At 43.6% G+C, this 72,089-nt stretch overlaps 2 protein-coding genes across 4 annotated transcripts; both read left to right on the forward strand.

Annotated features, from left to right (window-relative positions):
• The first annotated feature begins 17,247 nt into the window (after positions 1 to 17,247).
• Positions 17,248 to 21,514, forward strand: LOC123122050 (nijmegen breakage syndrome 1 protein). Its single transcript, XM_044542186.1, has 13 exons — positions 17,248 to 17,533; positions 17,634 to 17,687; positions 18,140 to 18,395; positions 18,617 to 18,705; positions 18,818 to 18,948; positions 19,179 to 19,225; positions 19,338 to 19,446; positions 19,516 to 19,602; positions 19,877 to 20,048; positions 20,181 to 20,695; positions 20,780 to 20,841; positions 20,931 to 21,033; positions 21,118 to 21,514. The coding sequence occupies exons 1-13, from the start codon at positions 17,497 to 17,499 to the stop codon at positions 21,178 to 21,180; spliced, it is 1,725 nt and encodes a 574-aa protein (XP_044398121.1). The 5' UTR covers positions 17,248 to 17,496; the 3' UTR covers positions 21,181 to 21,514.
• A 1,655-nt stretch (positions 21,515 to 23,169) lies between these two features.
• Positions 23,170 to 39,387, forward strand: LOC123122061 (pseudouridine kinase). Of its 3 annotated transcripts, none has more exons than XM_044542204.1 (9): positions 23,171 to 23,363; positions 23,472 to 23,588; positions 30,758 to 30,860; positions 30,984 to 31,031; positions 34,422 to 34,519; positions 34,623 to 34,737; positions 35,575 to 35,657; positions 36,247 to 36,808; positions 39,105 to 39,387. In XM_044542204.1, exons 1-9 carry the CDS (start codon positions 23,274 to 23,276, stop codon positions 39,152 to 39,154), a joined length of 1,266 nt encoding a protein of 421 aa, XP_044398139.1. In that variant the 5' UTR covers positions 23,171 to 23,273; the 3' UTR covers positions 39,155 to 39,387. The 3 variants fall into 3 exon arrangements, with proteins under 3 accessions (XP_044398131.1, XP_044398139.1, XP_044398146.1); XM_044542211.1 differs by having other exon boundaries at positions 23,172 to 23,363; positions 35,578 to 35,657; XM_044542196.1 differs by lacking the exon at positions 39,105 to 39,387 and having other exon boundaries at positions 23,170 to 23,363; positions 36,247 to 37,311.
• The last annotated feature ends 32,702 nt before the right edge of the window (positions 39,388 to 72,089 follow it).

Consider the following 72,089-nt stretch of genomic DNA (forward strand, 5'->3'; position numbering starts at 1 on the left):
AATGATCACACAATCTTCTTCTTCAAGACATGCTTGCAATAAGCTCAACACTCACATGACCAATCTTTGGATAATTCCTTAATAGCACCTTGGTCAACTCATAAACTCCTTGAAACCAACATATGGATTTCAAGAAAAGCCTATGGACAAAACTTTCAAATATAACTCAATGCAACCATTAGACCATAGAGATTGTCATCAATTACCAAAACCAAACATGGGGGCACCGCATGTCCTTTCACCTTCCCCGTCTTCCCTCCCTACTCCGAATAGGAGTAAGAGAGGGGATTGGCTGAATTGGGAGAGGACCCCAAGTAGGATTCCTCCTACTTGGGGCGCCCCTGATGTCTACTAGAACTACGTCGGTATTTCCCCAAAGAGGAAGGGATGATGCAGTATAGCGACGGTAGGTATTTCCCTTAGTGATGAGACCAAGGTTATCGAACCAGTAGGAGAACCTCCTCACACCACGTAAATAGCACCTACACACAAATAACAAATACTCACAACCCGACGTTTTAAAGGGGTTGTCAATCCCTTTCGGGTACGACACCTCAAGATAGGCAAATAACGTGAGATAAAAGTGGTAGATAGGATAAATAGATCATGGAACAAATAAATTGCAACAAGGTATTTTTGTAATTTTGGTTTAATAGATCTGAAATAAAAGCAAAGAAAAATATATCGCAAAGGCAAAAATTATGAGAAGAGACCCCGGGGCCGTAGGTTTCACTAGTGGCTTCTCTCGAGAAAAATAGCAAATGGTGGGAAAACAATTACTATTGGGCAACTGATAGAACTTTGAATAATCATGACGATATCCAGGCAATGATCATTATATAGGCATCACGTCCAAGATTAGTAGACCGACTCCTGCCTGCATCTACTACTATTACTCCACACATCGACCGCTGTCCAACATGCATCCAGTGTATTAAGTTCATGGAAAAATGGAGTAATGCAGTAAGAACGATGACATGATGTAGACAAGATCTATTTATGTAGAAATATACCCCATCTTGTTATCCTTAATAGCAATGATACATACGTGTCTTTTCCCTTTCTGTCACTGGGATCAAGCACCGTAAGATCGAACCCATCACAAAGCACCTCTTCCCATTGCAAGATAAAAGATCAAGTTGGCCAAACAAAACCCAAATAGCGGAGAAGAAATACGAGGCTATAATCAATCATGCATATAAGAGATCAAAGAAGACTCAAATAACTTTCATGGATAAAACATAGATCTGATCATAAACTCAAAGTTCATCGGATCCCAACAAACACACCGCAAAAAGACTTACATGATATGGATCTCCAAGAGACCATTGTATTGACTATTAAGAGAGAGAGGGAGGAAGCCATCTAGCTATTAACTATGGACCTGTAGGTCTACAAAGAACTACTCACGCATCATCGGAGAGGCACCAATGGGCACGATGCACCCCTCCGAGATGGTGTCTAGATTGGATCTCGTGTTTCTAGACTCTGCGGCGGCTGGAATTGATTTTCCTTGACTTCCCTAGGGTTTCTGAAATATTGGGGTATTTATAGAGCAAAGAGGCGGTTCAGGGAGCACCCGAGGTGGGCACAACCCACCAGGGCGGGCCTGGGCCTCCAGGCACACCCTGGTGGGTTATGCTCCCCTCGGAGCACCCCCCCCCCAGGTGCTTCCCTGGCCCACTGGATGTCTTTTGGCCCAAAAAAATCCTCAAAAAGTTTCGCTGTGTTTGGACTCTGTTTGGTATTGATTTCCTACGATGTAAAAAACATGCAGAAAACATCAACTGGCACTGGGCACTATGTCAATAGGTTAGTACCAAGAAATGACATAAAATGACTATAAAATGATTGTAAAACATCCAAGAATGATAATATAACAGCATGGAACAATAAAAAATTATAGATTCGTTGGAGACGTATCAGCATCCCCAAGCTTAATTCCTGCTCGCCCTCAAGTAGGTAAATGATAGAAACAGAATTTTTCATGTGGAATGTCGCCTAACATGTTCATCAAAATTCTTTTCTTTATAGCATGGACATTTGGACTCTTATATGGTTCAAAGCAATAGTCTAGTTTTGACATGAAGACTTTAATACTCAAGCATACCAACGAGCAACGATGTCTTTCAAAATATCAACACTAAAGCAAGTTATACCTAGCCCATTATGCTCAATTGTTGATCCATTCATGAAACACGCTCGAATATTAGCTACATCCAATGCTCAAATACGATCATAGTGCCCCTTAGTTGGTGCTTTATAAGAGAAGGTGGAGACTCAAATTCAAAATAAAAATTGCATAAGTAAAAGAAAGGCCCTTCGCGGAGGGAAGTAGGGATTTGTAGAGGTGCCAGAGCTCAAAGCTTAAACTGAGAGATAAAAACATTTTTTGAGAGGCATACTTTTCCCACCAATGAAAACGACTTAGAGCTCCCAACACTTTCCATGCTAGATACATCACAGGCGGTTCCCAAACAGAAAATAAAGTTTATTCCTTTTTCCACCATTACTTTCACTTTCCATGGCTAGCCGAATCCACGGTTGCCCTCCATACCAACACTTTCCAAGGAATTTATTATTTGACAACATAAAGTAAATTCATTTTTCATTTTGGGACTAGGCATCCCTAATACCTTTGTCGTACTCTCGTGCAATGACAACTGAATAAACACTCATTATGAGAATAACACATCTAGCATGGAAAATATTGGCCACCCCTCACGGCCTCGTGAGCGGTAGAGCACACAAAAGAGAAATTTATTTTGAAAATTAGAGATGGCACATGCAAATTTGCTTAGAAAGGTATGGAAATACCGCATATAGGTAGGTATAGTGGACTCATATGGCAAAACTAGTTTAAAGGGTTTTGGGTGCACAAGTAGTGATCATACTTAGTGCAAAATGAAGGCTAGCAAAAAGATTGAGAAGCGACCAACGAAAAAGCAAAAAAAAATCTCGTACCCAAGCATTAAGCATAAGTAACACCGAATAACTATTGACTTTCATTGCATAACTATTGACTTTCGTGCTTGCATTGGGAATCACAAACCTTAACATCAATATTCTTACTAAAGCACAATTACTCATCAACATGACTCACATATCATATCGTCATATCTCAAAACCATTACTAAGAATCAAGTTTATTTTGTCCGGTGATCTTCATGGATTTTTTTATTATATCCTCCTTGGATATCTATCACTTTGGGACTATTTTCATATATTGCTTTTGATAAGCTCAAACAAATATAAGTGAAGATCATGAGCATAATTTTTCTTTCTCTCAAAATAATCTAAGTGAAGCAAGAGAGAATTTCTAAAAAAATTACTAACTCCCAAATAAATCTAAGTGAATCTTGAGAGCATTTCTTCAAAAATAACAAAGCACACCATGCTCAAAAAGATATAAGTGAAGTACTAGAGCAAATCCATGGCTCTAAAAATTTAAAGTGAAGCATAGGAGCAAGCATAACATAATTTTTGGATCTCTCAAAAAGGTGTGTTCAGCAAGGATTCAACACTTAAAATACAAAGCAAAACAAGCAAAGACTCATATCATACAAGATGCTCCAAAAAAACTCATAATATGTGACGAATAAAAATATAGTTTCAAGTAAAATACCGATAGTTGTTAGAAGAAAGCGGGGATGCCACTCGGGGGCATCCCCAAGCTTAGTTGCTTGCTACTTCTTGAATACTATCTTGGGGTGCCGCATCCCCAAGCTTAGCCTTTTGCTAATCCTTATTCCTTCATCCATCGTAAGATCACCCAAAACTTGAAAACTTCAATCACACAAAACTCAACAAAACCTTCGTGAGATCCGTTAGTATAAGAAAGCAAACCACTACTATAAGTACTATTGTGAACCTACTCATATTTTGTTTTTGCAATATATCTATTGTATTCCAACTTTTCTATGGAAAAAACTCATCAAAGAAAACCATAGAATCATCAAAATAAGCACACAACACAAAGAAAACAGGATATGTCAAAAACAGAACAGTCTGTAGCAATCTGGATATTTCGAATACTTCTGTAACTCCAAAAATCTTAAGAAATTAGGAAAACTTGAGTAATTTGTATATTAATCTTCTACAAAAAGAATCAACTCGAAAGCACTTTCTATTATTTATGAAAACTATTTTTGTGAGTGCATACGTTTTTGTTTTTCAGCAAGATCAAATCAACTTTTACCCAAATCAACCCAAAGGCCTTGCTTGGCACAAACACTAATTTAAACAAAAAAACACATCTAAACAGAGGTATAATTGGGTATTCTATTAAAAACAGCAAGAAAACCAAAAAAAATATACAAGTTGGGTTGCCTCCCAACGAGCGCTATCGTTTTACGCCCCTAGCTAGGCATAGCGCGTAGGATCTAAGTTTTGTCATCTTTATCCTTGTTTTCCTTGGAGGTGTTTGTGTCAGGAGGTTTTGTAAATAAAACATAAAACACATTATCCATGGAAACCTTAGCACTATCAAGTTGCTTTTTTATCATAACCCCTTTGCTTTCCGGCAGTGATCCAAGAATAATGTTGATTAACATCATTAAAAACTTGTTGGATCATATCTAAAATGGGGACTTGCTTTTTAAGATTCCCATCAAAGATTTGGTTATATCCAAGCAAATGTCTCAAAGAATTATCACTATTATAAATAATTTCATCAATCACGGGGTTTTCACGATTCATTCCATAAAAGTCCAAGATTTCCCTAGTTTCCTGTATTATGTAGTCAAATTCATTCATCAAAACAAGAGTGGCTAACTTTTTAGCTTTAGGATTCTTTATATGGGCAAGTCATAGAACAATATTTGCAAGGTTGGATGAGTACGAATAAATCTAGTTTCAAGTTTCATAACGAGTGTGGAAATAGCTTCTGCATAAGATTTAGTCCTTTTAAGTATAGGAATATCATCAAGACTTAGTTTCCCGACACAATTGAAAAATTCTTGGATATGTTCTTTTCCCATAAAATTCCCTTGCCCCAAGACAAAATTTTTGGCATCCAGATTACCCGTACGCTCTATTTTAGGAGTTAGTCCATCATCTGTTTCTGCCATACCAAAGTCATTCATGGTGACAAGTTCAAGCAAATAAGAGATCTGACAAGAAAACGACGAACGAAAAAGAGGGCGAATAAAACGGAAATTTTTTGTGAAGTGCGGGAGAGGAAAACAAGAGGCAAATGGCAAATAATCTAAATTGCGAGGAGATGAGATCTGTGATTACGAACCTGGCTGATGTTGAAGATCCTCCCTGGCAACGGCGCCAAAAATTCCTTTTGATGTCTGCTAGAACTACGTCGGTATTTCCCCAAAGAGGAAGGGATGATGCAGTATAGAGACGGTAGGTATTTCCCTTAGTGATGAGACCAAGGTTATCGAACTAGTAGGAGAACCTCCTCACACCACGTAAACATCACCTGCACACAAGTAACAAATACTCGCAACCCGATGTGTTAAAGGGGTTGTCAATCCCTTTCGGGTACGGCGCCTCAAGATAGGCAAACAACGTGAGATAAAAGTGGTAGATAGGATAAATAGATCGCGGAACAAATAAATTGCAGCAAAGTATTTTTGTATTTTTGGTTTAATAGATCTGAAAATAAAAGCAAAGGAAAATAGATCGCAAAGGCAAATATGATGAGAAAAGACCTAGGGGTCGTAGGTTTCACTAGTGGCTTCTCTCGAGAAAAATAGCAAACGGTGGGAAAACAATTACTCTTGGGCAATTGATAGAACTTGAAATAAGACGATATCCAAGCAATGATCATTATATAGGCATCACATCCAAGATTAGTAGACCAACTCCTGCCTGCATCTACTACTATTACTCCACACATCGACTGCTATCCAGCATGCATCTAGTGTATTAAGTTCATGGAAAAACGGAGTAATGCAGTAAGAATGATGACATGATGTAGACAAGATCTATTTATGTACAAATAGACCCCATCTTGTTTTCTTAGTAGCAACGATACATACGTGTCATTTCCCTTTCTGTCACTGGGATCAAGCACCGTAAGATCGAACCCATCACAAAGTACCTCTTCCCATTGCAAGATAAATAGATCAAGTTGGCTAAACAAAACCCAAATATCGGAGAAGAAATACGAGGCTATAATCAATCATGCATATAAGAGATCAAAGAAGACTCAAATAACTTTCATGGACAAAAACAAAGATCTGATCATAAACTCAAAGTTCATCGAATCCCAACAAACACACCGCAAAAAGGCTTACATCATATGGATCTCCAAGAGACCATTGTATTGATAATCAAGAGAGAGAGAGAGAGAGAGAGAGAGGAAGCCATCTAGCTACTAACTACGGACCCGAAGGTCTACAAAGAACTACTCACGCATCATCGGAGAGGCACCAATGGACATGATGCACCCCTCCGAGATGGTGTCTAGATTGGATCTGGTGTTTCTGGACTCTGCGGCGGCTGGAATTGATTTTTATCAACTCCCTAGGATTTCTGGAATATTGGGGTATTTATAAAGCAAAGAGGTGGTTCAGGAGGCACCCGAGGTGGGCACAACCTACCAGGGCGCGCCTGGGCCTCCAGGTGCGCCTTGGTGGGTTGTGCTCCCTTCAGAGCACCCCCAGGTGCTTTCCTGGCCCACTGGATGTTTTATGGCCCAAAAAAATCCTCAAAAAGTTTCGCTGCGTTTGGACTATGTTTGGTGTTGATTTCCTGCGATGTAAAAAATATGCAAAAAATAGCAACTGGCACTGGGCACTATGTCAATAGGTTAGTACCAAAAAATGATATAAATGACTATAAAATGATTATAAAACATCCAAGAATGATAATATAACAACATGAAACAATAAAAAATTATAGATACATTGGAGACGTATCAACCCCCTTGGCTGCCTCTCCTCCCCTCCGACCTATATATATGTGGGGAAGGGGGCGCCTACAACATAGAACAACAACTGTTAGCCGTGTGCGGCGCCCCCCTCCACAGTTTACACCCCCGGTCATATTGTCGTGGTGCTTAGGCGAAACCCTGCGCGGATCACTTCACCATCACCATCATCGTGCCGTCGTGCTGACGGAACTCATCTACTTCCTCGACACCTTGCTGGATCAAGAGGGTGAGGAACGTCATCGAGCTGAATGTGTAAAGAACTCGGAGGTGTCGTACGTTCGGTACTTGATCGGTCAGAGCTAGAAGAAGATCGGCTACATCAATCGCGTTGTCAAACGCTTCCGCTTTCGGTCTACGAGGGTACGTAGACACACTCTCCCCTTCCTTTGCTATGCATCTCCTAGATAGATCTTGCGTGATCATAGGATTTTTTTAAAATTGCATGCTACATTCCCCAACAGATAGGTCAATGGGGATGACCGTAGGATGCTCCGCATCAGATTTGCTATAAAAAGGAATTTTTGTTGTGCTAGACTACAAGAACTATGTATCGTGTGGAAGACCTATTAGTGTGCATGCATCACTTGTTCTTTTTCTCTGTGCATACTCAGCGCCCACGATTTTGGAAAAAAATACGACGGTTCCAAATGACTATTGTTCATCCTGGAAAGTGGAAACATAATCTAGGATTTTTTTTCTACGACGAGTTTTGTTTTGAGAGATTTTTTAGGCTAACCACACACTTTATTTATTACTCAAGAATATTGTGAGAAATACAATGGACATTAGGAGGTTGAAGGAGCCACACATGACGTCCAAGAGAGAGACTAAGCATGTACTTAGCAAAACTATGTGTAGTGGCGGAGCTATCCAAAAAGCGTTGGGCGGGCAAGATAGTATAAACAGGTTACCCCATATTAAAAATCAATACATTGTTATGGCTGGACTTCATGTAAATTTGTTTTTTCTCCAGATCTAGGCGGGCCGCGGCCCTTTTGGCCTTGCCGTAGCTCCGCCGGTGACTATGTGCATTGGTGTTTGAAGCCCTACCTTCAAAAACAAAGAAAACATGCTCGAAATCTAAAGACATGAGCTTAATTTCCGGATAATGTGACCATGCTTATCACCATTGCCTTGAGACCACCTCCTTGCAATCAGATCCTGCTATAATATGCGCCTGTAATAGATCAACCACCAATGCTGTAAGTGCATCTAGTGCCACCCCTAGTTGGTTTTAGAGTATTGACGACAAACGTGGTTGAGGGACTAATGTGTTTGTGAAAATTGCAGGACAACACAGGTAATAGTCCCTCATTGATTCGGTTTTTCAACCACAGATGACCCCTAAAAATGTGTGAAGACATTGAAGACAATGGTGGTTCGTGAAGACATTCACGATGAGGATTATGATGTATGAATACATTCACTTGAAGACTATGGAGTGCAAAGACATAGTTGTTTCATAGTTTGCTTTCTTCTTTATTGAGTCATAGGAACCACTGTACTGTTAAGTGGGGTCCAAGTGAACAAAATCAGAGTGACTGATGTGATGCTCAACCAAATCCTATGTCTTCGAGCGAAGACAATGGGAGCAAATCTTATCCAGAACTGGATGAGTCAGCTTTGCTTGTAGCCCAAGCCAAGCTGCCGCGTGTGTTTGAAATCCGACCGTTGGGCACGTGTCGGTTCCTTAGTGACCCGGGGTCATTTCGGACATATCAGGTCGGGTTTCCACTTGGCTATAAATAGCCCATCCCCTACACCATAAATTGGTGGTTGCTTAGAGTTAGTGCACGGCTTTTGTCGTTGAGAGCAACCCACCTCTAAAGCCTTTGAGAGAGAGAGAGAGAGAGAGAGATCCTTGCGAGGACAAAGAGCAAAACAGCCAAAGGGTGTTAGGCATCACTGAAGTCTTTTTGTCTGCATGATCTGAAGACTTGTTACACTTGAGGACTATGCATCCTCTAGCCGGTTAGGCGTTGCGTTCTGAGGATCTAAGAGTCATTGTGGATTACCCGTGAACGAGGTTTGTGGAGGTTTTGAAGTCTACCTTGAAGACTTTCCTGAGTGATAGGGCAAGGACTAAGTGTTCTTAGCTCTAGGGGAATAAGGTGAAGACATAGTCTTTTGAGTTCAATCTCAGCCTCCCTAACCAGACGTACAGTTGTCACAGCAACTGGAACTGGTCTACCAAATCCTTGTCTTCACCAAGCAACTGGTTCTATCCTCTACTCTTCTTACTTTTCAGTTTGTCTTCGTGAAGTCATTGCTTGCCTGCCTGATTCATTTGACTTCACTGTGTGAAGACTTGACTTCATACTGTCTTTCTTTCTGATCCTGTCTACCTAGCTGTTGTTAGTCTTTGTGCTTCCATTGTATTGCCTGCTTGACTAATGCTACCCTAGTGTAGTTTACATTCCGCTGCAGTTTATATAGGTTAAGTTTACTTGTTTGTCTTCAAAGCCATCGTGTTTTGAAGACTTTCATAAAAATTGCCTATTCACCCCCCTCTAGTCGATAACTAGCACTTTCAAATGCCATCACTTCTCGACAGGCCAGTGCCTCGAGAGATGATGGATCGGGTATCCCATCAAACATGATCCGGAGGCACGCAGGTAAGCTCCTTCACTACTTTTGCAAATTGTGCCAGTTGCACCCCGCCTATACGACCATGACACCGCTCCATCCACTTCGATTTTGTTATAGCCCGCTGGAGGTGGCACCCATCTCGGCGTAGCAACATGATGAGCCTGGTCATGTGGTGGAGCGGGTGTGGGTTTGGTGGCTACTAAATCGGCTATGAAACGATCAATGAATGCATGAGTGTCACCGGGACTTTGGAAGTCATTTTTGTGGATAGCTTTCCTCCTTGCGTGCCAAATTGCCCATAGGGTTACCAACACCCGGATCAAGTCATTGTGCGGGAGTGTCTCCATGTTACAAAAAATCCATCATCTTGCGTCAAGTTCAGTTGTGTTGTCGATGATACCCGTAAAATCCTCGTCTTCAAGGGGCCAAACGCATCTAGAATAGTGCATTCCATCAATGAATTTCGCCATGAGTCCTCACTTCCATGTAGAGCACAATTACTTGTGGTTTTCATGTTACAGTAATGGAGCAGGCATGTTGACGGGATAGATTGTTGTGCTAGTCTCCAAAGAAAAATTCTGATTTTTAGGGCACTTAATCCTTCCACATATTTCACCAAGATTTTTGCTCTGTTTCAGCATTGGACGAATCTCCTAGGCCCTCTAGCCACGCCTCCCGCCGAATCTTCATTGTGACCAACATATGATAAGTTGATCTCATAAAAAATTGCCTTTAGGGTCGTGGCTCCATGTCCAAAAGTCGTCAACCGGTCTAGTGCATAATGGTATAGCCAGAATTGCCTTGGCGTCGAAGGCTATGAATGTGTTCCTGACAAGTGCATGATTCAAGTCTGCCTCATTATGTAATATTAGCTCGCTCACCATCTGAGACGGGTCAGATGTTAGGCTTGTGATGGTTCTCATGTTGAAATCCCGAGGCAACCAGTTTTCATGCCATATGTGTTTCATTTGTCCATTGCCAACTCTGCGAATTAACCCGTGAGCGTGAATACCCCTGCCTTCAAAAGTTGGATGCCAAACTTGTGACGATGAGCTACCTCAATTTAAATTGCAGGAACTCTGTATTTGAGAAATACTTTGACTTTAGGATTCTAGCATTGAGAGAGTTTGGTTCCTGGAGTATATAGTATATGCCAGGCCTGTCGCTAATAGGGCTAGGTTAAAAAGTTCTATGTCTGTGAAACCTAAGCCTCCCATGTACTAGGGCATTGTTATTGCTTCCAAGTAAACCCAGCTGACTTATTTTTTTCTTCCTTGCTCCCCCATCAGAACTTCCTAATGAGCGAGTTAATATGATGAAATAGTCCTCTACGGAGTTTGAAACATGACATAGAGTAAACAGGGACAACCTGAACAACTGTATTTATTAGAACGTCTTTTTCACCACCACCAGCAGATAATAGTTTCTCCATGCATCCCTTGACCTTGTTCCAAACTCTATCACGTAGGTACTTGAAAGCGTCATTTTTTGAGTTGCCAACATCACTTGCATCCCCAAATATTTTTCAAAAAGAGTTCATTTTTTAGAATAAAAAGAGTTTCATTTGGTACTTCAAGTTTTTTTTAAAGAAACTCGAGCTTTATTCATTAGAAAAACCATTACATCGTTTATTAGAATTGCTCCAATTTCACTATTTGGCTCCTCGAACCATTCAGAAATGAACAAAAATCTAGTCAATTTGGCAAGTTCATGAACAACTTTGTTTGCTTCTCTATTATGGTGCTCGAATCTAGAAATAGAAAAATCACAAGCTAAATGAAAGCAATCGTAAAAAACTGCCGCCGCTGCCCCCAACGATCGTCCTCCTTCCTTGATGGTGTCGATCACCTCCATATTATTTGAGTTAATAATAATGTAGTTGCATCCTCTCCTTTGCGCTAGCGATAGACCAAATTTTAGGGCCAGAACTTTAGCCATCAGTAGATCCACGCACCAGTCAATCTTACCATTTCCCCATTGATGAATCTACCTTTGTCGTCTCTTAAGACATTCTACATCATACCACTGAGTAAGTCATGGTTAAAAGAAACATCAACGTTAAATTTAACAAATCCTGTCAGGGGGCAAGACCGTCCTTCTCTTTTCATAGAGACGATGAAGCAATAACAAAATTGGCCGTAAGAGTACGTATTTCAAGTTTTGTTTTTAGAGCTTTTTTTTGACGTAAACAAAGCTTTATTTCTCAGATAATAGCGAGATCGTTTACAATGAACTGAGAAATAAAGTCCGGGATTGAGCGCTCCCAAACATCTGAAAGTCTATTAGAAAGAGAGTATTTAGCAATAGCATCAACTACTTCATTTGCTTCACGGAGACAAGCAGTGATCTCGTATTGGGCAAGATCCATTCCCAATTCTTTCCCTTCAAGCACAAAAGCTGAGTCTTGCCCCGAGTAGCCCTCCAGGTTGAAGGCTTGAACCGCATTAGAGCAATCGGATTCAATCTGCAAGACGGAGCAGCCGATCATTGACGCGAGATAAAATCCATTGCGAATGGCCATCATTTCTGCTGATTCTGAAGATGCCACATGCAGTATAAACCAACCAGCGGCAGCAATGAAATCTCCACGCTCATCTCTCGCAATAGCTCCCGTCCCACCCGTCATATTTTCACAGCAGAATGAAGCGTCCACATTGATCTTTACAACTCCCCTTCTCGGTAGCTGCCACTTATGCTCTCGTTTTGTCATAGGTTGATGCACAGCAAGAGAGCGAAAGAAATTTGTAGCAAGTACTCTGATTGAAACTGCTGTTCTGTCTGGTTCCTGGATAACTTTCTCTTTCACCATCTGTCTCCTTTGCCACCAAATGTACCAACTAGTCACTGCCAATAATTCAGCCATCGGTAAGCCCTCCTTGGTTTCATGGTTATACATTAGGGTGCTCATCATGGAGGAGCTCGATCTATCCTGCATAGCTGATTGTTCGATCACATTCTTAACTCCAAGGTTATCCCAAATCTCCAACGCACGCTCACATTGAAAGAGACAGTGTTGTGAATCTTCAAAGCCTACCTTGCATACTGGGCATTGGCCAGAAACAGGTATGTGGCGTCCAGCCAGCGTTCCATAGCATGGTAGAACTCCTCTGATAACTTTCCAGACAAAGTGCTTAACCTTCCCAGGCACACGAAGAGCCCAAACATGTTTCCATATGTCCTGATCTCGGCTCCCTTGTGGGGAAGACATATCCATTTGTCTCCCAAATTGATGTTTAAACTCTGTGTGATAGGCCGATCTTACAGTAAAGCTTCCAGTCTGATTATAGTGCCATGATACAAAGTCCTCCATAACATGCACTCTGAGTGGAATTTCTAGTATTCTGTACACATCCACCGGCCAAAAAACATCACGGATCAGTACCTCATCCCACTGTCCGGTATGTGGGTCAATTAGTTCTTCCACTTTTGTCAACATTGTGGCACCCCGCGGTGTTATAATTTTCCTGGACTCACTCGAAGGTATCCACGGGTCTTGCCAAATATTGATATGTGTTCCCGTACCAACTCTCCAAATGCATCCTCTTTTAAACATTTGGATACCCGCAACAATACTCTGCCAAGTGAAAGATGAACCCTTCTTCGGCCCTGCATTCAATATATTCCCATCAGGATAATATTTAGCACTAAGAACTTGAGCACACAACGATTCTGGATTCTGGAGTAGTCGCCAACACTGTTTTGCTAGTAAAGCAAGATTAAAATTGTGTAGGTCTCTGAACCACAATCCTCCTTTCCTCTTTGGCATGCACAATTTCCACCATGCGAACCAATGCATCCTTCTCTTCTCCTCACCATCCCCCCACCAAAACCCTGCCAGTTCATCTGTTATTGCTTTACAGAATCCCTTTGGCAGTTTAAACACTGACATAGCATATGAGGGGATTGCTTGGGCCACTGCTTTCAACAAAATTTCCTTCCCTTGGACTGACAATACCTTTTCCTTCCACCCTTTAATTCTCTGATAGATTCTGTCAATCAAGTGCTGAAAACAATCACTTCTGTCCACACCTACAATTGTAGGGAGACCAAGGTATTTATCAGAGAGAGCTTCCGTTAGTATTTCGAGGTTTCTGCAAACCTCTTCCCTCACGGCTACACTTGTGTTGGGGCTGAAAAACACACTTGATTTTGCCGTGCTAAAAAGCTGTCCCGAACTTGCATAATACACATCGAGGACCCTCTTCAAGGCAGTAGCATTCTCCATATTTGCCTTCATAAGTATGAGAGAGTCATCTGCAAAAAGTAAATGGGAGATGGATGGTGCATTATGACAGACTCTAATACCCTCCAGTCCACCCACCTCTTCCTCATGCGCCAACATACTTGATAATCCCTTTGAGCATAGCAGAAATAAGTAAGGGGACAAAGGGTCTCCTTGCCTCAAGCCTCGAGTGGGGATTATATCTTCAGTTTCTGTGCCATTAAATCTTATCTTATAACTTACTGAAGAGACACATTGCATGATCATCTCTATCCAACTTGAATCAAATCCAAGTTTTTCCATCATTTTCCTCAAGAAGCCCCATTCCACACGATCATATGCCTTCATCATGTCCAACTTTACCGCACAAAACCCATTAGAACCATGAGTTTTTTTCTTTATTGCATGGAAGCATTCATAAGCAATTAAGACATTATCTGTTATAAGCCTCCCTGGTACAAAAGCACTTTGTGTGGGGGATATTATCTTAGGGAGTACTTTCTTTAGCCTGTTTGCAAGCATTTTTTAGATTATTTTATAAATCACATTGCAAAGACTTATAGGCCTAAATTGTGTAATTACCTCTGGACTTTCAACCTTTGGGATTAGCACAATATTTGTGTGGTTCCATCCATCAGGTATCTTCCTCATGTGAATTGCTTCTAAGACCTCATCAGTGAGCTCCTCCCCCAAGATATGCCAAAATCTCTTGAAAAACACCGCATGTAACCCATCCGGCCCCGGTGCTTTCATGTCCCCAATTTGGAACAAAGCCCTTTTGACCTCTTCCCTGGTATAAGCTGCTGTTAGCAAGCTGTTCATCTTAGGTGTTATGCATGGTTTCACTGCCTGCAAGAGCTGCTGGTCACAATCTACATCATCCGACTGAAAAAGACCATCAAAGTAATCACGGATCAACAGGCTAAGATTCTCATTACCCTCGGTCCATCCGTTATTGCTATTACGAAGCCTCTTAATCATATTTCTCCTTCTCCTCGCTGAGGCAAACTGGTTGAAATACTGTGTATTACGATCACTTTTGCGTAGCCATCTGACTCTTCCTCTCTGGCCCAAAAAATTTCTTCTTGGTCTAGCAGATTTTCTATTAGGATCGAGAGTTCCTTTTGCTCTGCCCTGACCTCCTATGTATAAGGTGCCTGCATGAGTTTCTCTAGCTGTTTTTGAGCTTTATTAAGTCGGGCTCGTGGCCCTTTCAGCGTCTTTCTGTCCCATTCATGCATGTCAAGGTGAACCGAATCAATCTTTCCTTTCATAGTTGGGTGTAAGCCTTGGTGAATTGCTTTCTGCCAGGCCGTCCTTACCACCTCTTCAACAGTTTCTTCTGCTAGCCATCTAGCCTCAAAACATCGTTTGTACTTAGGCCTATTCTCTGCCACTCCCGCAAGGTATTCTGTATCTAGTAGGAGGGGTCGGTGATCAGATTTCCCCATCTCTAGATTACATAGGCCTGCATACGGGTGCATGCCCATCCACTCAGCATTTGTAACAACCCTGTCTAACCATTCCTTCAGTCCACCTCTAAACCAAGTGAACTTATCACCAACATATCCCATATCCTCTAGAGAGCATTCAGACAAAGCATCTTGAAACGCTGCCAGACGGGATTGGTGCCATGCAACCCCTCCTTCCTTTTTAGAAGACAGCAAGATCTCGTTGAAGTCACCAATGATTACCCACGGTAGCCTAGAGTGTGCATGCAGATCTCGGATGTACTGAAAAGTATGATCCTTATGCTCCCAGCTCGGCTTTCCGTATATTCCAGTCAACCTCCAAATGTTTCCATTGGTTTCATGCACATTTACATCTATTCCCGCAAGGGTAGTGGTCTGGGAGTAGATCCTCATCTCCTTCTTCCAAACCATTAAAAGTCCATGCCAAGTTTCCTCATTAACGCTTCTGCCTTATCCTCATCCAGATGTGTTTCAGACAGAAAAAACACATCAGGTTTATGCCGCCTCTGGATATCCAGAAGCGACCGAACTGTCGGGGCGCCTAAAATACCCGACTATTCCAACTTAAGATTTTCATTGACCCCGGCGATCACCCTCAAGGGGTGTCGCCGATTCATCAGTTGGTAGGTTAGCTGTGGCTGAATTCGCCCTCAGCCTCTTAGGGTCATGAACCTTTTCAGGCGTGCTCGTCTGGCTCTTGTCCACTGTTACACTTGTCCCAGCTTCAAGGAGACCAACTTTCTCATTGACAAAACCTGGTGGTGGAGCTAGCCCATCCCTCCCACCATGGAGTAGCACAGTTCCATCATCTCCAATAAGCCTTTTTTTCGCCATAGGGACAACAGCCCCCTGGTTAGTTGTTCTACCATGAACTATCTCCATATCATTATTCTCTTCTGGAGTTGGGTTATCATGATTACCTCTCTCTCTTCCCAGATCTCCATCCCTCTCCCTGGGTCTTCCCATATTTCTCCTTCCCCTGCCACTGCTAGAGCCACTAGAGGGATCATCAAAGTTCACCAGAAGCCAATCTCCCCACTCGCAATCCTCTACTGGGTGCGTGCCATCCCCGCATTCAGTTACCAAGTGTCCGATCAGGCCACAAAAATCACAGAAATCGGGCAGCTTTTCATATTGAACAGGGTACTTTTTACTTTCTTTCAACGTCAGTGGGACAAACCGAACAATGGGGGTATCCAGCATGATGTGCACACGAGCTCTCAAGTATTTTGCTGGATTGATACGGCCCTCATTGACAACAACTTTGATGGGAGGTAAGCCCACCTTTCTAGCTATTTTCTCAGCAATCTCTGTCTTTCTCATAAGACCATTCGGTATGCCCATAATTCGTGCCCAAACTGCAATACGATCTAACTTGTACTCCTCTACATTCGTCAGTCCATCATATTCCTCCAACACCACCGCGGCATTTCTGAACAACCATGGGCCGCCGTTCATGACACGATTCCAATCGCCCAAGCACATGAATTGGGCAAGGAAAATATTAGGTTTCTTATCCTTGAAGATTACTCCCTGCACCGGTGCCCAGGTGTTCCTCATCGCCTTGTACAGGGCAACATGGCTGAAGGGCTTAGCAGTATGAACCCTAAATATTGCAATCCAACGTGTCTCTTCTATTATTCCTTCAATCTCTCCTGACAGATCCAGATCTTCTTCTTCCTCCCCATGGAGGTTTAGCCCTGAAAATCTATCTTCCAGATTTGCATCTGGTCTTCGCGCATCGCGCCCTCCTCCACTCCCTGACGCATTGCTTGCCGGCATCTTGCCACTCCCTCTTTCCGCCATGCAGTCCGTCAAGATCGACGCAGGCCAGTCCGTACGTGAGATTTAGGTGTAGTTGCGGATAGGTGGAACCCTAGCGGTGCGCCGCCAGGGGATAGGTGGAACCCTAGCTACCTAGGGGATTAAACTGCTAGCACCTAGTGGTGTTAGTTTTGTTTTTAGAGCTGACGACGACGAGCTTTCCTTTTCCCGACGACGAGCTGCATAGAATTTACACCGTCGTGATCGGCCGAGCGCCCAAGCCCAGTTACTTAGCTAAGCTATCGGTCCATCCGGCCCAGATCGAACACAAGCAGAAACTCCCTGTTACGTATTCTCTCAGCAGAGACGTACTCGCAACACTAGGAGTCGCTCCCACCACCGCGCGTGTCGTGTCAGGCGGCCATCGCGCTACGCCGGCAGCCGCCACGGAACATCTGGACCAAACTCCCGCCGGCCACCACCCAGCGCGGCTGCAAAGGCCCCCGGGACTCTACCCGCGGAACGAGAGCGAGGAGGTCTTGAGAGAGAGAGAGAGAGAGATGGTCTGGGCGCTGACCCCCGTCGGCACAGAGCGCGGTGTGCCACCCCCCTCCCCCACTCCGATTCCGCAGACCTCGTAGTGCACAAGTTTTTTCCTTCCAGTTTGGTGATGAATGGTTTCCATGGGGTCTTGCAGGGGCGCAGAAGTACTACATCTCCGCCGCCGGGACGTACACGGTCGGCCGCAAAGGTCTGTTATTTAAGGCTTGTGATTCATTCAGGTTTTGTTTCTGCGTGCAATTACTAGTCAGTACATAGGTTGGTGATATGATAGCTGTGTTAGCGGTTCAATCGTTGAGTTCCTGTACACAACCTCTTGGCAGGATGGAAAAAGGAGATGATGTTTTGGGATTCAGATATGCTGATTGATTCCTACGATTTTAATTTGTGTCCTGTCCCTTCATTTGTCTGAAATGCAGTCTATAGTCAAGGATTTTATCTTTCCTACTGTATTTACTAGACCATCAAGGACAAGAGCCACACTCTTCTTTTCAGTAAAGTTGATATGGTCTCCATTTGTGCAAGCCCCTAAAACTGATAGATTATCAATATAGTAGCATGTGATTTGGAATTCATAGACTATCAGTATTCATTGAACATCATGTATGAGACTGTAGATTGACACCGGCATTTCTGCTACAGATTGCGATATCGTTCAAACAGAAACGTCGATATCCCGAGTGCATGCGGAGATAGCAGTTGAAAAGATGGTTGCCTGGGAGCCACGTTCTGGTGCTCCAGCAAGCCCTTCATGTGTCAGTGTAGTTGATCGTTCAAAATATGGCACATTTGTCAACAAGGTACAGGGGACTCAGGGCAGTCGTCTACGTAAAGATGAAGTTGTGGTGCTTTCCGACGGCGATACCGTGACTTTCGGAAATGGCAACATGACCTTCAGGTTAGTATAAAAGAAAAATGGGGCAACGGTATGCTTGTGCCTTCTTCCCTGCTCACACATCTTTTTTTTTTATTTAGCATGTGCAACTATCTGTAAGAAATGATTGTCAATGCATGCAATCATTTTTATTTTATTTTTTGCTTATTTCATATATGTACTGGTGCTTTGGTTGAAAAGGTGGATGTATAAGTTGCACTTAGTTCTGTTGATATTCCTGACAGGTTCTCGTTTGTCCCCATAGTGGTCTTTTTTCATGGCAAAAAGTCAGCACGAATTGATCGATCATTGCAGGCTGTCATGACATCTATTGGTTAGTGGTAACTACACTTGTATGATGTACTTGCTGTCAGTTCATTAGTAAGCATAGGTTTTGCCATGCTTGTTGCTACTTAATTTTGATAAGTCGGTATTATCCTTCCAAGGTGCATATGTTACTCGTAAGTGGATTGATACATGTACACATGTTCTTGTGGATGAATCATCTCCATTGACACCTGAGCTCCTCGATGCAATCATCACAAAAAAGCCAATCATCTTGGGAAACTGGTTCAAGGTACTTTCCTATGTCCCTCCTGCAGCATTGCTTGGATGCTCATATGGTCTTTTTTAGCCAGGGAACCTGAATTATGTGAATAAAATTAATGCATATAGATGGACAGAGGAGGTCCTCTGGTGTGATTCTGTAAATTATATAGCAATGATCAACTATTTCACTTGTGTCATTTACACTTTCTTATTCATATGTATATTTCAGGTTTGAGTTCTTGTTTTGATCTGTTTCAGGCGATGGCTGAAAAGAACATACACACAGAGATCCCTTCTTGTACACAGTAAGCTGTGGGCAACCTTCAGCACCTGAGTTGTAGTTTCTGTTGATTCTTGCATCAACTTGTGGTTCTCCCATAACAACAGATGGTGATATATTCATGGTACTTGATCCAGATATATTCCAAACTTGACTCTTGATGGGATGGATATAAAGATGGTTGAGAACAAGCTCATGGAGAATTGCCTAGCAGGCCATACTTTTATCCTGGGATTGTCAGAAAAGGTGGTGTATGTTAAAGTTGAAAGGATATCGTCAGGCATTTTGCTGTTGACTAACGTTATTCAATTGCAGTATAAATTTGGAGAGAAAATACAAGAGCTACTGGAATCAACTGGAGCAAAATATCTCAGTATTGAGGAGTTTTGTGCTAACAGCCAGGTAAGTGTTCTAATATGTTATAAAATGTTTTTCTTTTTCTTTTGGGCGCACCTTTGAGGAATAATGCATTTTCTCTTTAAAAATATAATGCACCCAAATTCTAGATGAAGAGGGCTTGAGCTGATAATAATGTCAGTTACTTATTCTGGTGCTACCTTATGTGATTGCTTCATTGCCTCTGTTTGCATGACGATTTATCTTGTTATTGGTGGGTGTGTACTCTTTGTTTATGGGAGGTGCAAACAGACGAATGACTTAAGCATGAAATTAACAGGACTCTGGAGCTGGAGACAATGACCAACAAATTCTTCTTGTTCCTGCAAAATCTCCTTTGGAGTTCAGTAAGATGCGTCCTCTATTTCCTTTGTCCAAGACCACTGACGTGAAGCTATTTGCTGCTATATTGTCTGGTCGCTTGGAAGCAGCTGCTATTGAACCACCTGCTTGTAAGTATTAAAAGTTCCATGCATATGCATTTTTGGAGAACGTTCAAGATATTTGGACATCTTAACATTAAGCAGTAGCATATATATAACACCAGCCTTATTGAACCTACAAATGTATTTTTTTTTTGCCAGACATGATTGCATCCTCCAATACAACGGATGAAACTATTGTGGCGGATTCTGATGTTGAAACTGATACTGCAATATCTGATCATACTGTTGCTGCTAGCAAGTCTCAGCACCATATTCAGCATATGTCTGACGATAAAGCAGAAAGTAAAGTTACAAGCAGTGTGAGTGCTGTAAATTTAGAAGAAACAAACGTCAGCATCAATATTCAGAACGACCTGGAGAAAGAAGAAATTTCGGAACCCATGGAGGAGGATGTTCAGGTCATAGAGAAAACAACAATTTCTGGGTTCAGAGCTGGAGGTGAGGATGTTCAGGTTATCAACAAGGTGGTGCAGGATGAGGCTTGTGATGCTGTTTTCGTGAACAAGGCGCCTAAGGATGAGAACTTGGACAGTAGCAGGGAAGAGACTTGTCATGTTATTTTCAGTCAAGATCTGATTGTCAAAAGAGTCCTTCAGCCAGCTCCTGCCGCGTCGACAGAAACTGGTGGGGTTAACTTCAAACGATTCAAAAAGGTATGTTCTATATGCTCGTGTAGTCCTTTTTGGCACAAAGAGTTGAATGCTAACACACAGAATCGCTGACCTTCGACTTTTCAGAGGCAAACCGTGTCTGGAAACAGCTTCAAGGCCCTTATTCCATGTGCACAAGAACCATACAGGTAAGATTATGATGACTTCCAATGGAATTTGACGTTCATCAGTAGGTTTTGCACTGAAAGGCTTATCGTATTCTGCTTCCTTTCCGTAGAGAGTCTGATTATGAGAAGGGCACCTTGAACGATTTCATGAGAGAGGAGAAGCGGCGGAAGCAAATGGAATCCATTGCAGAGGACCTCTTCAACAACCAGAAGGTATATGTGGGCTTGCCCGGCACTGCCACTCCCATAACCTGTGCTGTGTATATGTATTTTAACCCTGTGATGGTGGGTTTTCAGCCGCAGAAGAAGAAGGCGGCTGCGGGCAGTTCAATCCAGACCCTGCTCACCGGTTGCCGATGAAGTCGAGGATAAAGCGACTCTTCGTCGGAAGCAACCGGATGGTGGCTCTCTTTTTGGGTACCTTTGTTTCCCAAGTTGTACCGAAGGTTTCTCGTCACCACGAGAGAAGCCAGTGATGGAAACTACTACGTACTTACTACTCCCTTCGTCCCATAATATAAGAACGTTTTTAGGCTATGTTAACTTGAAAAACGCTCTTATATTATGGGACGGAGTACTACATAGGAGGGGTTCGTGTAGGAGATGAATTGTCAGCTATCATGCTCAGATTTTGGCAAGGCGTTTGCATCACTGCACACACGTCGGAGGCGGCTGTTAGCCTTCACTGTTTTTAGGTCTTTCACTCAACTTAGGCTGAGGTAATGCAGGTAGAAAACCATGTTGTGCACATAGTTTGGTACTCCCTCCGTCCCGTAATGTAAGACGTTTTTTGACTGTCAAAAAAGTCTTACATTATGGGACGGAGGACGGAGGGAGTAGCTTACATATGGCCCATCTGCATGAAAGCATCACGCCAATAAAACGACACTACAATCAGGACGAATTGAATGATGACGATGTCTTCATCTCACGCCGCCCAAACTGACCAGGAGAGGATAAAGTCGAACTAGGCATCCTCTGCCTTTCGCCTGGTCATAAAACTTTCGAAGCAGTTGTCTTTGTAATAGGTCACTTGTTCATGACATGTGTGCTATAACCCATAAACTGTAAACTCTTAGAACTCTTCCTATGTACACCACATACCACTTCATCTAGCATGATAAAAAAGCAACAATTAAGCAGCAAGCAAATGAACACAACATATGAAACAGAAACAACACAGGCATGCATAATCTTATACCCCAAAAGGCAGAACAAGTTCGTCCTAACTACTATGATGTCATCCTACCACCATATTTTAAAGATGGTGTAATCCTATTAGTTCATCATGGGTACGAGGGGTTAGTATATACCACCTCATAAAAATATATAGGCCAACAACGTTTTTAAACCCTATATACCATAAAATGTACATCATCATCGTCGGTGTCATCTGTCATCATCATGCACCCTATCACCACCACCATAAGCAACAATAGTAGTAGTGCTAGCCCAACAATGTCCTAAGATAGAGCACCTTGTGATCCCCCCCCCTCCCCCCACACACACACATGCCAACGAACCTAAGCCCCCGCGCCATGATGTTCAGTCGGTGGCTAAGAGCTGCCATCAGAGCCTCCTGACCGAAGCTACCCATCTCCATGACGGAACTGTAGAGGGAAGGGTGAGCGTCGACGGTCTTGCTCTCCCTGATGGCAGTTGACACTTCCTTGACAGCCTCAGTCATGCTGCTAAAGACGCTCGACTCCTCATCCATCAAGCCACCGCTCTTCCTCTTCCTCTCAAGAACAGGAACATGGTCAACAACCTTCTCATGACCATTCAAGGATGTTGGTCTCAGACTCGTGGGTATCTGGATACTCAGGTGTAGGCATAGGTGAACTGAGATGCTCGCTGGAGCCCATATCATGCTTGCCGGTAGCCAGCCGAGAAGATCTGCTGCATCTTCGAGTAGTTCTGGATGAAAGTGATGAGGAACTTAGCATCCTTGGGGTGGACCTAACGAAGAAACACAATGTTGTTAGTCGTATTTGGCATGTTAGAGAAGCTAAACAAGTTCAACCAGTGGTATGTGAGCTAACGGTAGTGTGGCCTTGGTAGTGCTTTGTCTCCAACAAAATCATGAAGGTGTCGGAGAAGAGCAGGAAGACAAATCGTCGTCGCCTTCTACAACCGATCAGAGAAGATGCTCTGCTTACCTTCTCGTCGGTGAAGAATCTGAATTGGACAGAGAATTCAAAGGGGGAGGGAGATGGTGGCGGCGGTTCTGGCAACGAGCCGAAGGGGTAAATAGGATGACCGATTCGACGGGAGGTGACCCAATTCCTCCTACTGTTTTTACGGAACGCGCGCGAGCTCGCATTGCTTGAGGAGAATGGAGGCTGCCAAACGCCCCACAGACGTACCTTTGCAATTTCATCGTCCAGTTATTCCCAATTCCCCGTTCACTCCCCACGGCCCGAAATTTCATCTCGACGCCTTCGGCCGTCACCATGACCGACGCCGCCGCCTCGTCTTCCCGCCGGAGGATGGAGGCCGTCCGCCGCCATCTCCTCCCTCGGCCGCCGCCCGTCCTTAGCCTGGTACGAGCTATCTCTTAGAGGCCCCAGCCTGCCATCCCACTAAGTCCCCTCCTAACTCACTCGTATCATGTGTCATGTCTTGCTTAATCGGTCCCATTTCGTGCTCAGAATCAGCTAAGCGCCCCGGAGGCAGGACAGAGCCCGGTGATCATCGGCGGAATGGTGCTGGACATCCACGCGAAGCCATCCGTGCCGCCACATCCTGGCACCACCGTTCCTGGGATGGTAAATCACCATCTTGCTTTAAAACATATTCCTCATTTTCACCAATTGATAGCTTGGATCACATGATATTTTGCTGGATTGAATGATGCGAGGTGTAAGCGTGCGGTGCGACGTTTGGATCAGCCATGACCAGTAGCCTAATTCAAGTAGGCTTTGCTAGGATATACCCCCTCACATATTCTTACTATGGGCTTGAGTTTTCAAGGATCCATCGCAAAAGTCTCTACTTTCACACTTTTAGTCTGGTTGTTGTGCTAAACGTAAACTTGGTAAACCTCAAGATTCCTCGTCTGATCAGGCAAAACGATTTTTGGTTCCGAAACATATTTTGCCCCGACCGAAGACAATACTTTTCCACTGATTTCTTAACCCTAGATTTCCAAATTAGAGTGATTTTATTAGCTAAAATTAACCATTTTCTAGTGACCAACCGAACTGGTTGATTTCGTGATTTTTGGCCGAACTTCTGCCGACCATGAGTGGTATTAGCATCTGCAGATAATTTTACCCCAACTTAGTGTTGGAAATATGAGCAAATTACTACGAGATTTAATCCGAATAAATAGAAGATAAATCATGACTACAGTAGCAGAGATTGAACTAATCATGCGAACTAGCATAGCAGATGAACAGATCACATCTAGGGCACATACTAGAAACATGAATTCTACCACGATCTCGAACAGCAAAGATAGAATCACATACGGTGCAGCGGGAGCAGCACCGCCGGCGTTGACGTTGTCGCCCATGTCGTCGAGGATGAGGTTGCCGAGGTCGGGGAAGAAGTCGTCGTTCGCGAAGTCGTCGCTGCCGGCAGTCGCGCGAGTGCGCTCCCCAAAAACCTGATCGCCCCTCTCCCGTACAGGATCACGAGAGGCGGGGTTCCGGAGGCCTGCTGTCCCTTCTCCCGGTGCACGCCGAAAGGAGGGATGGAGAAGACTTGCTTGGCGGCGCAATGATCTGGAACGGTGGTGAGAAACCATACGAAGCGGCAGCGGCTAGGGTAGACGTCTGCCTGACTATATAGTGCGGGCCGGGTAGGTCGTGGGAGTAAACCCCACGTCCGAGTCGTCACGATCCAAAAGAATCAGAAACGGTTCAGTAATTAACGCGTCCTTTAGTTATTGATTAATGACTCATTAATTCTTCCCGAGCAGCAAAAGTATAGACAACGTGCATAGCTCTGTCCTCGGCTCGGCTCAATCCCGCAACCCGCGGCGCGTCGTGACGAGGCGTGGCGTGGCGAGGCGAGCGAGGAGGAGGAGCGCGCGTGTAGGTCTCCTCTTCTCATGCTCATACAAGTGGTAGAAGAGCTCACCTTATAAAGAGGCGCAACTCTCTCTCAACTTATGAGGTGGGACTAAACTTTAGCCTCACTCACTCCACTCACATGTGTGCATGAATGGGCCAAGAGAATTTCAGAAATTTAGTTGGGCTTTGGGCCAAAAGCTCACTAGCAAATTCCAACAATCCCCCACAAAGTCTCATTGGCACATTTCACCATTTGGTTTCAAAACATTGTTTATATACCGGTGCTTAGTGGAGACTGTGAAGTTGAACTTCCACTTAGAGTTTTATGCTACACTAGATCACAACTTGAATAGTGGACTATGCCTTGAACTACAAGTTTTCCGCGAAACTAGTTTCACACAAATTCTTGACCGATACTGGGCTGCCGCAAGGCTTCCCCGCGGGTGGAGCGTATACGTCATACTCCAGGGCCTTTCATGAATTTATTAGAGAACACCCAATTCTCACAGACTGCGACATTAACAGTCAAATTCATATAGGTGTGTTCCTTAGAAGATGCTCTGCAGGACAACATCTCTGCTTACTCAAATAAGCCACTTGGAACACATTAAGATAAATATCAACCTGCCATGTAGATCAGGAGAGTATTGCATCTTCACGGAGTGGGATAATTAAAATAGGGATACTTTCCTCTCAGCTGACCAACAGCTTGTCTCCCACTTCTACTTCACGGGATCTCCGATCACATAGAGTGGGTTACCACTATGGACAACTCATGCAGTGGGTCTCAAGCCCATCCCCATTGATGCATTATCTATCACATTACGTGATAAACCCTTTGTGAAGGGATCTGCCAAGTTTTTCGTTGTTTGGATATAATCCAACGTAATAACTCCGGGGTTCCTCAATTTTCTGACAGATTTTAGTCTCCTCTTCACATGCCTTGAGGACTTCATATTGTCCTTAGAACTGTTTATCTTGACGATCACAGTTTGATTATCACAGTTCATCAGGATAGGGGCTATTGGTTTTTCAACCATAGGTAAGTCCACCAATAGCTCACGAAGCCACTCTGCTTCAACAGTGGCAGTGTCTAATGCTGTGAGTTCTGCTTTCATAGTTGACCTCGTTAAGATGGTCTGCTTGCAAAACTTCCAGGAAACAGCGCCACCACCAAGTGTAAAAACATAACCACTTGTGGCCTTAATCTCATCAGCATCATATATCCAGTTCGAGTCACTATAACCCTCCAGTACCCTTGGATACCCGGTGTAGTGAATCCCATAGCTCGCAGTGCTCTTCAAGTAGCGCATAACTCTCTCAAGCGCACGCCAATGATCATCTCCCGGTTTTGACACAAACCGACTCAGCTTGCTCACAGCAAACGAGATGTCAGGCCTCGTGGCACTCGCCAAATACATAAGCGAGCCAATAATCTGAGAATACCTCAGTTGATCTCTAGCAATCCTTCTATTCTTTCGAAGCAACACACTAGCATCATATGGAGTTGGAGAAGGCGTGCAGTCGCTATACCCAAAACGACTCAAGACCTTTTCCACATAGTGAGACTGAAGCAGTGTGATCCCACCATTCTCATCTCTCAACAGCTTGATGTTTAAGATAATATCAGCTACTCCTAGATCCTTCATCTCAAAACAGCGAGATAAGAAATCCTTAACCTCCTTGATTAAATCAAGTTTGGTTCCAAAGATCAATATGTCGTCGACATACAGACAAAGAATAACTCCTTCGCCCCCACCATGGCGATAGTACACACACTTGTCACCATCGTTTACTACAAAGCCGGCAGCAGTTAATGTTCTTTCGAACTTCTCATGCCACTCCTTAGGAGCTTGTTTAAGGCCATATAAAGACTTTAATAACTTGCACACCTTTCCTTCCTGACCAAGTACTACAAAACCATCTAGCTGATCCATGTAAATTTCCTTCTTCAACTCTCCATTGAGGAAAGCCGTCTTAACGTCCATTTGATGAACGAGAAGACCATGTGATGCAGCCAGTGATAGTAGCACCCGAATTGTGGTTAGTCTAGCCACGGGTGAGTAAGTATCAAAGAAGTCTTCACCTTCTTTCTGGGTATAACTCTTAGCCACAAGCCGTGCCTGTACTTTTCAGTCGTACCATCAGGTCTAAGCTTCTTCTTGAACACCCACTTACATCCTACAGGTTTGCACCCATAAGGACGGTCAATGATCTCCCAGGTTCCGTTAGCTAAGATGGAATCCATCTTGCTATGAACAGCTTCCTTCCAGTAGTCAGCATCAGGAGATGCATAGGCTTCTGAAATAGTCTTGGGTGTGTCATCCACAAGATACGCAATGAAATCATCACCAAAGGACTTTGCAGTCCTCTGTCTCTTACTCCTTACAGGAGTTTCATTGTCACCCTCAACAGGATTCTCAATGTGTTCCATCGCAATGGTGGGTTCAGGAATTACAGTGAGTTCCTCACTAGATGGAGTAGGTATCTCCTGATTTGATGAACTCGACATATCCTTCATAGGAAATATGTCCTCAAAGAAAGTTGCATCATTAGACTCCATAATCGTACCAACATGCATGTCGGATACCTCAGATTTTATTATCAAAAATCTATAGCCAATGCTATGAAAAGCATAGCCCAGAAGAACACAATCCATGGTTTTTGGTCCAAGCTTGCGCTTCTTGGGAATTGGTATATTGACTTTCGCCAAACAACCCCAAGAACGTAGGTAAGAGAGTTTTAACCTTTTCCTTTCCCATTCCTCAAATGGAGTCATGGTCTTATGCTTTGTGGGAACTCGGTTTAGGACATGATATGCAGTCATTAGCGCCTCCCCCCACCATTCCTTGGAAAGACCCGATGTGTCTAACATGGCGTTAACCAAATCAGTTAGAGTTCGGTTCTTTCTTTCGGCCACCCCATTAGACTGAGGTGAGTAGGGAGGCGTCCTCTCATGGATTATACCATGTTCCGCACAAAACAAGTCAAATTCGTTGGAAAAATACTCTCCACCACGATCGGACCTTAGCCGTTTAATTTTCCGGTCAAGTTGGTTCTCCGCTTCAGCTTTATAGTTTTTGAAGAAAGTTAAAGCCTCATCTTTTGATTTCAGAAGATATACATAACAATATCTAGTGGAGTCGTCAATCAACGTCATCAAATATCTCTTTCCACCTTTCGTCAACACGCCATTCATCTCACAAAGATCAGAATGTATAAGCTCTAGTGGTGCCAAGTCTCTTGCCTCTGCAGTCTTATGGGACTTCCGAGGTTGCTTAGCTTGCACACATACTTGGCACCTGGAGCCTTTGACAGTAGGGATTTTCGGAATTAAATTCATATTGGCTAGCCGCGTCATGCAACCAAAGTTAATATGACAAAGTCGTGAATGCCCAATATCCGACTCATTATTGTGGCAAACATTATTAATTACTTTAGTGCAAATATCTGACAAAGATAGGCGGAGCAAGCCTCCGCACTCATAGCCTTTTCCAACAAATTGTCCACACTTGGAAATTACAACTTTATTGGACTCAAAAACCAACTTAAAACCATCTCGACATAAACGGGAACCGCTAACGAGATTTTTATTGATGGAAGACACATGATGAACGTTCTTCAGACGCACGGTCTTGCCGGAAGTGAACATCAGATCGACCGTACCGACACCTCGAACGATGGCATGTGACCCGTTCTCCATCAACACGGGAGAAGTCCCTGTGACCTGGTAAGAAGAAAACATTGAGGCGTCAGCACAAACGTGTACATTGGCATCGGTGTCAATTAACCAATCAGGAGATTGAAATACTGAAAGGATGGTAGGAAGAATACCGTACCCAGATTCCTTCATATCAGTATCACCGATGACAACATTAGCGGACTTGCCGCTCTTCTCATGTTCGCGCTCCTCAAAGCGGTTAGGACACTTCGGAGCCCAGTGATTAGGATCACCGTAGACATGGCAAAGTCCCTTCCCCTTCTTGTGAGAATTCTTTTTGAAGTTGGTAGAATGCGATGGCTTGTTCTTTGTATCGAACTTGCCTTTGCCCTGAGTTTTGTTCTTGTTGTTTTTGAACTTGTTGGGCTGGAAGTTCTTCTGTACCATGTGGGCACTAGAAGCTCCCTCAGCAACTCGAGCACGTGTGTCCTTTGCTCTCGCCTTCTCTTCAACATCAAGAGTACCAATGAGATCCGCAACGGAAAACTCTTGTCTCTTGTGTTTCAGGGAAGTAGCAAAATTGTTCCACGAAGGTGGAAGCTTGGCAATGATGCCTCCGGCAACAAATTTGTCTAGCAACACACACTTGAAGTACTCAAGTTCTTTTACGAGCGACTGTATCTCATGAGCCTGCTGTACAACAGAGCGCTCATCAGTCATCTTCTAGTCATAAAATTGCTCCATGACGTACAACTCGCTGCCGGCGTCCGAGGCACCAAACTTGGCCTCGAGCGCAGCCCACATGTCCTTGCCGTTGTCAAACGACATATACGAGTCCACAATGGAGTCATCAAGAACACCCAGAAGAGCGCCTTTAAAGAGAGTATCGATCTTCTCAAAAGTTTCCAGCTGTGCTGGATTAAGATCGCCCTTAGGCTTGCCCTTGGTGGCGTCATAGCAGCCCATGGTCTGAAACTAGTAGACTGCTCTCGTGCGCCACCTCTTATATTGCGCCCCCTTAAAGGCAGGCGGCTTCAGATGCGCAGCAAAACCACTCGGAGCAAATTGCCTATAATCAGGTTTTTGGATTGTTGGAAATATGAGCAAATTACTACGAGATTTAATCCGAATAAACAGAAGATAAATCATGACTACAGTAGCAGAATTGAACTAATCATGCGAACTAGCATAGCAGATGAACAGATCACATCTAGGGCACATACTAGAAACATGAATTCTACCACGATCTCGAACAACAAAGATAGAATCACATACGGTGCAGCGGGAGCAGCACCGCCGGCGTTGACGTTGTCGCCCATGTCGTCGAGGATGACGTTGCCGAGGTCGGGGAAGAAGTCGTCGTTCGCGAAGTCGTCGCTGCCAGGAGTCGCGCGAGTGCCCTCCCCAAAAACCTGATCGCCCCTCTCCCGTACAGGATCACGAGAGGCGGGGTTCCGGAGGCCTGCTGTCTCTTCTCCCGGTGCATGCCGAAAGGAGGGATGGATAAGACTTGCTTGGCGGCACAATGATCTGGAACGGTGGTGAGAAACCATATGAAGCGGCAGCGGCTAGGGTAGACGTCTGCCTGACTATATAGTGCGGGCCGGGTAGGTCGTGGGAGTAAACCCCACGTCCGAGTCGTCACGATCCAAAAGAATCGGAAACGGTTCAGTAATTAACACGTCCGTTAACTATTAATTAATGACTCATTAATTTTTCCCGAGCAGCAAAAATATAGACAACGTGCATAGCTCTGTCCTCGGCTCGGCTCAATCCCGCAACCTGCGGCGCGTCGTGACGAGGCGAGCGAGGAGGAGGCGCGCGTGTAGGTCTCCTCTTCTCATGCTCATACAAGTGGTAGAAGAGCTCACCTTATAAAGAGGTGCAACTCTCTCTCAACTTATGAGGTGGGACTAAACTTTAGCCTCACTCACTCCACTCACATGTGTGCATGAATGGGCCAAGAGAATTTCAGAATTTTAGTTGGGCTTTGGGCCAAAAGCCCACTAGCAAATTCCAACACTTAGTCCATAAAAACTACATGTTCTGTCATATTTGATCTTTTATTAGTAAAAGGCTTCATCCTTGTTATTGTTTATGTGTAATTATTTTGAACTCCTATCTATTTTGGTTGATATTATATGCATGTTATTCATCCTTAGGTCGAGGCATATAGCTTGCGAGCTTGCATTATTTCGGTCATATAACAAGAAAAGTTTGAGCCAATACCATTTGATGATGTATTTGAACTTCATAGGTTAAGTACATCGGTGGGGGAGTATCTAGAAATATTGCTGAGTGCATGGCTAAGCTTGGGACTCAACCACTCATGATTAGTGCCATTGGAGATGATATGGCAGGTATAACGTACTTATGTTGACCTAGTTTTTCTAATAAATAAATGTACTCATGTCAGAATACTCTTCCTTTTTCCTGCCTTGAGTTAAAATTTGATCCAATAATTTTCATTAATTCTGTTAAAGGGAATTTTCTATTGAAGTACTGGAAGTTAGCTGGACTATGTACAGATGGTAAGTGTGAAGTTATCTATCTTTCCGTACTGATCGTGATATCACATCATATATTTGTATGCATTTTCAGGGTGTTGGTAAACCCAGTTGTAATGTTTATTTTGTATGTTGCTAATATGTTGAATATTTTCCTTTACAATTAGTTCCTGGTTCTCCACTGGCTTAATGCTGTTTGGCAATTTGCTCTGTGCTTATTTGTGATGCAATGGTACAGGCCTACAGTTTGGTACAAACCAAAATTAAAACTCTAACTACAGTTTGGTACAAACCAAAATTAAAACTCTACAGTGGGACTAGAAAAGCACCCCCACGCCCGCCCCACCGCGGTGATCAAATAGCTCACAACCACCCTATGCCAAATTCTGTGTTAGTCGTGTTGTAGGGTCGAGTTTATGGTCTAGAAGGGGGTGAATAGACCTTATAAAATCTACGCGCAATTTAAGCGATCAAGTTAAAACTTCTCTACCAAGGTTGCCTAGGGGAGCCTACACAACAAGTCTACCACAAGATAAGAGTGTGGAACCGAAAATTGCAAGTAACTAGGTGTAAGGGAAAAGATATTGCAAACACATCAAACACAACGATGGTTTCTTGAGGTTCAGATTGTTGATGCAATCCTACTCCTCGTTGGTAAAGGTTCAAACACAAATTCCTAAGCCACACCAAGGCCTCGGCAAGGTCGACCACTAAGGTCCCACGAAGTCTCTTGCCACCTATGTCACCATGGCTTGATACTACGAAGGTCAAAGCCTAACCCGGGGTTGATCTTCACGGAGAAGGCAATCACTAGGCCTTCTACAAACTCTTGATTCCTTCACACCTTGAAGGCTATCAGGTGACTCCTAATCGTCTAGGAGGCGCACACCCTCCAAGAGTAACAAGCAAAGGGCAGTCACTTGCATGAACTCAAAAGATCTTCTTTCAACTCTCTCAAGAATCCATAGGGTCTCTCTCACTAAGAATCAAATGATGGAGCAAAGAGAGATGGAGCACTAAGGGGTCCAAGAGGTGGTGGAGTTCTGCCTTCAAACCCTCTGAAACTCGCTCAAAAAATGATTGCCCACTCAGTGGTGTGGGCGTCTGTATTACTCCCTCTGGTTTTAACTACAAGGCCACTATCAAAATGCAATTTGCATCTATATAATACCACTATCTCTTCCCGAGAAGAATTGATTTGATTTTTGCCTTGTATGATGGTGCTTACTAATGCAAACGTTGCATGCAGCCATAGAGAAAGAGGCACCACATGCACATGTTTAATTAGCCCAGAACACGAGAGGTTTTCCACACAGTTAATCCTGCTATTTCTTAGTTGGTTTTGTTTTCTTGGTATCTGAAAAACGAGATAATGGCCTTGCATACAAAAACGGAGGGAGTATAGAAAAAAGCAGAAATCCGACCGTTGCACAATAGCGTACAACTTGCTCAGTAGCACCAAACAGAAAACCTGGCAGTACTGGACTCGTTCAAAATTTGAACGGCGAGGTGCGAAAAATGACTTTACTTGGAGGTGCCTGGCACTCGGAAGTACTGGCTGTCGACTAACCCTCTTGAAAATCCAAATACCTGGGGGTACCGAATGCAAAAGACACAGAGGTACTGGACAGTGGAGTAGTTCATTTCTGCATGAAGGATCAACTTGGTCAGAGGTACGGAAATGATAATTCTCGGAAGTGCCGGGGTCAATAGAGGAAGCCCTGGAATGGAATGGTGCAGAAACGGCCAAGTCTCAGCTTGGAAATGCCAGAAAGATTTGGCTTGGAAATACCGGACCTATACCGAGACGCTGTGCCTTAAGCAAATGAGAGGTGCTCGTAATTGCTAGACAAGGTTAAGCTCGGAGATACCAGAGCTAACAGAGATACACTTGGTAGGACAAAAGCTCAGTGGTACCCGGAAAAAATCTCGATTGTCCTGGGAAACACTTAGAGAACTGAGTTTGCCCATCAGCATCACTTACAACTCACTGGCTTGGTAGTACCAAGTAGGAATACTCGGAGGTATCGGGACGTAGGAAAGTTGGAGGAATGAAGTGTTTGGAGTGGAAAACTTGGGGATTTTGTTGTGGATCTTGAGATATGATTCATCCCTAGCTATTTGCTTGCACTCCTCTTGATAGTACAATTGTCCTTAAACTCAATCTGAATCATGGATCCACTAAAAAAACTAGAAATTACAAACCAAGAGCGTAAAGAAACAACCACTTGTCAGGGCAAAAAATAGGGGTCACTGTTGATGTTTTCACATCAAAATGGACCAAGTCCTGAACTGAACTTGATAAACCAATAGTCCTCTTAATTGTCTTGTCATTAATAACCAAAAGTTAATAGGGGGACTAAATGCACTTTCACATGTACCCATCTCACTACAACATACTGTATTGAGCATGTAAGCAATATGTCAGATATTGTGCAATCTATCAAAGGGTACAAACTGGTTAAATGCTGCAAATTAAGAGTACATAACATGTGAGTTACCTTCCTATTTGTTGATAACTGAATGTAACCCCTTTGAGGCAAAATAAAGTTCTATGGGTTTTCTGTGAACTTTAAAGAATTAAAAAAATTGCACTTGGTTATAATCAGCTAAATAAAAAGTTTTAACTGACTAAACTATGTGTTTGGACTACACCTAAATGATAAGTGAAATGATCTTTAGACCAGGCTGTTAACTTTGTTTGTGATAATTATGTATTGCTCCCTTGGCTCTTTTGAAAATTATGCGGCTCTTTTCTTGGTCTCCAATATATTATTTTGACTACTCCAATCCATATTAATTTATGCTCCTTTAGTAATATGGATCGGAGGGAGTATTTTTTTAGGGGAATTTTATGTGTATAATTGAATAAAATTATAATGTTGTGAAACTTCTGTCCACAACAAATTTAGTATTGTGACCTTTGTATATCCGGTATAAATATGTAGATAGTAAGCTAGCGATGGTCAAATTGTAAAAAGACACAACACGGGTTCTGGAGCATCCTTTCTGAAACAGCGCAGGGAGTAAAATAATGTTTTGTTGAGAAAGCTCGGGATGGGCCCTAATATTGAATGAAGAAATCATTCTGTTAAATAATTGCCTCAATCAAGCGATAATAAATTAACTACTTGGCTAATACTAAGTCTTTCGAAGATCTCCTTGCAGTTTTTAGGACAAGACCTTCAATTCTCTTGCAGCAACTTGAGGGTCTCAATTGTTCTTGTGATAATATGACATCTTCTTTATAGAAACATCTTTTTTTTGAAATAACTTTATAGAAACATCTTAATTTATCATTTCACTGTGAATGCTGTTCATGAATTGTCAAGGTTTTTTCATTTTCTTTTTTTCCCTTTAAATGATCTTTAGTTATTTTCTATTAGCTAACATTATCTCACAGCACTTAAGTAGGAATACTGCAGGTTCCTGATATTACAACCCCAGTAGTATCAAATGTATTTGATGGGAATGGAGAATTATTTGCTGGTGTCGCGAGTGTGCAAGCAGTTGTAAGAATTATTCAACGAAATGTGTACTGTTTCCTTCCATTGAACATTAGTGTTTGGCTGTTTGCTAATTACCACTATATTTATCTCTTTTTTCTTGGGGCAGGAAACTTTTCTTACCCCTAGCTGGATATATCAGTTCTACCGCCGCATCTCCACTGCACCTCTACTAATGCTTGATGCCAATTTATCTCCTGAGTCACTTCAAGCCGCTTGCAAAGGTAAGTTGTTACTCTTTTTATTATCTTCTGGAGGCGATAACTTATTTAGTTTTTGTATGCATGTGTATGTTGGATACTGGATAGAGTAAATTTTATTAACCATAACAAATGGCAGTTTTGAGACCAAGAATAATGGTTACCAGTGGTAACCGAAGATTATCAGAAGTTTGTGGGGATTTTTCAAACTAAATTTGCACTTATTCGATGTATTGAAGCTAACTGATATTTTCTTTCAAAATTCAAATTCAAAACCTAATTTGATAAATTTAGGGTCAAATGGGGTCGTCGACAACTGAAATCTTGGTCTTTAGTACTTTCTCCATTTCAAATTACAGGTCGCATAGTTTCCAGCTGCATTTTTTGTAAGCCACCAGAATGTTTTGGTTACTCATTCTGCCCTCTAATGCATTTCCCCCTCATGGTGTACCATGAAGTGACCCAACTTCCAATGAGCTTAAGTATCTCTCTCCATTGCATGCCTTCAAGTGTCTACATGCCCGAGCTCTATTCCTGCATGCACTTTTATGTGAAGAGTGTCCTTTTTATCCTCCGGTCTAGTTACTTTAAATGTTTCTTAATCTGTGTGCAAACAAAATGCGCTCTGTATTAAAATGGAGTGACTGTTTTCTTATATAAAGGCATTGTTGTTGCACTACATTACCTTTTAGTATACTTGTGAACTCCTATCTCCCTTCTTAACATATTTTTTGAGGAGCTTCCCCCAAGAAGTTTAACTTGAATGTCCCAATTATTACCGGTGTTATTTTTTTCTTATCGTATTTTTTGGAGTAGGGTCAAAAGTTAGTGATAAACACTATATTGTGTTATTTGTTTCAGTAGCATATGAATCAGGGGTGCCTGTGTTATTTGAGCCTGTCTCGGTGGTAAAAAGTTCAAGAATCGCACCAATTGCGGAACATGTGAGTGCAAATGATTGAGTAAGCATTTTTTAGTTTGTATATGGGAAGAATTATCCCCTTGGCTGATTCGAGAAATTGATTCCAAAACTGTTTACTTTGCACCCTCCAACCATTAGAACAAGTGCAGATCGGCATGACTGTTCAAATTTCATGGGTAAGAAATGTGTGTATATATGAGTCTTAGAGGTAAACCACAAATACCATTAGAGAGGAGAGAGAGAGAGAGAGAGAGAGAGAGAGAGAGTATCGTTTTGAACTAGTAAGGACACATGTAGAAAGCGGACGAAGGTGATTTGGGACCGTGTTGTTTTGATATCTAGATGGCAAAATTCGGTGATGTTGCTGTCTACTCAGAAAAAAATCAGTGATGTGGCTGTCTACTCAGAAAAAAGTCAGTGATGGTGTTTCCAACACGGCGGCAGTCACCGATGTTTAACCAACCAACCAAAGTTTTGGTTTCGCATTTTGGTAGTTGGATGGGTTTGTAGTTCAAGTAGTTTTAGGGAGTCCGGGCAAGAGTTACGTGGTAAATGCACTTCTCTTCCCATTATATTTAAAGTTTACTTATTGATTTTCTATGATGATTCAGATAACTTGCACTTCCCCGAATGAGATTGAGCTTATTGCCATGGCAAACGCACTGTCTACTCCAGGGAAATACAACTTTGTCAAACTTGAGCAGTGCAACAACAAAGCAGAATCTGTAGATTATTTGTTCGAAATGCTCAGCCCAGCAATGATTTTTCTTCTCGAAAAGGGCATCAAGCTTCTCCTGGTGACACTTGGCTCGAATGGTGTTTTCATATGTTGCAGAGAGCACGTCAACTTCATGAAGGATCAGAAAAGGTGTAAAGTGACGCCTTTCTCAACTCAGCTACTTGAAAAATTGGAGGGATGTTCTCTATCCAGCATGCCTGTTAATTTGTCTAGAGAAGGTTCTTCCAGAACTTGTGTTTTCCATTTACCTGCAACATCTGCCTCTGTGGTCAGCCTCACAGGCGCGGGTGATTGTTTGGTTGGTGGGTTCCTTTCATCTCTATGTGGGGGATTGGATATTATGCAAAGTGTTGCAGTTGGGATTGCTGTAGCAAAGGCGTCCGTTGAATCTGAAGCTAACATACCTGCCAATTTTTCTGCTGCAAGCATCGCAGGTCTGTCACATGAATCTTTATCAGCTTCTCTGTTTTGTGGGATTGGTTATTGATTTGTTGATATTTCGTTGCATAAGTAACTACTCCCTCCGCCTTTTTAGAGATTCTAATACAGACTACATACGGAGCAAAATGAGTGAATCTACACTCTAAAATACGTCTATATACATCCGTATGTAGTCCGTATTGAAATATTTAAAAATGCTTATATTTAGAAACGGAGGGAGTAGGATATTTCTTGTGTCCCAAACCACCTGTAATGTCAAAAGTGTAAACATCCATTTAGAGGTTGAAATTCAACAGCCTTCTTCGAGGATGTTTTATGCTCTCTGTTTTATCTTCTCTCCATGTTAAGACTACGTAATGGGCCTAATGGGCCCATTAGTCTTAGGGTTAATTAGAGATAAGGGTCGCTTACTTAGGGGTCAAGTAAGCCTTGCTTGGGAGTCAAGTAAACCTCTTTATATAAAGAGAGGAGATGTATCAATCTAATCAAGCAAGAATTAAGAAGGAAATCCCTTCCCTCTTGCCCGGCCGTGGGCAAAAAGGCCCCCGGCCGGCCCTTCGCGTCCTCCTTCTAGCAGCACCATAACAATTTTGTATCAGGTAGCTCAGTTCCGATCATGTCTTCGCCGCCGCCCACCCCATCGCTTCCGCTGCCGACCGTCACCACTGCGCCGCTGCCCTCCCTGTCCGCGTCGCTGGTCGCATCCTTCGGCGCCGCCACCGCCCAGATGCCGGCGCCCTCCACCGCACCACCGGCAGCCGCCTACACCTCGGAGGAGATCATCGGGGTCCTCAACGACCTCGTCACAGCCGTCCAGGGGATCCGGCTGTACCTGGCCAGCCCCTACGGGCCGCCGCCACCCCTGCTGCCGACCGCCGGCCCTGCCGTGGTACTCGCCGCATCCAGGGGCGTTCACTGGGGCACTACAGCCCCAGCTGCAGCTGCCGCCGCCGCCCCGCAGTGGCCGCCGTGGCCGGCGCCGGCTCCCGCCGCGCCTCCAGCGCCCATCGCCGTCCCCGCGCCGCCGTGGCTGCCATGGCAGCCGCCGCACCAGGCGGCCTTCGCCGCGCTCGTCGGGCCATTGCAGCAGCCGTCGCAGCTGCCATCCATCGCCACCACCGCCCAGCCCTGGCTGCAGTGGCAGCCGCCGCTCCTGGCGCTCCGCAGCAGCTGCTGCAGCTGCAGCAGCCACCGCCAGTCAGCTCCGGCCCCGCATCGACCGCGCCGGCGGGAGTCTCGCTCCACCAAGTCCAGTCCCCGCCGTCGCCGTCACCGCTTCCGTCTTGGATCGCTACCCGCCACGTGTTGGCGGCGATGAGGCTACAGGCTGCTGCGCGCGGCCTCCTAGCGCGTCAGCGTGTGCGGGAGATGCGTGGTCTGCAGCTGCCGCTCCTCCAAGTTGCCCTTCGCTGCACAAAGGACCTCGATCTCATCTGTTGCGACGGGGATCTTGGGCATGCGGTTTCCCCCACGGGCGGCGGGCATGCTGTTTTCCCCGCGGGCAACGACCTCAAAGTCTGCGACATCGACGGTTGGGGGGGCGCACCCCTCCTCGTCCTTCTCCATCGCAAGCCATCCACTTTTCCCTGTGCGGTGCAGACCAACAACCGTCTGGTAGGGAGAAGGCGTGGTGTCACCGACAGCAGCGCACCGCGTAGCAGCACTGCATTCCGCCACCGGCCGCCGCGAGGGCGCCTCTGGTGGTCACTCTTGCGACCACTTCTAGGTGGTCATACACATGCACTCCTTTTGTCCAGGTGGTGTCCATGGGATCCGGGTGGCTGTACACATGCACGTCTGACGTGCGGATGGTGTCCACCTTTTGTTAAGGGGTCCAAAATAAAGCGTCCTACTTCATTTCAGGTTGAGAATAATAAAACATGCCGAGATGTAAAAGGCATGTTTTTAGGTGTTAGGTTTGTGTTGCGTCGTGTCATGGTTATAAGTTGGTTAGGCTGCAGCTCGAGGACAAGCTGCATGTCCAGGTGGGGTGTAGTGTTAAGACTACGTAATGGGCCTAATGGGCCCGTTAGTCTTAGGGTTAATTAGAGATAAGGGTCGCTTGCTTAGGTGTCAAGTAAGCCTTGTTTGGGAGTCAAGTAAACCTCTCTATATAAAGAGAGAAGATGTATCAATCTAATCAAGTAAGAATTAAGAAGGAAATCCCTTCCCTCTTGCCCGGCCGTGGGCAAAAAGGCCCCGGCCGGCCCTCTCGCACCCTCCTTCTAGCAGCACCATAACACTCCATTTTCGATCGCAGCGAAGCTGATTACTGTTTCTTGTATGCAGATGAGGCAAGAAGGACGCTGCTATCAGCCAGACAGATATGGTGCCAATAAATAGAGGACCACCGCAAACATTTTGGTGTTGTTTTCATTCGAGTCTATATTAGAGAGTGTCATGTCACAGTTCATTTTTCTTGTTGTGAATGGTTGAATGTGCCTTCGAGTGCATAGCAGCGCCATAAATGTGCCTGCCAAAAATGTGTTGTAACTAATGATTATTTGCTGAGCCGGTCAGGCTCCTGAAACTTATAAACCCAACCGGAGGGAGTAGTCAAAAATTCTTCCTCCGTCTGCGAGCCATGCTGTCCTCATCCTTGTGAGGTCCTGGCAATTGTATGGTTTTAGAGTTTAGAAACAGACCTGTATTTTATGGTAGTAATTTGTATGGTTTTAGAGTTTAGGAATGAAATCTGTATTTTATGATTAGTCAAGGGGCCGCCACACGTCTCGTTAAGCTAAATGTTACTACCTCCGTTCACAAATATAAGGCTGGTCATAGTGGGGAGTAACTTAGAGCAGTAACATGCATATGTTACTACTCTATGTTACTACTTTTATAGTGGGAAGTGTCATATGTGTAGTAATATACACATGTTCATTTATTGTCTTGTAGACTCATTTTGCATTGGAAAGCGCTATGTGATGGTAACATATTAGGTTACTCTATTTGCCCCTCTCCTCATTAACTACTTGCCACATCAACATTTTTGCTTATGTGGTATCTATGTTACTACCTATGTTACTCCCATTATGACCAGCCTAACATGTTTTATATTTTTTGATATAAACAATGCGTATATGCCATTATTAATTCCCTCCTACGCCCCTCGGTATTAATTCCTTTTCATTATTGCGTTGCATGCATGCCACGCCCTTGATATTAATACTAATTCCTTTGCATTATTCTCTCCTTCATATTTTTTCTAAATCTCCCCTTTTTTTATCCCCACTGATCACACATTTTATTTTTCTCCTTTGTTTATTACTCCTATATGCCCATTGAAACCGATCATTCATACTCCGTCCCATGCATATAGGCCCTCCTGAAATACTTCATATATATCAAGGTTATATTATGTGTTAGCATTTTTTAAAATACATCATAACATTACTTAGTTTAATTAAGGTTATGTCCTAAACAGAATTTTAAAGTGGTTAACAGGAACAAACAATAGCACGGTTGGAAACTATGCACTTTTTCGATCAAATTACATATACAAATTATTTTAATCTGAGTTATGGTTGCAAAATTATAGCATGATCATGTTTAATATATTCTCTGTAAATAATAAAGCTAGGGGCCTAAACGAGCTGAAAACATAGCGAACTGGGCCTATAGTAGCTGAGCGCGGAATAGTAACCAGCGCCTATGCACGCGAGATAGCGGATACAGAAGTTGGGCCGAAGCCCAACACATAAAGAGCACTTAATGTTGAACCGCGGGCTGCTTAAAGAAAACAACATGGGCTTTTTGGTAAAACGTGTAACGGACGTCGGACGGGCAGAAGCATTCCGTACTTTATTAGCAGGTATAGATTGTATAGGACGGAAGTGAGTGAACAACAACAACAACAACAACAACAACAACAACGACGACGACGACGACGACGACGACGACGACGACAACGACAACGACAACAAAGCCTGTAGTTCGAAACAAGTTGGGGTAGGCTAGAGGTGAAACCCATAAGATCTCGCAACCAACTCATGGCTCTCGCACATGGATAGCAAGCTTACACGTACCCCTGTCCATAGCTAGGTCTTTGGTGATACTCCAATCTTTCAAGTCTCTCTTAATGGACTCCTTCCATGTCAAATTCGGTCTACCCCGATCTCTCTTGACATTCTCCGCACGATTTAGCTGTCCGCTATGCACTGGAGCTTCTGGAGGCATGCGCTGAATATGCCCAAACCATCTCAAACGATGTTGGACAAGCTTCTCTTCAATTGGTGCTACCCTAACTCTATCTCGTATATCATCATTCCGTACTCGATCCTTCCTCGTGTGGCCACACATCCATCTCAACATACGCATCTCCGCCACACCTAACTGTTGAACATGTCGCCTTTTAGTCGGCCAACACTCAACGCCATACAACATTGCGGGTCGAACCGTTATCCTGTAGAACTTGCCTTTTAGCTTTTGTGGCACTCTCTTGTCACAGAGAATGCCAAAAGCTTGACGTCACTTCATCCATCTGGCTTTGATTCGATAGTTCACATCTTCATCAATACCCTCATCCTCCTGCAACATTGACCCCAAATATCGAAAGGTGTCCTTTTGAGGCACCACCTGCCCATCAAGGCTAACCTCCTCCCCACACCTAATAGTACTGAAACCGCACATCATGTACTCAGTTTTAGTTCTACTAAGCCTAAACCCTTTCGATTCCAAGGTTTGTCTCCACAACTCTAGCTTCCTATTTACCCCCATCCGACTATCGTCAACTAGCACCACATCGCCGCAAAGAGCATACACCATGGGATGTCTCCTTGTATATCTCTTGTGACCTCATCCATCACCAAGTCAAAAAGATAAGGGCTCAAAGCGGACACCTGATGCAGTCCTATCTTAATTGGGAAGTCATCAATGTCACCATCACTTGTTCGAACACTTGTCACAACATTATCGTACATGTCCTTGATGAGGGTAATGTACTTTGTTGGGACTTTGTGTTTCTCCGAGGCCCATCACATGAAATTCCGCGGTATCTTATCATAGGCCTTCTCCAAGTCAATGACACCATATGCAAGTCCTTTTTTGCTCCCTTTATCTCTCCATAAGTTGTCGTACCAAGAAAATGACTTCCATGGTCGACTTCCCAGGCATGAAACCAAATTGAGTTTTGGTCACGCTTGTCATTCTTCTTAAGCAGTGCTCAATGACTCTCTCCCATAGCTTCTTTGTATGGCTCATCAGCTTAATTCCATGGTAATTAGTACAACTCTGAACATTCACCTTGTTCTTGAAGATTGGTACTAATATACTCCGTTTCCATTCTTCTGGCATCTTGTTTGCCCAAAAATGAGGTTGAAAAGCTTGGTTAGCCATACTATCGCTATGTCCTCAAGGCCTTTCCACACCTCAATGGGGATACAATCAGGGCCCATCGCCTTGCCTCCTTTCATCCTTTTTAAAGCCTCCTTCACCCTAGAGTCCTGGATTTGCTGCACAAAACACATGTTGGCCTCATCAAATGAGTCGTCCAGTCAATGGTAGAACTCTCATTCTCCCCATTAAACAGCTTGTCGAAATACTCCCATCATCTATGCTTAATCTCCTCATCCTTTACTAGGAGTTGGTCTGCTCCGTCCTTGATGCATTTGACTTGGCCAATATCCATCATCTTCCTCTCTTAGATCTTTGCCATCTTATAGATGTCCCTTTCGCCTTCCTTTGTGCCTAACCGTTGGTAGATGTCCTCATAGGCCCGACCCCTTGCTTCACTGACTACTTGCTTTGTGGCCTTCTTCGCTATCTTGTACTTATGTATGTTGTCTGCACTCCTATCCTGGTATAGGCGTCTAAAGCAATCTTTCTTCTCTTTCATCGCCTTCTGGACATCATCATCCCACCATTAGGTATCCTTATCTTTGCTTCTCCTTCCCTTGGACACTCCAAACTCCTCCGAGGCCACCTTACGAATGCAAGTCGCCATCTTCATCCACACATTGTCCGCATCCCCTCCTTCCTCCCAAGGGCCCTCCTCAATGACCCTCTCCTTGAACGCCTGAGCTACCTCCCCCTTGAACTTCCACCACTTCGTTCTAGCGACTTTGGCACGCTTATCCTGCTGGACACGAATCTGAAAGCAGAAGTCAGCAACCACCAGCTTATGCTGAGGTACAACACTCTCCCCAGGTATCACCTTACAATCTAGGCACAGACGCCTATCTTCTCTTCTCAAGAGGATGAAATCAATCTAGCTAGAGTGTTGTCCACTACTAAAAGTCACCATATGTGTGATTCTCTCTTTCTAAAGAGTGTGTTAGCTACAATCATGTCATAGGCTAGAGCAAAGCTTAAGACAACTTCTCCTTTTTGATTCCTGATGCCATAGCCAAAGCTCCCATGCACCCCTTCAAAACCTATGTTAGATGTACCCACGTGGCCATTGAGGTCTCCTCCTATGAAGAGCTTCTCGCCAATCGATACACTCTTAACCATGTCTTCCAGGCCTTCCCAGAACTTCCTATTGGTGTTCTCATTGTGACCTACTTGTGGGGCATACGCGCTGATAAAACTGAGAACTAAGTCCCTAACTACCAGCTTGACCAGGATAATCTGGTCCCCATGTCTCTTGACGTCTACCACTCCATACTTTAGGCTCTTGTTGATCAAGATGCCTACGGCATTTCTGTTTGCAGCCGTCCCCGTGTACCACAGCTTGAAGCCGGTACCCTCCACCTCCTTCGCCTTCTGTCCCCTCCATTTGGTTTCTTGGACGCAAAGGATATCAACACCTCTCCTCACCGCTGCATCAACTAGCTCCCGAAGCTTCCCTATCAGAGACCCTATGTTCCAGCTACCTAAGCGAATCCTCCTAGGCTCGGCTAGCTTCCTAGTCTACGAAAGTAAGCGAACAAAGACATTAAACATGTCCACATGCATCCTATTTTTAAAAAAGTTAGAACATATTATATTTGTGAGCGGAGGGAATATGATGGTTTGATCAGGATTTTCTATGGGGTTCGGTGGGCTCGGGTTAGAGAGACTTCAAGGACACATTTATAGGGGTGGGTGGGGGGGGGGTGGAAACTTGAAAACCGTATGTGCATTGATGCTTCATGAGCACAAGCACTAGCCATGAAATTTGGGCTCGAGTGTGTTGGAATTATATGTCCTGCAAATTCAAACCATTTGGAATGATTAATATTTATGAAATTAAATATGTGTTTGTACATGGAATTACTTTATATGTTCAACATGCAATTAGTACTTGCTGGAACGTAAGTATATGTGCCTAAGTTAGCTGATTGTCTATGTGATACAATATACTATGTACTGTATATTGGAAAGATGACCCAGATGCACTAATAATTAGACAGAGCTAGATCATATAGTTATATTACATCCCTAATGTTGATCTATATAATTAGAGAAATTTACACTCACTGTGGCGCATTGCTCACAAATGCATGCTCTAGAGACTCAGCAGACATAATCCATTAACAGACAAATTATATCGTGGTTGGTAGTTTGATCTGGACTATATGGCGCATTGCTCACAAATGCATGCTCTAGAGACTCAGCAGACATAATCCGTTAACAGACAAATTATATCGTGGTTGGTAGTTTGATCTGGACTATATGGCGCATTGCTCACAAATGCATGCTCTAGAGACTCAGCAGACATAATCCGTTAACAGACAAATTATATCGTGGTTGGTAGTTTGATCTGGACTATATGGCGCATTGCTCACAAAATGCATGCTCTAGAGACTCAGCAGACATAATCTGTTAACAGACAAATTATATCGTGGTTGGTAGTTTGATCTTGACAATAGCTAAAAACTGTTTAAAAGACTAGGAATCTTATTGAAAGCACAAGTGCTCCCTGGGTGGTTTTAATAATTAATGTCAACATATCTCTTGATTGGACTAACACTTTTACCTAGTATGTTTCAGACAAGTTCAACAATGGAGTGGCATGGACTAAAGGATGTGGAACCCCTTCAAGATGCTAAGGACAAAGGATTGGCTCAAGCTCCAAGAACAAGACTCTACATTTTCTATTTTAGTGATCCAAGATCACATTGAGTCTATAGGAAAAGCCAATACTATCAAGGAGGGATGAGGTGTTGCTTAATGAGGTTCTTGCTTCATAGTGCTTAGTGATATGCTCCAAAACCCTCAACTACTTTCCCACATCCACATACGTCCTAAACCAAAAGTCTAACTCGGCCGTACCAATTCTTTCTATCTGGCGCCACCGAGTTCAGATGTCTTAGCCACTACCACAAACCCTAGGCAAATCGGTCTCACCGATAAGGATCTCGGTCTCACCGAGATGGGATTGTAATATCCTTGTGTATGTCCATTACCAAAATCGGTCTCACCGATACCGATATTACAATGCAAACTCTCTGGTTAGCTTATTACCAAAATCGGTCCTACCGAGTTTGTGTAATCGGTCTCACTGAGTTTACCTGACCAACTCTCTGGTTAGCTTATTACCAAAATCGGTCCCACCGAGTTTGTGTAATCGGTCTCACCGAGATTACGTTATGCCCTAACCCTAACCATATCGGTCCTACCGAGTTGCATGTCGATCCCACCGAAAATCCTAACGGTCACTAGATTTGCTAAATCGGTCCGACCGAGTTTCTCAATTCGGTCCCACCGAGTTTGGCAAGTTGTGTGTAACGGTTAGATTTTGTGTGGAGGCTATATATACCCCTCCACCCACTCTTCATTCGTGGAGAGAGCCATCAGAACATGCCTACACTTCCAGCATACATTTTCTGAGAGAGAACCACCTACTCATGTGTTGAGACCAAGATATTCCATTCCTACCATATGAATCTTGATCTCTAGCCTTCCCCAAGTTGCTTTCCACTCAAATCCTCTTTCCGCCAAATCCAAATCCTGTGAGAGAGAGTTGAGTGTTGGGGAGACTATCATTTGAAGCACAAGAGCAAGGAGTTCATCATCAACACACCATTTGTTACTTCTTGGAGAGTGGTGTCTCCTAGATTGGCTAGGTGTCACTTGGGAGCCTCCGACAAGATTGTGGAGTTGAACCAAGGAGTTTGTAAGGGCAAGGAGATCGCCTACTTCGTGAAGATCTACCGCCAGTGAGGCAAGTCCTTCGTGGGCGACGGCCATGGTGGGATAGACAAGGTTGCTTCTTCGTGGACCCTTCGTGAGTGGATCCCTCCGTGGACTCGCGCAACCGTTACCCTTCGTGGGTTGAAGTCTCCATCAACGTGGATGTACGGTAGCACCACCTATCGGAACCACGACAAAAAACATCCGTGCCTCCAATTGCATTTGAATCCTCCAAACCCTTCCCTTTACATTCTTGCAAGTTGCAGGCTTTACTTTCCGCTGCTCATATACTCTTTGCATGCTTGCTTGTTATGTATTGTGAGTGTTAAACTTGTGCCTAAACTCCACTTAAACTTCAAGAAGTTAAAAACTGTAACTTTTGGTACTTAGTGTCTAATCACCCCCCTCTAGACGCCTCTTCTCGATCCTTTCAATTGTTATCAGAGCTTTGGTCTCCATTGCTTTGGTTTAAACACCATTGGAGGAAGATGGATGAGTCTACAATTGGGAGTCTTAGACATAGAGTGTCTATACTTGATTGAGAGTACTTTTATGAGTGGAAAAATGAGATGCTTGTGATTTTCAATCAATATCATTTGAACAAGTACATTGCTAGCCCTTGTGCACCTCATGTTGATCCTATGCATCCTACTCTTGATGAGTCAAGTGACATGATTCGCAATCTTAGAACTGTTGAACTTATCACTAGAGGTTTGCCTAGAAACTTGATTGGATGTTTTCCTACTCTTAAGTGTGCCTACACCATATGGAAATTTTTTGAGTAACGCTTTCCAAATTATTCCTTGAGAAATCTAGATGAAATTCTCCATAAGTCTATTGCCTTGAGTAAGATGAATTCCAGTGATACTTTGTTTGGTGATTGTCTATTTGAGCTTACAAACCTTATGCGTGCCAAAGGAGATGTTGGAATTATTAGTGATATCATTTTCGAAGCTATAAAAATTCATAAGCAAGATCATTGTCAAACTCACTCTAACGAATCACCCTCTCTAGGATTTGATCCACCACTTGATGATGTTGAACATGGATACTATGATGAGGATGATGATAGTGACTTTGATCTTGATGATGCAATGAGACATTTTGGTCTTATGGCGAATCTTCGGGGATATATGGCAGGAGGAGAGGAATGGGTTCTTGATAGTGGATGTACTGATCACATGACCGGAGATAAAGATATGTTTCGTGAGCTTGCTGAAAACCATGGTCCTCGAAAGTATGTCACTTTTGGTGACAACTCAAAGGGTAAGGTGGTCGGCCTCGGTAAGGTGGCCATATCACATGGTAGCTCCATACAAAATGTCATGCTCGTTGAATCTCTTGGCTACAACTTACTTTCAGTATCTAGACTTGCTGATTTCGGTTTCAATGTCCTATTTACTGAAGTAGATTGCCAAGTGTTTTGTAGAGATAATCATAAAATGGTCTTTACCAGTGTACGTAGAGGTGATCTATACATTGTTGATTTCACTAAAAAGGCTCAACCTAGAACTTGCTTTATTGCTAAATCCTCTAAAGGTTGGTTATGGCATAGACGATTAGGTCATGTTGGCATGCGAAACCTTGACAAGCTTATTAAAGGAAATCATATCCTTGGTGTTAACGGTGTCATATTTGATAAGGATAGACTTTGCAGCGCTTGTCAGGCAGGTAAATAGGTTGGAGGGAGGCATCCCGTGAAGAACATCATGACCACAAGGAGGCCACTCGAGCTACTTCACATGGATCTTTTTGGTCCCAATGCCTACAAAAGTCTCAGTGGAAATTATTTTGGTCTAGTTATAGTTGATGATTTTTCAAGATTTACGTGGGTGTTCTTTCTCGATGATAAATCGCAGGTCCAAAAGATCTTCAAAAACTTCGCTAGGAAGGCCCAAGATCAATTTGGAGTGAAGATCAAGAAGGTTCACAGCGACAATGGAACGGAGTTCAAGAATGCAAATGTGGATACCTTTCTTGACGAAGAAGGTATTTCACACGAGTTCTCGGCTACGTACACACCTCAACAAAATGGAGTTGTTGAGAGGAAGAACCGGATGCTCATCGAAATGGCGAGAACGATGCTTGATGAGTACAAGACGCCGAAGCACTTTTGGGCGGAAGCGGTTGAGACAGCTTGTCATGCAACAAATCACTTGTATCTTCACAAGCTACTCGGCAAGACGGCATACGAGCTCCTCATCGGTAACAAACCCCAAGTTGGATACTTTCGAGTATTCGGCTCAAAGTGCTACATTCTTGATAAGCATCGTCGTTCTAAATTTGCTCCTAAGTCTCATGAAGGTTTCCTACTTGGTTATGGCTCAAACTCTCACACATACCGTGTCTACAACAATTTCACCCGAAAGGTTGAAGAAACGGAAGATGTGAAGTTTGATGAATCTAACGGCTCGCAAGTAGAGCAATTGCCAATTGATGTAGGAGACAAAGACCCCTCGGAAGCAATCCAAGACTTGTCTATTGGCAAGATTCGTCCAACGGAGGTGAAGGAGAGTACCTCGTCCGTCCAAGTGGAAGCTTCTACCTCACGACAAGGTGAACCAAGAGTTGATACGGAAGCATCCACAAGTGGGACACACCAAGATGAAGAAAACGAGGAAGTGCACCAAGACGAACATCAACAACCTCCTTCTCCACCACGACAAGAGAACGACAACGCCAACAATGAAGAAGGCCAAGAAGAAGAACAAGATGAAGAAGATGTTCAACCAAGACCCAAGCAAAAGCTTTCACGAGTTCGAGCAAGAATTGCTAAAGACCATCCCGTCGAGCAAATCTACAATGATATCCAAACCGGGAGAATCACTCGCTCTAAAACTCGTTTAGCTAACTTTTGTGAACACTATTCATTCATCTCTAGCATTGAACCTATGAAGGTTGAAGAAGCATTGGAAGATCCGGATTGGATAAACACCATGCATGAAGAGCTACACAACTTTGAGAGAAATCAAGTTTGGACATTGGTTGAGAAGCCCGACAACAACCACAACATCATCGGTACCAAATGGGTGTTTCGCAACAAGCAAGATGAAGATGGACAAGTAGTTCGCAACAAAGCACGTCTCGTCGCCCAAGGCTACACACAAGTCGAAGGTATGGACTATGGTGAGACTTATGCTCCCGTTGCTAGACTTGAGTCCATTCGCATCTTACTTGCCTATGCTAATCACCATGATATCACCTTGTACCAAATGGACATTAAAAGTGCTTTTCTAAATGGTGAAATAGAGGAGGAAGTTTATGTTAAACAACCTCCCGGCTTTGTTAATCCTAAGAAACCTGATCATGTTTACAAACTTCACAAAGCTCTTTATGGTCTTAAACAAGCTCCTAGAGCGTGGTATAAATGCTTGACCAAGTTCCTTATTGAAAAAGGCTTTGAAATTGGAAAAATAGATTCTACTCTTTTTACTAAAAGGGTCAATGGAGAACTATTTGTATGCCAAATTTATGTCGATGATATTATATTTGGTTCTACTAACCCTCATTTTAGTGAAAAGTTTGGAAGCTAATGTCGGAGAAGTTTGAGATGTCTATGATGAGTGAACTCAAATTCTTTCTTGGTTTGCAAATCAAGCAAACTAAGGAAGGTACCTTTGTTTCTCAAACGAAGTACACCAAGGACTTATTCAAGAAGTTCAATATGCAAGAATGCAAAGGTATGACTACACCCATGCCTACTAGTGGACATCTTGATTTGACCTAAGATGGTGAACCGGTTAATCAAAAGGTTTATCGCTCTATGATTGGTTCATTGTTATATCTATGTGCTTCACGTCCCGATATCATGCTAAGTGTGTGCATGTGTGCACGATATCAAGCTGCTCCTAAAGAATGTCATCTTAAGGCCGTGAAAAGGATAGTGAGATACTTAATCCATACACCAAATTTTGGCATTTGGTATCCTAAGAGGGCCTCTTTCGATCTTGTTGGCTACTCCGACTCGGACTATGCCGGTGACAAGGTTGATAGAAAGTCCACTTTGGGTACTTGTCAATTTCTTGGTAGATCTCTTGTGTCTTGGTCTTCCAAGAAACAAAACTCGGTATCCTTATCCACCGCCGAAGCGGAATACATTGCCGCTGGTTCATGTTGTGCTCAATTACTTTGGATGACCCAAACTCTTAAAGATTATGGGATATATGTGAAACATGTTCCATTACTTTGTGACAATGAGAGTGCTATCAAGATTGCTCACAATCCCGTGCAACACTCTCGAACTAAGCATATTGAAGTTCGTCATCATTTCATTCGAGATCATGTTGCTAAGGGTGACATTAATCTTAAGCATGTTCGCACCGAAAAGCAATTAGCGGATATATTCACTAAACCACTTGATGAGAAAGTGTTTTGCAGGTTAAGAGGTGAATTGAACATCATTGATGCTTCAAACTTGGAGTAGGAACTCCATTGGATACATGCAAGACATGAGCCTATGACTAATCCTTGATATTTCTCTTATGATGATAATCTTATGTCTTGGATATATTTGCACCTTGCATGTTATCTAACCCATGTAGGTACTTGGATGAATCTAATTCCATGAGATTGTAACTCACTCACATCTCGAGCAATCTCTACATCGCCAAGTCTCTACACAACGGTGGTTGAAGCCAAAGAAGCACGAAACCATTCAAACATATCCTTTGACAAATTCTATGTTGAGTTTCATGATTGTCATTTTGGATACACAAGTGCTCTTCCTTGCAAAAACTAACCCATGTAGGTAGATGAACTCAAATTCCAAGTGGTGCTCCCAACTCTTGATGAGCTACATCAACCTTGAGCAACCCACACAAGTTCAACTACATGATCATGATCAACACCACCACCCAAGGTATGTTATTCCATCTTAGAGAAGCTTTACTCCAAGTCATGAGTCAAAGCAACTCGACAAGATGTGAATACATCAAGATGCTTAAACGAAAAATGGTAACCCCATTTTGAGCTTAAACGATGAGTATGACCTATGATCAAGTGATCTCACTTGACTCCTAAGTCAATATACTCTAACATAGGTGACTTTGTCGCCGAACATCTCTAGATGAAGCTTTCTTGTGTTCTTTTTTTTGATCTTGCATTTGTCTCATGCATATTTGTTTCCCCTTTCAAAAAAAACTTCATCTAGATTTCTTTTCTTTTCTTTCTGTTTGTTCTGCATTCCCTGCATCCAATTCATTGCAAATCTTTCAGTTAATTCCTTGCAAATCCTTGTGAGATCTTACTTGTCTAGTGAGATGAGGTGACAAGTGTTTTCTCTGCGATGAGCTTGGTCTCACCGGTTTGTTGCTTTCGGTCAAAATGAATCCTTTCGGTCCAACCGAAGCATATCACTCGGTGCCACCGATTTCACTACGGGAAAACCATTTTGCCATTTATTCCTGCATTACTTTTGATCCAACTCCACTCATTGAATCTTGTCCTCTACAAGCATCACATTTATCTTAGTGCTTTGTGCTGTGAATCAAGCACCAAACCCATTCATGACAAATTCCAGAAGGCCCTTCTTGGAAATTGATGTCAGAGGGGGAGAGAGAGATCACATCAAAGCTTAATCATATCTCTAGGGGGAGAGAATACTCACATCTCTATGGGAGAGATACTCAAGGAGAGAGTAATCTTCAAGGATCCCAGATGCTTGGTGTTCAAGAGGAGAGATGCCACATGTCTTCTTGAGGGGAAAGACATGTTCATACGTGCTTATTTGCATTAGCTCTGTTCATTTGTTTCTTTGAGCTATGATTTTCTATTCCCTATCTTCTCCCAGTATCCCATGCTAGATTCGGGGGGAGCAAGACATCTAAGGTTAAGAAATTCTTTAAATTCATTGCACATCTTTACCTTTTGGGACATGTCTATATCAAATGTGGTACTTAGTACTCACTCTACATGTCATCCCAGTCTTGGTACTCTTGTGGTTTCTTTTGTTTGCTCTGGCTAGTAGGTGTATTTGTGTTATCTAACCTTATTTTCACAGGTTCATTCCATCCTAAGCCAACTCAAGACCACAAGGTAAGTATATGCATCACAATCATGTGTATGAGGAATTCTTGCTGATGTACATATTGTTTGCAAGAAGGACTCATGAGCATGAAGGTACATTTCCCATATTCACATCTGTTGCTCTGATGCATATAGCCAAGATACATGTAACACATTGCTTACTCTGTCATGGTTATGCTCTCACATGTTTCTAATTTCCATATTCACATGTTTGCATACATGTAGGGGGAGCCTATGCTTGTTACATGTCTTTCCAAAGCTTTACTTGTTATTCTCTGTATCCTTATCTAAAGCTTTGATGTATGTTGTCATCAATTACCAAAAAGGGGGAGATTGAAAGCACAAGTGCTCCTTGGGTGGTTTTGGTAATTAATGTCAACATATCTCTTGATTTGACTAACACTTTTACCTAGTATGTTTCGGACAAGTTCAACAATGGAGTGGCATGGACTAAAGGATGTGGAACCCCTTGAAGATGCTAAGGACAAAGGATTGGCTCAAGCTCCAAGAACAAGACTCTACATTTTCTATTTTAGTGATCCAAGATCACATTTAGTCTATAGGAAAAGCCAATACTATCAAGGAGGGATGGGGTGTTGCTTAATGAGGTTCTTGCTTCATAGTGCTTAGTGATATGCTCCAAAACCCTCAACTACTTTCCCACATCCACATACGTCCTAAACCAAAAGTCTAACTCGACCCTACCGATTCTTTCTATCCGGTGCCACCGAGTTCAGATGACTTAGCCACTGCCACAAACCCTAGGCAAATTAGTCTCACCAATAGGGATCTCGGTCTCACCGAGATGGGATTGGAATCTCTCTATGTATGTCCATTACCAAAATTGGTCTCACCGAGTTTGTGCAATCGGTACTACCGAGATTACAATGTAAACTCTCTGGTTAGCTTATTACCAAAATCGGTCCTACCGAGTTTGTGTAATCAATCTCACCGAGTTTGCCTGACCAACTCTCTGGTTAGCTTATTACCAAAATCGGTCCCACCGAGTTTGTGTAATCGGTCTCACCGAGATTACGTTATGCCCTAACCCTAACCATATCGGTCCTACCGAGTTGCATGTCGATCCCACCGAAAAGCCTAACGGTCACTAGATTTGCTAAATCGGTCCGACCGAGTTTCTCAATTCGGTCCCACCGAGTTTGGCAAGTTGTGTGTAACGGTTAGATTTTGTGTGGAGGCTATGTATACCCCTCCACCCACTCTTCATTCGTGGAGAGAGCCATCAGAACGAACCTACACTTCCAGCATACATTTTCTGAGAGAGAACCACCTACTCATGTGTTGAGGCCAAGATATTCCATTCCTACCATATGAATCTTGATCTCTAGCCTTCCCCAAGTTGCTTTCCACTCAAATCTTCTTTCCACCAAATCCAAATCCTGTGAGAGAGAGTTGAGTGTTGGGGAGACTATCATTTGAAGCACAAGAGCAAGGAGTTCATCATCAACACACCATTTGTTACTGAGTGGTGTCTCCTAGATTGGCTAGGTGTCACTTGGGAGCCTCCGACAAGATTGTGGAGTTGAACCAAGGAGTTTGTAAGGGCAAGGAGATCGCCTACTTCGTGAAGATCTACCGCTAGTGAGGCAAGTCCTTCGTGGGCGACGGCCATGGTGGGATAGACAAGGTTGCTTCTTCGTGGACCCTTCGTGGGTGGAGCCCTCCATGGACTCGTGCAACCGTTACCCTTCGTGGGTTGAAGTCTCCATCAACGTGGATGTACGATAGCACCACCTATCGGAACCACGACAAAAACATCCGTGTCTCCAATTGCATTTGAATCCTCCAAACCCTTCCCTTTACATTCTTGCAAGTTGCATGCTTTACTTTCTGCTGCTCATATACTCTTTTCATGCTTGCTTATTATGTATTGTGAGTGTTAAACTTGTGCCTAAACTCCACTTAAACTTCAAGAAGTTAAAAACTGCAACTTTTGGTACTTAGTGTCTAATCACCCCCCCTCTAGACACCTCTTCTCGATCCTTTCAATTGGTATCAGAGCTTTGGTCTCCATTGCTTTGGTTTAAACACCATTGGAGGAAGATGGATGAGTCTACAATCGGGAGTCTTAGACATAGAGTGTCTATACTTGATGGAGAGTACTTTTATGAGTGGAAAAATGAGATGCTTGTGATTTTCAATCAATATCATTTGAACAAGTACATTGCTAGCCCTTGTGCACCTCATGTTGATCCCATGCATCCTACTCTTGATGACTCAATTGACATGATTCGCAATCTTAGAACTGTTGAACTTATCACTAGAGGTTTGCCTAGAAACTTGATTGGATGTTTGCCTACTCTTAAGTGTGCCTACACCATATGGAAATTTCTTGAGGAACGCTTTCCAAATTATTCCTTGAAAAATCTAGATGAAATTCTCCATAAGTCTATTGCCTTGAGTAAGATGAATTCCAGTGATCCTTTGTTTGGTGATTGTCTATTTGAGCTTACAAACCTTATGCGTGCCAAAGGAGATGTTGGAATTATTAGTGATATCATTTCTGAAGCTATAAAAATTCATAAGCAAGATCATTGTCAAACTCACTCTAACGAATCACCCTCTCTAGGATTTGATCCACCACTTGATGATGTTGAACATGGATACTATGATGAGGATGATGATAGTGACTTTGATCTTGATGATGCAATGAGACATTTTGGTCTTATGGCAAATCTTCGGGGATATATGGCAGGAGGAAAGGAATGGGTTCTTGATAGTGGATGTACTGATCACATGACCGGAGATAAAGATATGTTTCGTGAGCTTGCTGAAACCCATGGTCCTCGAAAGTATGTCACTTTTGGTGACAACTCAAAGGGTAAGGTAGTCGGCCTCGGTAAGGTGGCCATATCACATGGTAGCTCCATACAAAATGTCATGCTCGTTGAATCTCTTGGCTACAACTTACTTTCAGTATCTAGACATGCTGATTTCGGTTTCAATGTCCTATTTACTGAAGTAGATTGCCAAGTGTTTTGTAGAGATAATCATAAAATGGTCTTTACCAGTGTACGTAGAGGTGATCTATACATTGTTGATTTCACTAAAAAGGCTCAACCTAGAACTTGCTTTATTGCTAAATCCTCTAAAGGTTGGTTATGGCATAGACGATTAGGTCATGTTGGCATGCGAAACCTTGACAAGCTTATTAAAGGAAATCATATCCTTGGCGTTAACGATGTCATATTTGATAAGGATAGACTTTGCAGCGCTTGTCAGGCAGGTAAACAGGTTGGAGGGAGGCATCCCGTGAAGAACATCATGACCACAAGGAGGCCACTCGAGCTACTTCACATGGATCTTTTTGGTCCCAATGCCTACAAAAGTCTCGGTGGAAATTATTTTGGTCTAGTTATAGTTGATGATTTTTCAAGATTTTCGTGGGTGTTCTTTCTCGATGATAAATCGCAGGTCCAAAAGATCTTCAAAAACTTCGCTAGGAAGGCCCAAGATCAATTTGAAGTGAAGATCAAGAAGGTTCGCAGCGACAACGGAATGGAGTTCAAGAACGCAAATGTGGATACCTTTCTTGATGAAGAAGGTATTTCACACGAGTTCTTGGCTACGTACACACCTCAACGAAATGGAGTTGTTGAGAGGAAGAACCGGACGCTCATCAAAATGGCGAGAACGATGCTTGATGAGTACAAGACGCCGAAGCACTTTTGGGCAGAAGCGGTTGAGACAGCTTGTCATGCAACAAATCACTTGTATCTTCACAAGCTACTCGGCAAGACGGCATACGAGATCCTCACCGGTAACAAACCCCAAGTTGGATACTTTCGAGTATTCGGCTCAAAGTGCTACATTCTTGATAAGCATCGTTGTTCCTAAGTCTCATGAAGGTTTCCTACTTGGTTATGGCTCAAACTCTCACACATACCATGTCTACAACAATTTCACCCGAAAGGTTGAAGAAATGGTATATGTGAAGTTTGATGAATCTGATGGCTCGCAAGTAGAGCAATTGCCAATTGATGTAGGAGACAAAGACCCCTCGGAAGCAATTCAAGACTTGTCCATTGGCAAGATTCGTCCAACGGAGGTGAAGGAGAGTACCTCGTCCGTCCAAGTGGAAGCTTCTACCTCACGACAAGGTGAACCAAGAGTTGATACGAAAGCATCCACAAGTGGGACACACCAAGATGAAGAAAATGAGGAAGTGCACCAAGACGAACGTCAACAACCTCCTTCTCCACCATGACAAGAAAACGACAACGTCAACAATGAAGAAGGCCAAGAAGAAGAACAAGATGAAGAAGATGTTCAACCAAGACCCAAGCAAAAGCTTTCACAAGTTTGAGCAAGAATTGGTAAAGACCATCCCGTCAAGCAAATCTACAAAGATATCCAAACCGGGAGAATTACTCGCTCTAAAACTTGTTTAGCTAACTTTTGTGAACACTATTCATTCATCTCTAGCATTGAACCTATGAAGGTTGAAGAAGCATTGGAAGATCTGAATTGGATAAATGCTATGCATGAAGAGCTACACAACTTTGAGAGAAATCAAGTTTGGACATTGGTTGAGAAGCCCGACAACAACCACAACATCATCGGTACCAAATGGGTGTTTCGCAACAAGCAAGATGAAGATGGACAAGTAGTTCACAACAAAGCATGTCTCGTTGCCCAAGGCTATACACAAGTCGAACGTATGGACTATGGTGAGACTTATGCTCCTGTTGCTTGACTTGAGTCCATTCGCATCTTACTTGCCTATGCTAATCACCATGATATCACCTTGTACCAAATGGACATTAAAAGTGCTTTTCTAAATGGTGAAATAGAGGAGGAAGTTTATGTTAAACAACCTCCCGGCTTTGTTAATCCTAAGAAACCTGATCATGTTTACAAACTTCACAAAGCTCTTTATGGTCTTAAACAAGCACCTAGAGCGTGGTATAAATGCTTGACCAAGTTCCTTATTGAAAAAGGCTTTGAAATTGGAAAAATAGATTCTACTCTTTTAACTAAAAGGGTCAATGGAGAACTATTTGTATGCCAAATTTATGTCGATGATATTATATTTGGTTCTACTAACCCTCATTTTAGTGAAAAGTTTTGGAAGCTAATGTCGGAGAAGTTTGAGATGTCTATGATGAGTGAACTCAAATTCTTTCTTGGTTTGCAAATCAAGAAAACTAAGGAAGGTACCTTTGTCTCTCAAACAAAGTACACCAAGGACTTATTCAAGAAGTTCAATATGCAAGAATGCAAAGGTATGACTACACCCATGCCTACTAGTGGACATCTTGATTTGACCAAAGATGGTGAACCGGTTGATCAAAAAGTTTATCGCTCTATGATTGGTTCATTGTTATATCTATGTGCTTCACGTCCCGATATCATGATAAGTGTTTGCATGTGTGCACGATATCAAGCTGCTCCTAAAGAATGTCATCTTAAGGCCGTGAAAAGGATAGTGAGATACTTAACCCATACACCAAATTTTGGCATTTGGTATCCTAAGAGGGCCTCTTTCGATCTTGTTGGCTACTCCGACTCGGACTATGCCGGTGACAAGGTTGATAGAAAGTCCACTTCGGGTACTTGTCAATTTATTGGTAGATCTCTTGTGTCTTGGTCTTCCAAGAAACAAAATTCGGCATCCTTGTCCACCGCCGAACCAGAATACATTTCCGCTGGTTCATGTTGTGCTCAGTTACTTTGGATGACCCAAACTCTTAAAGATTATGGGATATATGTGAAACATGTTCCATTACTTTGTGATAATTAGAGTGCTATCAATATTGCTCACAATCCCATGCAACACTCTCGAACTAAGCATATTGAAGTTTGTCATCATTTCATTCGAGATCATGTTGCTAAGGGTGACATTAATCTTAAGCATGTTCGCACCGAAAAGCAATTAGCGGATATATTCACTAAACTACTTGATGATAAAGTGTTTTGCAGGTTAAGAGGTGAATTGAACATCATTGATGCTTCAAACTTGCAGTAGGAACTCCATTGGATACATGCAAGACATGAGCCTATGACTAATCCTTGACATTTCTCTTATGATGACTATCTTATGTCTTGGATATATTTGCACCTTGCATGTTATCTAACCCATGTAGGTACTTGGATGAATCTAATTCTATGAGATTGTAACCACTCATATCTTGAGCAATCTCTACATCACCAAGTCTCTACACAATGGTGGTTGAAGACAAGGAAGCACGAAACCATTCAAACATATCCTTTGACAAATTCTATGTTGAGTTTCATGATTGTCACTTTGGATACACAAGTGCTCTTCCTTGCAAAAACTAACCATGTAGGTGTTGGGGAACGTTGCAGAAAATTAAAAAATTTCCTACGGTTTCACCAAGATCTATCTATGAGTTCATCTAAGCAACGAGTCACGGGAGAGAGATTGCATCTACATACCACTTGTAGATCGCGAGCGGAAGCGTTCACTAGAACGTGGATGATGGAGTCGTACTCGTCGTGATCCAAATCACCGATGACCAAGTGCTGAACGGACAGCACCTCCGCGTTCAACACACGTATGGAGCGGATGACGTCTCCTCCTTCTTGATCCAGCAAGGGGGGAGGAGAAGTTGAGGAAGATGGCTCCAGCAGCAGCACGACGGCGTGGTGTTGGTGGAGAAGCAGTACTCCGGCAGGGCTTCACCAAGCTCGTGACGGAGGAGGAGAGGTGTTGGGGAGGGGAGGGGCTACGCCTTGGTTGTGTGTTGCAGCCCTCCCCTCACCCCTCTATTTATAGGGGAAGGGGCAAGGGGGCCGGCCCCTCTAGATGGGATCTAGAGGGGGGGCGACGGCCAGGGAGGGGGGACTTGCCCCCCAAGCAAAGGGGGCGCCCCCTCTAGGGTTCCCCCCAAACCCTAGGCGCATGGGCCCAAGGTGGGGGGCGCGCCCAGCCCTTCAGGGGCTGGTTCCCTGCCCCTTGCGGCCCATGTGGCCCTCCGAGAGGGGTGGACCCTCCCGGTGGACCCCCGGAATCCCTCCGGTGGCCCCGGTACAATACCGATATGACCCCGAATCTTTCCGGTGTCCGTATGACAACTTTCCATATATAAATCTTCACCTCCGGACCATTCTGGAACTCCTCGTGACGTCCGGGATCTCATCCGAGACTCCGAACAACTTTCGGTAATCACATACAAGTCTTCCTTATAACCCTAGCGTCACCGAACCTTAAGTGTGTAGACCCTACGGGTTCGGGAGACACGCAGACATGACCGAGACGGCTCTCCGGTCAATAACCAACAGCGGGATCTGGATACCCATGTTGGCTCCCACATGCTCCTCGATGATGTCATCGGATGAACCACGATGTCGAGGATTCAATCAACCCAGTATACAATTCCCTTTGTCAATCGATACGTTACATGCCCGAGACTCGATCGTCGGTATCCCAATACCTCGTTCAGTCTCGTTACCGGCAAGTCACTTTACTCGTACCGTAATGCATGATCCCGTGACCAAACACTTGGTCACTTTGAGCTCATTATGATGATGCATTACCGAGTGGGCCCAGAGATACCTCACCGTCATACGGAGTGATAAATCCCAGTCTCGATCCGTGTCAACCCAACGGACACTTTCGGAGATACCTGTAGTGCACCTTTATAGTCACCCAGTTACGTTGTGACGTTTGGTACACCCAAAGCACTCTTACGGTATCCGGGAGTTACACGATCTCATGGTCTAAGGAAGGGATACTTGACATTTAAAAAGCTCTAGCAAAACGAACTACACGATCTTGTGCTATGCTTAGGATTGGGTCTTGTCCATCACATCATTCTCCTAATGATGTGATCCCGTTGTCAATGACATCTAATGTCCATAGTCAGGAAACCATGACTATCTGTTGACCAACGAGCTAGTCAACTAGAGGCTCACTAGGGACATGTTATGGTCTATGTATTCACACGTGTATTACGATTTCCGGATAATACAGTTATAGCATGAATAAAAGACAATTATCATGAACAAGGAAATATAATAATAACCCGTTTATTATTGCCTCTAGGGCATATTTCCGACAGTCTCCCACTTGCACTAGAGTCAATAATCTAGTTACATTGTGATGAATCAAACACCCATAGAGTTCTGGTGTTGATCATGTTTTGCTCGCGAGAGAGGTTTAATCAATGGATCTGCGACATTCAGATCCGTATGTACTTTGCAAATATCTATGTCTCCATCTTGAACATTTTCACGGATGGAGTTGAAATGACGCTTGATGTGCCTGGTCTTCTTGTGAAACCTGGGCTCCTTGGCAAGGGCGATAGCTCCAGTGTTGTCACAGAAGAGTTTGATCGGCCCTGACGCATTGGGTATGACTCCTAGGTCGGTGATGAACTCCTTCACCCAAATTGCTTCATGCGCTGCCTCCAAGGCTGCCATGTACTCCGCTTCACATGTAGATCCTGCCACGACGCTCTGCTTGCAGCTGCACTAGCTTACTGCTCCACCATTCAACATATACACGTATCCGGTTTGTGACTTAGAGTCATCCAGATCTGTGTCGAAGCTAGCGTCGACGTAACCCTTTACGACGAGCTCTTCGTCACCTCCATAAACGAGAAACATGTCCTGTGTCCTTTTCAGGTACTTTAGGATATTCTTGACCGCTGTCCAGTGTTCCTTGCCGGGGTTACTTTGGTACCTTCCTACCAAACTTACGGCAAGGTTTACATCAGGTCTGGTACACAGCATGGCATACATAATAGATCCTATGGCTGAAGCATAGGGGATGACACTCATCTCTTCTTTATCTTTTGCCGTGGTCGGGCATTGAGCCGAGCTCAATCTCACACCTTGCAATACAGGCAAGAACCCCTTCTTGGACTGATCCATTTTGAACTTCTTCAAAATCTTATCAAGGTATGTGCTTTGTGAAAGACCTATGAGGTGTCTCGATCTATCTCTATAGATCTTAATGCCTAATATATAAGCAGCTTCTCCAAGGTCCTTCATTGAAAAACACTTATTCAAGTAGGCCTTAATGCTGTCCAAAAGTTCTATATCATTTCCCATCAAGAGTATGTCATCTACATATAATATGAGAAATGCTACAGAGCTCCCACTCACTTTCTTGTAAACGCAGGCTTCTCCATAAGTCTGCATAAACCCAAACGCTTTGATCATCTCATCAAAGCGAATGTTCCAACTCCGAGATGCTTGCACCAGCCCATAAATGGATCGCTGGAGCTTGCATACTTTGTTAGCATTCTTAGGATCGACAAAACCCTCCGGCTGCATCATATATAGTTCTTCCTTAAGATGCCCGTTAAGGAATGCCGTTTTGACGTCCATCTGCCATATCTCATAATCATAGTATGCGGCAATTGCTAACATGATTCGGACGGACTTCAGCTTCGCTACAGGAGAGAATGTCTCGTCGTAGTCAATCCCTTGAACTTGTCGATAACCCTTAGCGACAAGTCGAGCTTTATAGACGGTAATATTACCATCCGCGTCCGTCTTCTTCTTAAAGATCCATTTGTTTTCTATCGCTCGCCGTTCATCGGGCAAGTCTGTCAAAGTCCATACTTTGTTTTCATACATGGATTCTATCTCGGATTTCATGGCTTCAAGCCATTTGTTGGAATCTGGGCCCGCCATCGCTTTACCGTTGTCTAACAACATGATTTCCAGGACAGGGTTGCCGTACCACTCTGGTGCGGAACGTGTCCTTGTGGACCTACGAAGTTCAGTAGCAACTTGATCCGAAGTACCTTGATCATCATCATTATTTTCCTCTTCAGTTGGTGTAGGCATCACAGGAACATTTTCCTGAGCTGCACTACTTTCCGGTTCAAGAGGTAGTACTTCATCGAGTTCTACTTTCCTCCCACTTACCTCTTTCGAGAGAAACTCTTTTTCCAGAAAGGATCCGTTCTTGGCAACAAAGATCTTGCCCTTGGATCTTAAGTAGAAGGTATACCCAATGGTTTCCTTAGGGTATCCTATGAAGACGCATTTTTACGACTTGGGTTCGAGCTTTTCAGGTTGAAGTTTCTTGACATAAGCATCGCATCCCCAAACTTTTAGAAACGACAGCTTAGGTTTCTTCCCAAACCATAATTCATACGGTGTCGTCTCAACGGATTTAGATGGTGCCCTATTTAAAGTGAATGTAGCTGTCTCTAGAGCGTATCCCCAAAATGATGGCGGTAAATCGGTAAGAGACATCACAGATCGCACCATATCCAATAGAGTGCGATTACGACGTTCAGACACACCGTTACGCTGAGGTGTTCCAGGCGGCGTGAGTTGTGAAACGATTCCACATTTCCTTAAGTGTGTACCAAATTCGTGACTCAAGTATTCTCCTCCACGATCTGATCGTAGGAACTTTATCTTTCGGTCACGTTGATTCTCTACCTCATTCTGAAATTCCTTGAACTTTTCAAAGGTCTCAGACTTGTGTTTCATTAAGTAGACATACCCATATCTACTCAAGTCATCAGTGAGAGTGAAAACATAACGATATCCTCCGCGAGCCTCAACGCTCATTGGACCGCACACATCGGTATGTATGATTTCCAATAAGTTGGTTGCTCGCTCCATTGTTCCGGAGAACGGAGTCTTGGTCATCTTGCCCATGAGGCATGGTTCACATGTGTCAAAGGATTCATAATCGAGAGACTCCAAAAGTCCATCAGCATGGAGCTTCTTCATGCGCTTGACACCAATGTGACCAAGGTGGCAGTGCCACAAGTATGTCGGACTATCGTTATCAACTTTACATCTTTTGGTATTCACACTATGAATATGTGTAATATTAAGCTCGAGATTCATTAAGAATAAACCATTGACCATCGGGGCATGACCATAAAACATATCTCTCATATAAATAGAACAACCATTATTCTCGGATTTAAATGAGTAGCCATCTCATATCAAACGAGATTCAGATACAATGTTCATGCTCAGACTTGGCACCAAATAACAATTATTAAGGTTTAAAACTAATCCCGTAGGTAAATGTAGAGGAAGCGTGCCGACGGCGATCACATCGACCTTGGAACCATTCCCGACGCGCATCGTCACCTTGTCCTTCGCCAGTCTCCGCTTATTCCGCAGCTCCTGCTGTGAGTTACAAATATGAGCAATGGCACCGGTATCAAATACCCAGGAGTTACTACGAGTACTGGTAAGGTACACATCAATTACATGTATATCAAATATACCTTTAGTGTTGCCGGCCTTCTTATCCGCTAAGTATTTGGGGAAGTTCCGCTTCCAGTGACCCTTCCCCTTGCAATAAAAGCACTCAGTCTCAGGCTTGGGTCCATTCCTTGACTTCTTCCCGGTAACCGGCTTACCGGGCGCGGCAACCTCCTTGCCGTCCTTCTTGAAGTTCTTCTTGCCCTTGCCCTTCTTGAACTTAGTGGTCTTATTGACCTTCAACACTTGATGTTCTTTCTTGATTTCAACCTCTGCTGACTTCAGCATGGAAAATACTTCAGGAATGGTCTTCACCATCCCCTGCATATTGTAGTTCATCACAAAGCTCTTGTAGCTTGGTGGGAGCGACTGAAGGATTCTGTCAATGACCGCCTCGTCCGGGAGGATAATGTCCAGCTGGGACAGGCGGTTGTGCAACCCAGACATTTTGAGTATGTGCTCACTGACAGAACTATTTTCCTCCATCTTACAACTATAGAACTTTTCGGAGACGTCATATCTCTCGACCCGGACATGAGCTTGGAAAACTAGTTTCAGCTCCTCGAACATCTCATATGCTCCGTGTTGCTCAAAACACTCTTGGAGCCTCGGTTCTAAGCTGTAAAGCATGCCGCACTGAACGAGGGAGTAATCATCAGCATGAGACTGCCAAGCATTCATAATGTCTTGGTTCTCTGGGATGGGTGCATCACCTAACGGTCCATCTAGGACATATTGTTTCCTGGCAGCTATGAGGATGATCCTCAGGTTCCGGACCCAGTCCGTATAGTTGCTGCCATCATCTTTCAGCTTGGTTTTCTCTAGGAACGTGTTGAAGTTCATGTTGACATGAGCGTTGGCCATTTGATCTACAAGACATATTTTGCAAAAGTTTTAGACTAAGTTCATGTTGGGTTTCGTAGTAATTTCAAAATTTTTCCTACGCACACGCAAGATCATGTGATGCATAGCAACGAGGGGAGAGTGTTGTCTACGTACCCAACGCAGACCGACTGCGGAAGCGATGACACGACGTAGAGGAAGTAGTCGTACGTCTTCACGATCCAACCGATCAAGCACCGAAACCACGGCACCTCCGAGTTCGAGCACACGTTCAGCTCGATGACGATCCCTGGACTCCGATCCAGCAAAGTGTCGGGGAAGAGTTCCGTCAGCACGACGGTGTGGTGACGATCTTGATGAACTACAGCAGCAGGGCTTCGCCTAAACTCCGCTACAGTATTATCGAGGTATATGGTGGTAGGGGGCACCGCACACGGCTAAGGAATAGATCACGTGGATCAACTTGTTGTGTCTTTGGTGCTAGCCCTGCCCCTCTATTTATATGTTGAGCCCCGGGGTCGAAACTTGGAGCAAAAGCCTCCTCAAAGTCGGTTTTGCCCGAAAGGCAAGAGTCCCACTCGGACTCCAGGACCAAACGCCACAATCCTTGGCGTCTGGCCCAGACGCCATGGGCCTCGGCGTCTGGCCCAGGGCCAGACGCCAGGGTCTCCGGCGTTTGGCCCCCTGGCCTCCGCAAAACTCCTTTTTGCACCGATCTAAAGCCTCATGGGCTTGACCCCTTGGCCTAATCATATCATCCAATATATGAATCTTTATGTCTCGACCATTTCGAGACTCCTCGTCATGTCCCCGATCTCATCCGGGACTCCGAACTCCTTCGGTTCATCAAAACATGTAAACTCATAATATAACTGTCATCGTAACCTTAAGCGTGCGGACCCTACGGGTTCGAGAACAATGTAGACATGAACGAGACACGTCTCCGGTCAATAACCAATAGCGGGACCTGGATGCCCATATTGGCTCCTACATATTCTACAAAGATCTTTATCGGTCAGACCGCATAACAACATACGCTGTTCCCTTTGTCATCGGTATGTTACTTGCCCGAGATTCGATCGTCGGTATCCAATACCTAGTTCAATCTCGTTATTGGCAAGTCTCTTTACTCGTTCCGTAATACATCATCTCACAACTAACATATTAGTTGCAGTGCTTGCAAGGCTTATGTGATGTGCATTACCGAGAGGGCCCAGAGATACCTCTCCGACAATCGGAGTGACAAATCCTAATCTCGAAATACGCCAACCCAACATCTACTTTTGGAGACACCTGTAATGCTCCTTTATAATCACCCAGTTACGTTGTGACGTTTGGTAGCACCCAAAGTGTTCCTCCGGAAAACGGGAGTTGCATAATCTCATAGTCATAGGAACATGTATAAGTCATGAAGAAAGCAATAGCAACATACTAAACGATCAGGTGCTAAGCTAATGGAATGGGTCATGTCAATCAGATCATTCAACTAATGATGTGATCTCGTTACTCAAATAACAACTCATTGTTCATGGTCAGGAAACATAACCATCTTTAATTAACGAGCTAGTCAAGTAGAGGCATACTAGTGACACTTTGTTTGTCTATGTATTCACACATGTATTATGTTTCCGGTTAATACAATTCTAGCATGAATAATAAACATTTATCATGATTATAAGGAAATAAATAATAACTTTATTATTGCCTCTAGGGCATATTTCCTTCAGTCTCCCACTTGCACTAGAGTCAATAATCTAGATTACACTGTAATGATTCTAACACCCATGGAGCTTTTGTGCTGATCATGTTTTGCTCGTGGAAGAGGCTTAGTCAACGGGTCTGCAACATTCAGATCTGTATGTATCTTGCAAATCTCTATGTCTCCCACCTGGACCAGATCCCGGATGGAGTTGAAGCGTCTCTTGATGTGTTTGGTCCTTTTGTGAAATCTGGATTCCTTTGCCAAGGCAATTGCACCAGTATTGTCACAAAAGATTTTCATTGGACCCGATGCATTAGGTATGACACCTAGATCGGATATGAACTCCTTCATCCAGACTCCTTCGTTTGCTGCTTCCGAAGCAGCTATGTACTCCGCTTCACATGTAGATCCCGCTACGACGCTTTGTTTAGAACTGCACCAACTGACAGCTCCACCGTTTAAAGTAAACACGTATCCGGTTTGCGATTTAGAATCATCCGGATCAGTGTCAAAGCTTGCATCAACGTAACCTTTTACGGTGAGCTCTTTGTCACCTCCATATACGAGAAACATATCCTTAGTCCTTTTCAGGTATTTCAGGATGTTCTTGACCGCTGTCCAGTGATCCACTCCTGGATTACTTTGGTACCTCCCTGCTAAACTTATAGCAAGGCACACATCAGGTCTGGTACACAGCATTGCATACATGATAGAGCCTATGGCTGATGCATAGGGAACATCTTTCATATTCTCTCTATCTTCTGCAGTGGTCGGGCATTGAGTCTTACTCAACTTCACACCTTGTAATACAGGCAAGAATCCTTTCTTTGCTTGATCCATTTTGAATTTCTTCAAAATCTTGTCAAGGTATGTGCTTTGTGAAAGTCCAATTAAGCGTCTTGATCTATCTCTATAGATCTTAATGCCTAATATGTAAGCAGCTTCACCGAGGTCTTTCATTGAAAAACTTTTATTCAAGTATCCCTTTATGCTATCCAGAAATTCTATATCATTTCCAATCAGCAATATGTCATCCACATATAATATCAGAAATGCTACAGAGCTCCCACTCACTTTCTTGTAAATATAGGCTTCTCCGAAAGTCTGTATAAAACCAAATGCTTTGATCACACTATCAAAACATTTATTCCAACTCCGAGAGGCTTGCACCAGTCCATAAATGGATCGCTGGAGCTTGCACACTTTGTTAGCTCCCTTTGGATCGACAAAACCTTCCGGTTGCATCATATACAACTCTTCTTCCAGAAATCCATTCAGGAATGCAGTTTTGACATCCATCTGCCAAATTTCATAATCATAAAATTGTTGGAAATATGCCCTAGAGGCAATAATAAATTGATTATTATTGTATTTCCTTGTTCATGATAATCGTTTATTATCCATGCTAGAATTGTATTGATAGGAAACTCAGATACATGTGTGGATACATAGACAACACCATGTCCCTAGTAAGCCTCTAGTTGACTAGCTCGTTAATCAATAGATGGTTACGGTTTCCTGACCATGGACATTGGATGTCGTTGATAACGGGATCACATCATTAGGAGAATGATGTGATGGACAAGACCCAATCCTAAGCCTAGCACAAGATCATGTAGTTCGTATGCTAAAGCTTTTCTAATGTCAAGTATCATTTCCTTAGACCATGAGATTGTGCAACTCCCGGATACCGTAGGAGTGCTTTGGGTGTGCCAAACGTCACAACGTAACTGGGTGGCTATAAAGGTACACTACGGGTATCTCTGAAAGTGTCTGTTGGGTTGGCACGAATCGAGATTGGGATTTTGTCACTCCGTGTAAACGGAGAGGTATCTCTGGGCCCACTCGGTAGGACATCATCATAATGTGCACAATGTGACCAAGGAGTTGATCACGGGATGATGTGTTACGGAACGAGTAAAGTGACTTGCCGGTAACGAGATTGAACAAGGTATCGGTATACCGACGATCGAATCTCGGGCAAGTACCATACCGCTAGACAAAGGGAATTGTATACGGGATCGATTGAGTCCTTGACATCGTGGTTCATCCGATGAGATCATCGTGGAACATGTGGGAGCCAACATGGGTATCCAGATCCCGCTGTTGGTTATTGACCGGAGAACGTCTCGGTCATGTCTGCATGTCTCCCGAACCCGTAGGGTCTACACACTTAAGGTTCGATGACGCTAGGGTTATAAAGGAAGCTTGTATGTGGTTACCGAATGTTGTTCGGAGTCCCGGATGAGATCCCGGACGTCACGAGGAGTTCCGGAATGGTCCGGAGGTAAAGATTTATATATAGGAAGTCCTGTTTCGGCCATCGGGACAAGTTTCGGGGTTATCGGTATTGTACCGGGACCACCGGAAGGGTCCCGGGGGCCCACCGGGTGGGGCCACCTGCCCCGGGGGGGCACATGGGCTGTAGGGGGTGCGCCTTGGCCTACATGGGCCAAGGGCACCAGCCCCAAGAGGCCCATGCGCAAGGAAACTTGGGGAGGGAAGAGTCCTCAAGGGGGAAGGCACCTCCGAGGTGCCTTGGGGAGGATGGACTCCTCCCCATCCTTAGCCGCACCCCTTCCTTGGAGGAGGGGGCAAGGCTGCGCCCTTCCCCTCTCCCTTGGCCCTATATATAGTGGGGAAAAGGAGGAGCAATCATACCTAAGGCCTTTGGTTGCCTCCCTCTCCCTCCCGTGACACATCTCCTCTCCCGTAGGTGCTCGGCGAAGCCCTGCAGGATTGCCACGCTCCTCCATCACCACCACGCCGTTGTGCTGCTGCTGGATGGAGTCTTCCTCAACCTCTCCCTCTCTCCTTGCTGGATCAAGGCGTGGGAGACATCGTCGAGCTGTACGTGTGTTGAACGCGGAGGTGCTGTCCGTTCGGCACTAGGATCATCAGTGATCTGAATCACGACGAGTACGACTCCATCAACCCCGTTCACTTGAACGCTTCCGCTTAGCAATCTACAAGGGTATGTAGATGCACTCTCCTTACTACTCGTTGCTGGTCTCTCCATAGATAGATCTTGGTGTTACGTAGGAAATTTTTTGAATTTCTGCTACGTTCCCCAACAGTGGCATCATGAGCTAGGTCTATTGCGTAGATTCTTTGCACGAGTAGAACACAAAGTAGTTGTGGGCGTCGATATTGTTCAATATGCTTGCCGTTACTAGTCTTATCTTGATTCGGCGGCATCGTGGGATGAAGCGGCCCGGACCAACCTTACACGTACGCTTACGTGAGACCGGTTCCACCGACAAACATGCACTAGTTGCATAAGGTGGCTGGCGGGTGTCTGTCTCTCCCACTTTAGTCGGATCGGATTCGATGAAAAGGGTCCTTATGAAGGGTAAATAGCAATTGGCATATCACGTTGTGGTTCATGCGTAGGTAAGAAACGTTCTTGCTAGAAACCCATAGCAGCCACGTAAAACATGCAAACAACAATTAGAGGACGTCTAACTTGTTTTTGCAGGGTATGCTATGTGATGTGATATGGCCAAAGGATGTGATGAATGATATATGTGATGTATGAGATTGATCATGTTCTTGTAATAGGATTCACGACTTGCATGTCGATGAGTATGACAACCGGCAGGAGCCATAGGAGTTGTCTTTATTTTTTGTATGACCTGCGTGTCATTGAAGAACGCCATGTAAACTACTTTACTTTATTGCTAAACGCGTTAGTCATAGAAGTAGAAGTAGTCGTTGGCGTGACAACTTCATGAAGACACGATGATGGAGATCATGATGATGGAGATCATGGTGTCATGCCGGTGACAAGATGATCATGGAGCCCCGAAGATGGAGATCAATGGAGCTATATGATATTGGCCATATCATGTCACAACTATATAATTGCATGTGATGTTTATTATGTTTATGCATCTTATTTGCTTAGAACGACGGTAGTAAATAAGATGATCCCTTACAACAATTTCAAGAAGTGTTCTCCCCTAACTGTGCACCGTTGCGACAGTTCGCTGTTTCAAAACATGACGTGATGATCGGGTGTTTTATTCAGACGTTCAAATACAACGGGTGTTGACGAGCCTAGCATGTACACACATGGCCTCGGAACACATGCAAAACACTTAGGGTTAACTTGACGAGCCTAGCATGTACAGACATGGCCTCGGAACACGGAGACCGAAAGGTCGAGCATGAGTCGTATAGAAGATACGATCAACATGAAGATGTTCACCGATGATGACTAGTCCGTCTCACGTGATGATCGGACACGGCCTAGTTTGACTCGGATCATGTAATCACTTAGATGACTAGAGGGATGTCTATCTAAGTGGGAGTTCATAAGATGAACTTAATTATCCTGAACATAGTCAAAAGGATTTTGCAAATTATGTCGTAGCTCACGCTATAGTTCTACTGTTTAGATATGTTCCTAGAGAAAAATTAGTTGAAAGTTAATAGTAGCAATTATGCGGACTAGGTCCGTAAACTGAGGATTTTCCTCATTGCTTCATAGAAGGCTTATGTCCTTAATGCACCGCTCAGTGTGCTGAACCCCAAACGTCGTTTGTACACGTTTTGATAACTACGTGATAGTTCAGTGAAACGGTTTAGAGTTGAGGCACCAAAGACGTTTTTCGAAATGTCGCGGAACATAAGAGATGTTTCGAGGGCTGAAATTGGGATTTCAGGCTCGTGCCCACGTCAAGAGGTATGAGACCTCCGATGACTTTCTTAACCTGCAAACTAAGGAGAAAAAACTCAATTGTTGAGCTTGTACTCAGATTGTCTGAGTACAACAATCATTTGAATTGAGTGGGAGTTGATCTTCCAGATAAGACAGTGATGGTTCTCCAAAGACATTGCCACCAAGCTGCTAGAGCTTCGTGATGAACTATAATATATCAGGGATAGATATGGTGATCCTTGAGGTACTCGTGATGTTTGACACCGCGAAAGTAGAAATCAAGAAGGAGCATCAATTGTTGATGGTTGGTGAAACCACTAGTTTCAAGAAGGGCAAGGGAACAAAGGGATACTTCATGAAACGGCAATTCAACTGCTGCTCTAGTGAAGAAACCCAAGGTTGAACCCAAACCCGAGACTAAGTGCTTCTGTAATAAGGGGAACAACCACTAGAGCAGAATTACCCTAGATACTTGGTAGATAAGAAGACTGGCAAGGTCGATAGAAGTATATTGGATATACATTGTGTTAATGTGTACTTTGCTAGTACTCCTAGTAGCACCAGGGTATTAGATACCGGTTCGGTTGCTAAGTGTTAGTAACTCGAAACAAAAGGCTACGGAATAAACGGAGACTAGCTAAAGGTGAGCTGACGATATGTGTTGGAAGTTTTTCCAAAGCTTGATATGATCAAGCATCGCACGCTCCCTCTACCAAAGAGATTGGTGTTAAACCTAAATAATTGTTATTTGGTGTTTGCGTTGAGCATAGACATGATTGGATTACGTCTATCGCAATACGGTTATTCATTTAAGGAGAATAATGGTTACTCTGTTTATTTGAATAATACCTTCAATGGTCTTACACCTAAAATGAATGGTTTATTAAATCTCGATCGTAGTGATACACATGTTCATGCCAAAAGATAGTAATGATAGTACCACTTACTGGTGGCACTGCCATGTAAGTCATATTGGTTTAAAAACACATGAAGAAGCTCCATATTGATGGATCTTTGGGCTCACTCGTTTTTGAAAAGTTTGAGACATGCGAACCATGTCTATTGGTGTATATGCATGAAGAAACTCCATGCAAATGGACCGTTTTGACTCACTTGATTTTGAATCACTTGAGATATGCAAATCATACCACATAGGCAAGATGACTGAAAAGCCTCGGTTTCAATAAGATGGAACAAGATAGCAACTTGTTGGAAGTAACACATTTTAATGTGTGCAGTCCAATGAGTGCTGAGGCATGCAGTGAATATCGTTATGTTCTTACTTCACAGATGATTCGAGTAGATGTTGAGAATATTTTCTTGATGAAACACAAGTCTGAATTATTGAATGGTTCAAGTAATTTCAGAGTGAAGTAGAAGATCATTGTGACAAGAGGATAAAATGTCTATGATATGATCATAGAGATGAATATCTGAGTTACGAGTTTTGGCACGCAATTAAGACATTGTGGAAATTGTTTTACAATTAATACTGCCTGGAACACCATAGTGTGATGGTGTGTCCGAACATCATAGTTGCACCCTATTGGATATGGTGGGTACCATGATGTCTCTTATCGAATTACCACTATCGTTCATGGGTTAGGCATTAGAGACAACAACATTCACTTTAAATAGGGCACCACGTAATTCTGTTGAGATGACACCGTATGAATTATGGTTTAGAGAAACCTAAGTTGTCGTTTCTTAAAGGTTTGGGGCTGCGACGCTTATGTGAAAAAGTTTCAGGATTAAGCTTGAACCCAAAGCGGATAAAATACATCTTCATAGGACACCCAAAACAGTTGGG

Source organism: Triticum aestivum, chromosome 1B, assembly GCF_018294505.1.
Source record: "Triticum aestivum cultivar Chinese Spring chromosome 1B, IWGSC CS RefSeq v2.1, whole genome shotgun sequence".
Lineage (NCBI taxonomy): Eukaryota > Viridiplantae > Streptophyta > Magnoliopsida > Poales > Poaceae > Triticum > Triticum aestivum.

Bases quoted from the DNA above. Each gene is read 5' to 3' on its own strand.
- LOC123122050 (XM_044542186.1), top strand. From the start codon at position 17,497: ATGGTCTGGGCGCTGACCCCCGTCGGCACAGAGCGCG. The intron at 18,706-18,817 runs GTTAGTGGTAAC...TATCCTTCCAAG, and splicing joins GGCTGTCATGACATCTATTG to GTGCATATGTTACTCGTAAG. The intron at 19,447-19,515 runs GTGGTGTATGTT...ATTCAATTGCAG, and splicing joins TCCTGGGATTGTCAGAAAAG to TATAAATTTGGAGAGAAAAT.
- LOC123122061 (XM_044542196.1), top strand. From the start codon at position 23,274: ATGACCGACGCCGCCGCCTCGTCTTCCCGCCGGAGGATGGAGGCCGTC. The intron at 23,589-30,757 runs GTAAATCACCAT...TGAACTTCATAG, and splicing joins GCACCACCGTTCCTGGGATG to GTTAAGTACATCGGTGGGGG. The intron at 34,520-34,622 runs GTAAGAATTATT...TTCTTGGGGCAG, and splicing joins TCGCGAGTGTGCAAGCAGTT to GAAACTTTTCTTACCCCTAG.